A 71,686-nucleotide genomic window follows, 5' to 3' on the forward strand; every position below is an offset into this window, starting at 1 on the left:
CTGAAGGGGAGAGACCGGTCCCCAAGCTCGAAAATGCCCAGTAAGGGCTAGTTGCAAAAGTGAAAAGTTGAGGGGTTTAAATGCAAATATGGCATGTGAAGGGTTATTTGGGCTAGGGCATGAGTGAGAGCCATTTGTTCTCACTCTTACTCTCAAACCCTTCCCTCTCTCTCTCTAAAAACCTCTCCTCTCTCTCTCCCTCTCTCTCTAGGGCTTGGATTAAGAGGAGTTTTGGAGGAGAAAAGCTTGGGGAAGAAGCTCTCCAAGGTGAGAGGCAAGCTAGGCAAGGCTTTTGAAGGAAAGCTTGGGCTCCAAAGGTGAGTTCTTATGATCTTAAGTTAGGTTTTGAATTTTTGCTTCTAGTTGAAGCATTTAGAGATGTCTTTGGTGGTTTTCCTTCATGTTTTGTCAAGCTAGGGGGCTTGATTGGAGAAGATGACATCTTTGAGGGACCTTAAGTTGGGTTCAAATTTGGATTTGATCTCATTTTAATCTAATTGGTAGGTCTACGAACGCATCGGTGTGCTCGGTTCGGCGATACGACGAGCGTGCGTGAAGATATTAAGAAAACGAGCAGAAATAGTACAGATCGTCGTAGCTCGCGGCGAACAAGCCCAAAAATCGTGGAATCGGAACCGTGGCATCCTTGTGACACACAAAGGTGGGGGGTGCTATCCGGAGACACCGGATCTCTTTCTATGTCTATGTCCTTTCATTTGAGCATATTGATATTATAGCATTCTTGCATGTAGGGTAATGAACAGCATGTATTGGTTGTAACAATTATCTGCTCAAGATCATTGTAGTGATATAGAACCATGTGAAAAAGGAAAGTGAAAGACCCTATATGCATGTGAATGTAAGAAATGACCGTGACCATAGTAAACAAAGGCGACATGGACATTAGTGACTCGATTGACATCGATAAGAGAATAGTTAAACAAGGTTTAACCCAATTGACATATGTGTATTGTGGCATCAGGACCACCGTGGCATTGACAAGTGATAGCATGAGCATGAATAGGTATTAACCATTCATCGGCATTGAGACAGTGAGAATTGTGACAGGTTGGCCATACCTCCTCAAATTGAGGATGGGATCATACTCACAGGTATTGGTTCCGGCTTGTGTGAGGTCGCTCCTCCACAAGCGGTGTACTCCGGAGAAGAAAAGCACCACGGGTGGACGTGCCCGGCGAAGATCCTTCGGGTGGTTGTGCCTGTGCCTCCCCCGTTATATGGAAATGTGGACTGTGAGTTGGGGTAAACCAGGAGCACCCCAGGTTGATTGGATAAAGGCCAAAGGAAAGTGGAAAGAACATGCATGCATAATTATCATGTATTTGAATATGATTATCTATCTGTGACTTGTTTCTTGCAGGCATTGTATTAGAAGTGCATTAGTTGATTTGTTATTCTTCTTTATTGAAATACATATGCCTGAATTAGACCTAGTGGGTGAATCGGCGTGGTCTGCAGCCGAACCCACTGGGAACTTCTTCTAGTTCTCATTACCACTAACCTTGCAGATCCATACGCGAGCGGGGCGGCGGAGAATCGAGGCAAGGGAGTTGCGCCGTAGATAGCGGCCTCGGAGTTATATAGGCATACCCTACATACGGTGTATTCAACTTTTGTATGTTGAGATAGTAAGATGAAAATGATGTAAATTGCCTTTTGGTTAAAAGAAATCGTGATGTAAATGAATGTGAATGAATGTAATAGATTACTTGTGTTTGATTTAAATGAAATCAAATGACATGTGATGGATGTTTAGTTAGTTTCGATGCTTTCACTTGTTGTTGTGGTTGTTGTTTGCCCTCGTGCAAACCTTGTATATTCTGCAATTCTCTTTTGATTTGCTTGTAATATACTTGTTGTTGGAGCCTTGGGCGAACAGGGGAGGTACTGTCCGTTCGGCGTCTGTCATGTGCTTGAATCCGACCAAATTGGCGGAGCTCGGGGCGTGACACGAGCCGAGTGATATCCAACGATAGCATGAAGAGCCGATCGAAAGAGTCGAGTGCCATAAGAAAGAACGCTCCCTAACGAGATCAACCGAGGGCCAAGAGCCGAATAGATCCACTGAGTGTCGAGTTTCTGAACTCAACCGAGTTTTCGACTCAACTTAGTTGAGTCATGTTTTTCTATGAACTCTAACTTAGCCGCATCAACACCAAATCCAAAAATTTTACCAATTCTTTCTAACACAAATATATATAATTCTAATTCTAATACAAATATATATAATTCTAATTAAAAACTTTCAAATCATATCCCTAATTTTTAGAAATTTATTCATTATAGAAAAATCCTAGAAATCTAAAAAAAAAATCAGTGAAACAAAATTACCAAAAATAAAATTTCAAAAATTAATTAAAATAAAAAACTAATCCTAATTACTTTTTTCTAGCTGCATCATTCTCCCCGTGTTGGAAAGATCTGGCCTTCGAGATCTACTCGAACATCTTCGTGGCAAGGAACAAATTCGGGAAGTAATACGATCTGATGATGCAATCCAAGTCCTGCTATGAACTGATTTAATGAAACTATTGACCAACTCCTCTCACTTAAATTTTGAAATTTTTGGCACAAGGTCTCAGTGTAATTGAATGGAAAAAACTGCTTTTGTATCTTATTCTTCGTATGCTTTGAATTAATAATTTTTAATTTTCTCTTGCGGGTACGAATCTTCTTTAACTGTTTCAACAGTGTAGAAGTCAGACCTTTAAGTTTAAGGGCAACAAGTTTTGCATTCTTACCCTTGGGCATGGCATATCTTTGCGCTTGATCTTATCAATCGAGTTGATGAAATCCTTCGCTTGTAGACCTCTCAAGTATTCCGAAAGCTCCTGATACTTGAATTGACCCATCGATCTACACGACCAATACGGCTTGTATCATGCCCCCAGCACGGACACTTGTCTCCGGGAAGCAGGGCCATGGAAGGGGTTATCAAAGCCAAAAGATTCCGAATCAAGGTTGTCGTCTTCTTAGCCCTGAGTCCCGATCAACGCCAAACGAGTGGTCAAGGCCTTGATCTGCCTTCTCCATTCTTCGATCTTGATATCACGAAGATCTTGCTGACCTCGGGGTCCCACGCTTGCATGCTTGTTGTCATTCATGCTCCCAAGGATGCGCACACCAATGTTGCGACCTTGGATTGCAGCGTCCTGGTTCGCGTTCTGGTTCCTTCTCCGACCACCAGCCATGTCTCACGAAAGCACCGCTCCAAGGTTCAAGCTAGCTCTGATACCAACTGACGCAGGCCAAAATAGCTACGTTGAGAGGGAAGAAGACGGAAAGAGATGGTACATGAAAATCTAATTCTTCGATAAAGACGAAAGTCTTTAATTAATTCTAAGAACTCTTAATCATCTCATAATAATCTGATTACAACGACCACACGCCGCATTTATATAGAGGCGATATTCGAATCTTACTATAACAGAAATAATAAATTCTAGTATGCCTCTAAATCTAACAAGATTTGAAATAACTAAAAAACCAGACTAAACATAGAAAAATATAAAACTTTCCAAAAATAACCCGAAATGTCAAAATAGAATTGAAACAACCGAACGGACTTAGGCATAGCTGAACAACCCAGTGACTCCCGGCAGCCGTAGGAAGAGCCAAGGGGACGAGCCGAGTGGTAATCCTAATTAGTTTTTTCTTTTTGGCTGCGTTAAATAATTGTATTTGTAAATTTTATATGGATACGATGGAAAAAAAGATGCAGGAGAGTCCGCCGTATTAGACGAGAAAAGCATGCCATTCGGAGGAAGCAAAGGAGGGCTTGCTGACTCAGTTTCCTTCGCTGGATAATAGAGACGTATAAATAGATATAGATAGATAATTAAGATAAAAATTAGATAGTTGGGGACTTCTTCTTTTTTTTTTTTTTTTTTTTTTTTAAGCCAAGAACCAACTCTGGCGGGCTTCTTACCGCTAATTGTACCGGTGAGACCGTTACAGAAACAGATACAAGAAACGAGTGGGGGCGCTCGGGATAACACAATCCTGGGCCGTCTGCAAATCCACGCCTTCCACTCGCTCATCTCCCCCGCTCGCCACCGCTCTCATCTCCTCACTCTCCATGGCTGCTCTCGCCGCCACCGCCGTCGTCTTCTCTCCTCTCTCCCTCCGCTCCCCTCCCCGACTCCCGCTCCTCCTATCTCCCCTCTCTCGCGTCTCCGCTTCCGCTTCCTCTTCCTCTCCTCTCACCCGCCCCTCTCTCATCTCCCCCGTGTCCACGCGCTCATCTCTCCTGATCCGCTCTTCCCCTTGCTACATCGTCGCCGCGGCGGCGTCGGCCGGGGAGAAGACGCGGAAGAACGTCCTCATCATCAACACCGACAGCGGCGGCCACGCAGTCATCGGCTTCTACCTGGCGAAGCAGCTGCTCGCCGCGGGCCATGGGGTCACCGTGCTCACCGTCGGTGACGAGAGCTCCGATAAGATGAAGAAGCCCCCGTTCACTAGATTCTCTGTATTAAAGAAAACAATGTTTGATCTCTTTAAATTCCCCTCTATTCATTTTTAGCCAGGGTTTTGTGTAATGGTGCTGGCTGATTGGATTCTCCAGGAATTGCGGAGTGCCGGAGGGAAAACAGTTTGGGGGGATCCTGCGGATGTGGGGAAGATTGTGGGCGCGGAATCGTTTGATGTGGTGTTGGACAATAATGGCAAAGATTTGGATGCCGTGAAGTACGTAAGCCCATGGCCTTTCATCCTCTTATTAATAAAAAATTAGCTATCTAGAGCTGATGGTTTTGCTTCATACTTGATTTTGGCAACCCAAATGTTCTAATTAAGATGTGTCATACTTGATTTTGACTGTGTCTTTTCTCTCTTATTGGATTGCCTTAGGATTTCGTCGAGATCTTATGAGCTTGGGCATGTCACTGCTATCTTGTTCTTTATTGAGAACAGGAGGGATATATTTGTTTGTTTTGATGGCAGAGGTGCTTGTAGTGTTTCTATGATGTTTCTCTTTGTAACCTACTCTCTTCAATAAGTATGCATAAGGAATCACCCAATATTTTAATATCCAAAAAAAAAAAAAAAAAAAAAAAGTGTGCTTGCTACTAGGCATGATTTGACATTTGAGCCTTATTTGGGTTAAGTAATTTTTGTTTTCTACCAGAAGAAGCTGTTGACCATCCGTTGGATCGCACGTGAGTTGGATCCCAACACGTCTGGAGGATTGACTGAGCAATACATTTTTTCTATATTGAAAGAGAAATGCTATTTGTATACTGAAAAAAAAAAAAATACAAAGATCTTTTGAATTTTAGCTCTTTTATAAATCGGGCGCTTGAACTTTTAACCTTTATCAAATAATTTAATAATTTTTTTTAATTAAAGTTATTGATTATCGAATACATAATTATTTTTGTTGTATGTAATGTATCTAATTTTATAAAGCCTCAAAACATTGAAAAAAAATATTTGTTGTATTTGAACGTATAAAAAAATAATGAAAATTAAAGTTTGGTTCAACCATTTCTTCGATCATCTAACTTTTATTTTGAGAAAAAAATAGCACGTTACATGCTTCTTTCATATAAAACTTCAATCCCCTAACTTAATTATCAATACTAAAAGAGAAAAAATAATTTTTTTACATATATATTTTGAAGCCTTACAGAATTATATAAATGATATTCGATTAAGATTGTAGTGTAATTAGTAAGTTCACTTGAGGAGAGGAATCTATTGAAATATTTGATAAAGTTTAGCAAATGCAATCATTAAAATTAAAAGATCCGGTTCCTATTTGCAAAAGAGCGCAGTTTGAGGAGTCTCTTTACGTTACATTTTACTCCGTTGAAAAATAGATAAAAAATTTTACACCTCATCCATCTCAAGATTAATTTTATCATATTAGCAACATCATAACTCCAAAAGTGTTTTTCGAATTTTTAAATGAGTGGGGTATAAAATTTACACATATACGTTTAGTTTTATAGGCAGCAATTGTCACATTAAAATACTTACAATACGCTAAATATATAGTGTTAAAATAAAACTTTAATTTTTAGTCTCATAATTTTATTTATATTTTTAATTATTGTAAAAGTTTTAATTTGAAATTTTTTACTTAAACATTGTGATAGAGATAATTAAAGCTGAAGGGAAAAGTAGTTTAACATCCAATAGATTCTCAACGGATTAGAGGTATGTTTTTTTTTTCCTATTAGAGAGAGAGAGAGAGGGGGAGGGGGTAGTTTGCTACTTGCATAAAAAATATAAATTAATTAGACTTTAAATTTCAAATTTTGAATATCAACTATCAACTTTTTTTATTAGAGACAATCGGACATTAGTAGTATGTATTAGTGAATGCCGATGTTCAGCAGGTAGTTCTTCTTTGCTTTTTTGTTTTCTCAAAAATTACTTTCAAATTTTATTTCAATTAACAGAAATGGTACTCTCCATATGGCCTAACTCAAAATCGAGTATCAGGTGACTATCCCGATTCAAGAGTCAAGGTGAGGATAAATTTTATAATAAAACTGCAAATGTTTAAAGCGTAAAAAAAAAAAAAAATTTATTGGTTATACGAATGATGAACTATTTTGGTGCTTATGTATAATTTTAAAGCTCAAACAAAAAAGACAAATAGTCACATGCGCGGCTAACACCTGGTAAACCCGGGATGCGGATGTACAGAACAGCAACCCGACCCGAAACCGAATGTCGGATTTTGAGTTTTTATGTATAACGGATAAAACACCCGCACCCGTTAATTATGCGGATTATCCGATTTAGATCTTAGCCGTTATAAAATGACGCATAACCCTTGGGCACGGGAACTATGTACTGCATACATAGAAGGGTAGTTTTGTCACTTGATATGTGGGAGAGTTAAAGACGCAAAAATCCCGATCGAGGGATCGAGCCCTAACCCCGCAGCGTCCTCGCCTCACTTCATCTTGCTCCTCGCCCCTCCAAGAACTCCTCGCCGGCGACCTCCGCCGCTCCAAGAACTCGCCGGAGGCTACCGGAGCTGGAGGACGCCGCTGCCTCCCTACGCCGTGGGATTTGGATGCTCACAGGTCGGCGATTTCTGGTTTCCTTAACCCTAATCGGAGCTACACTGCGCTATTGGACCTCATTTACCCTGATCCTAGATCAAGAAGAGAAGAGAAAGGAAGGAGAAGAAGACGGAGAGGGAGAAGGTGAGACCCGTACCCTAAGCTTGCCCTATCTCTCGTACGCGAGAACGCACGAACGCGACGGGTGGAGGGATTCGCTGTTCCAAATCAACTAGTTTCTTAATCGTATGAATCGTCCTCATGAACTTTTACTTAACCATCTTCTTCCCGATCACTTTGTATATTTTCTATTTTGTGGGTGATTAGATGGTTGTATGATTTTGATTCATAATGTATTGCCCCATCCTTACACTACGAAGCAATGTGCAGTGTATCTGGAGTGGGAGTCATCCTTCGCGGCGTTTTCAAGAATCAGCTGTTACAACGGTTCATATGTTTCAGGTACATTTTGGTCATACTTTTTTTACTCGACGTTCTTCTTTTCTTCGTGCCATCTAGAAAAGTTGCACCCTTTCCTTCACGGAACGTTTGCAGGAATTTATTACGAACTATTGTTCTTTATTCACCACATATTTTATTTGTTTTAGATGAATTAAAGGGCACTTCTTTTTCCATCTATTGCATATCTCGTCTATTTAGATACTACCACTTTTCTTTCTTGTACCTTTATTTTTTAATGTTTCTAAATGTATGTTTCTCTCTGTTGTGTTAAGTGGTCATGCATACTTAAATTCTAGAGTTGTAATAACGTACAAGCTTCTTGGTTCAAATTCCTGCTTAAATTCTTGCTTCGTGCACACATCCAGTTCTTAAATTCTTTGTTTTGACTCCGCAAAACTATGCGATTGCCTAATTTTGCACCATGTAAAGGTCAACTCGGGGTGTTTATATGCACACTTGAATATAGTCATTGCATTCCATTTGCTGTGTATAAGTGCATTAGAATTAGGACAGAGTTTGAACATTTTATTGGATTATTCTAGTAATACCTCAGCATGGAGTTCGTAATAAGTAATTCTAGAGCTGTTTTTGTTAGGCTCATATGTAGGTCCCTACTTTAATAAAATCTATAGTATGCTCTGCATCAGTTTTTTTTGGGGGGGTAGTTTATCAGGATCTTTCATCATTATACATGCCAAATCTGAGAGTGGTAGAGGTGAGATAAGTGCGTTATTAGTTACGACAAAGTTAATCTGAGTGCCGAAGCATGGCTTATGCTACATTTTCCAAGATCATGCAAGACATGACCATTGAACTTGATTTTTATATTCCATAAAGGTTTACTAAAGTTATCATTTCAATTATCTTGGACCAGGTAGTTTATTAGAGGATCAAGTTGAATACGGCATAACTTTAAGAATGCTGCTTAAGGCTGAGAAAGCTTTTGTTCTGCATTTTTGTTTTTATTGAATATCCTTTAGTTTAAAAAGAAATCATATGTGACTACGACCAAATATTGTACTATGCTTTATTGGCCGGAAAATTGGCAGCCATGAGACAGCACATTAGAAAACTCAAGGCATCTATGGCCTGGGTTATGATTTTTGTGGTGGCAGGACGCTCCATGGGTGAAAGCTATTAGCCAGCGAGCTGATGACTGCAATGCAAAGCACATTGTAGCCGAAAAGCCCGACCAAATAGGTCCTTAGTATTGTTGAGAAAAGTAACTTGAGATAAAGATATCTATTGACAATATCAACTGGACAGTGTAATGTGCCAGTGAGAGACTGTTTATTCAAGTTTCAATATTTAAGAAAGGAGAGGATGATGATCGCATCCATACGTAACTTGTGAAGTGCGTGCTGACGGTAATATTAATTGGAGGACGTGTGCTTTTAAGGAATTAGGCTGTTTTTGCCGATCTACGTTATTTCTAATTTTCTGCTCCTCTGCTGAATTAAGGAAAAAATGCTTCAGGAATCTGTGAAATGATAAATGAGCTTAATGCTTACCCATGTCAAGCTTGAATTACTTGCTATTGAAGTGTATCATCAGATTTTCTCTAAAGCATTCTTCAAACTTGCTTTGTGTGCTGGATGACTCGTAAACTGCTTTTGCCCCAACTGTTTAAGAAACTTTGAGAATTTAAACTAGGTCAATAATAATGCTGGCGATATGCTATCCTTTTCCTCCTATTTCTATTTCTGAAGTTGAATTTTCTTGTAGAGATTAAAGAACTTGTTAATGTAATGTTTCTTTATGGTTTTGTCCAGAGCCTAAACATATGATCCTGCTCACCTGAGGTGATTATGCAGTTTATGGAAAACATCAAAGGTATCTTGTTTGCCTGTCATGTGCTATTTAATACTGGACAAATGGATATCTACTTATTTCTGAGCTAGTAAGCACTTTATTTTGTTCAGCACACTTGCTGCACTTCTACTGCTGCAAGTACATTGGATCATGACATAAGTGCCTGTAAAAAGGCACAGTTATGGCCTCGAAGGGTCCCAGGTTGAAGACAGATCAAGAGACACGGCCGAGACGTCAGAAGGTTTCTTCTCTCATTAGACTTATTCACATTCTATTATCTATAATTTCATGGTGGAGCATTTTTTGTAGAATTTCAATCTGTTGATTGTTTTTTCTGGGGATTTTCTCTCCTTAACTGGAATATGCATGACATTAAAAACCATGTTTACCTGTTCCATTGTGTTTGTGCTGAGCAGTTTCATTGTTCCATTTTGTCATTCTTATCCACTGACCGTTGGTTTTTTTTAAAAAATAACATTGTTACATGTACCTGGAATATATAACTCATTGTTCTATTATTCTTTAACTATTGGGAGTATATAACTCATTGTTCTTTCATTCTTTAAAATATTGAGAATGAGGACACGACGGACTCTTGATTTTATGTTTCGTAGACATTGATGCCGGTGAGAGTTACTATGGATGTTCCTGTATGTACTTGTGCACATTTAGCTGTAATCATGTATAAGTACATAGCTTAGCCTTTTAACTTGTAGACCTTTTCTATTATGACTCAGAGGTTGTTAATCATGTACTCTATTTAATTATTTAAGGATACGTATGGCAATGCTTTTGTGTGAAAATACCCTGTTTTGTGGGCGCATCTTGCAAGTTGTTAGTCTACACTATTAGTTGAAGCTTTTGTTGTCTTGGCAGTTTTCACACTAACACTTTCTTTTTTTAATTTATTTCAAAGGAGCCTCCCCGACCCAAGGCTCATTGGGATCATGTTCTGGAAGAGATGCTTTGGTTGTCAAAAGTAAGTTCCTGAAAACTCTGTTCATATTTGCTACCTGAAATTGCTTATCTGTTGATATAAATTAATTGTGAAGGTCTTATCATTGTTATTCTGCCATATTTATATTTCTGGCTTTTAGGACTTTGAGGCGGAGAGAAGATGGAAATTGGCTCAAGCCAAAAGGGTTGCTATACGAGCCAGTAAGAGTGTTTTGGATCAAGCTACCAGGGGAGAGAAAAAGCAAAAGGTTTGACTATCTTTAAACTTTCATCTTTTATTCATACTTAATCTGATCCTTTCCGTATTGAGTTCTAGGAAGAGGAGCAACGACTGAGAAAAGTTGCCTCAAATATTTCAAAGGACGTGAAAAAGTTCTGGATCAAAATAGAGAAGTTGGTTAGTTCATTTCTTTGTTCAACTTAAAAAATTAAGCTAATTATATCAGTCCTGATTGACGCCACGCTTTTTAAGTATAACCCTTCAAGTAATTCTTCAATGTAGGTTCTCTATAAGTACCAATTGGAGCTCGAGGAAAAGAAGAAAAAGGCTCTTGATAAACAACTTGATTTTCTTTTAGGCCAGACAGAAAGGTAACTTTCCTTTAATTTGGCTAATGTTAAAGCTGGTTCTTCTTATTCTGTCCTCATTCTTAAATTTGACTCTTTTTTTTGTTTTTTAAACCTGAACCACAGATTTGTCTAATAATTTCTTTTCTAATCCTGTGTTAGATATTCAACAATGTTGGCTGAAAATCTAGTTGATATGCCCTATTCTTCCAAACCGGGGATTGTAAATTCTATGGCAAATCAACCAATTGATTCAAATAAGAAGGGTGATAATCAGAGTCCTACAAGAAGTGCAGGCAATGATGGTAGTCTTTTGTGTTCATTTTCTAAGTCCGAGTTTCTTCATAATTTACTTGAAATTCTTTGTGGCTCTTATACAGTTGCTGAACTAAATAATATGGAGACTGATGATGATTATAAGACCCATTCAGAAGATGAGACGGTAAGCTATCTCATTAGATTTTCTCAGCTTTCCTTTTCTCAGATGGTAAAAGCATTATGTTAGCATCACTAAGAGAATATGGAGATCTATTATACACCATTACTTCTGCTCTTTCCTCTTTTTTAATGAATTGGTGTTAATACTCTTGCTGGACAAGTCTTATCCAGTTATTATTCCTCCTGATGTCGTTACTTTTACTAAATTACTCATGTTGCTTTTCCCAGTTTTGCGACAGTTCACTTCTTGTTTTCTGTTTAGTATTGGCGTATTGACTTTGTAATAGTACAATACAGTATGTTGGACTTTGGAATATTTGAAGAGTTATTAATAAGTCAGATTAAATGCTAAAATAATTGATAGCTATCTAAATGGCTGATGTGTTATCAAATTGTCAATTCATATTGAAAAAGGTTTGCTGTTCCTAAAAACTGAAAATGGAGGTAAATTTTGACTAGCTTTGGTAGTAGAATATAATGAAGCTGAAATATGTTTTGGTGCTATTGCAGGAAGATGATGAACGCACTATTGAGGAGGATGAGGCTCAAATTACAGATTCTGAAAGAAGAGAAGAACTTAAAGCTTTGCAGGCAGAAGCAGATCTTCCACTTGAGGAGCTTCTTAAGAGCTATAATGGAAAGACAGGTGAATCCCAAGGTCTTTCAGTGGACATTTTTGTTTTGTATCAAATTCATATGCACGTCATCATTCTTTCTGTTCCTTTTGGTTTCATTTTTTCCATATTGCTTGGGGACTGTTCCAGTTGAAACTTCTGGGTTTAGATGACTAAATTTCACTTGTTAACTTCTAGATTCTTGGTCTCACCCAACTAGATCCAAGCACTGCATTCTGCTTTATCAAGTCATATCTGGCCGAACTGATTTCTTGATTGGCCACTTTGAGTCCAATTGAACTAAAACTATGCTAGAAACATAGGTTTAAGAGTAAGAGGATTAGTAACGTTAATCTTCAGATTTTGGAAGTCCTAATTGTATAAGTACGCTCTCTATAAATATATGTGCCCACTATTCTCTAATCTAGTAACGGGTCTACATACTAGCCATATTTTATTTTATTTTATTTTTTGCGATTTGTGTTGATTGGTTAGCTTGTGTTATCTATGATACAAGGGTTGTCCATTGAGGGCAAATTGGTCGGGTTAATTGTTGGCTTAAATAACTTCCATATTACTTCCGTTAGCTGGATTGGGCTGTAGAAGGATGATTGGATCTAAGGAAAGTATAGTAAGTATAAAAAGAGAAAAATGAACATAAAAAAATTAAATGAGAGAAGGGCCTGGGCTGCCCTGATCAGTTAAGTCAGAATTTCTGATGGAAACCATTTTTAACCTCGCCTGACCTGACCAACAGCTGGTCAAATGATAATGACCAAGCTTATCCGACCTGCATATCCAACTTGGATCAAGCCTTTGAGATTGGATCTGACTGATTCAATGGGCTGTGTGGATGTTGCCAAACTGCCACCACCACCACTAATCCTATTATGCACCATTCGGTTCATTTAAAATTGCAATTTGGGCCTGCTTTTGTGATCTTGGTTTGATTGGGTCAAAATCAATGTGCCCATCTCATGATTTGTTATCTGCTTCACCTCACACTAAGTTGTGATCAATTTAAACATTCTCAGTTAGCAGGGAAGGCAGTCCAGAAGGTGGTAAAGAGTTGGCTAAGCCAATTTTAAAGGAGGATCAGATTAAGGGTGAGATATAGTAAGTTGAATGATCGCAGTTATTTTGATGCCATATCTTATTGCAGAAGTGATTAATTCTGATTCTTATAGTGGCTTTGCAGATTCTTCAAAACAAGCAAATGGTTATAGTCATGCTGTTGAGCATTTTATGAATGATAGTCATCTTGATGTGAATTCCTCTGATTTGGGGGTTGAGAATAGGCATTCGGCCTTTAATTCCACTCAGCTTAAATATGTAAGTATTCCATCGTATCCTTCTCAGGGGATGTGAATAGATGTTGACTGAATTTACTTTAATTATTGTGTCAGAGAGACAGTAATGGTAATATATCCTGCCATGATGACCAGATGACAGCTGTGAAATCAGAACTTACATCTCATTCCAATTCTCTCAATTGGTCTGATATGGAATGTTCTCCCCCTGGTTCTGCTGATGGATTAGTAAGAATCTTCCCCCAAACATGATACTTGCTAGCAGCTTACATTCATTTTTGCTCCTCCCTATGTATATCGCCTTGATGGACATATTGTTCTTTTTTCTGTTGGTTCTGCTTTCATACTATGTTCTTGCTCATATATTTAAATGAGTCCTGTCAGTTACTCAACGGTGTGCACATATGGTGATTTTATTTTTTCATTATCATCTAGATACTCCTTTTGAAACTTATGTCCTTTATTATATACATATTCATAATTGAGACAAAGGACATGGCGGCCATTTTATTTGGGTGAGAAGTTACTCAAGCTAATACTGAATGGAGAACGAGGAACTACTAAGCCAACAGAACTTAACTGCTATATAAGGCTTTATTGTTGTTTCTGCTCTATATTCGTATTTGTAGCAAAGAAGACAGACTCTTCAATGATTATGCTACTCAGTTCTCTGCATAGAATTTTCGTTGCATAAAAATATGAGTAATCTAGTTCTTCTATATTGGTTTCAGGATTATCATGATTAGCGGCAAATTTAAACATGTTATAGTACTTGAGCCGGTTCAACAACAGATGCCCCTTATCTTTACTGCTTTACTTGCTGCAGTATGAGACAATGAGTTAATTATAAGAACTATAATTTGCTTCCTTAGAACTTATTTGCTATTTCAATGCTTATTATGTTAGAAGAGCTATGATCTTATTCTACATTTCTGTTCTTAGTCACATGTTGACTTTTTCATTGCTTGATATGTCAGTCTTGCTGACTTGTCTACTTGTTGAGTCTTTCTTGTGTTGGCTAGTTTAGCAATGAAGTGTATCAAGTTTGGCGATGAAGTGTATCAAGTTTGGCCATGTCTTTAACTTTTTGTTATATTGAGTATAACTTCTTTTTTCATGGATATAAGTAATAATATCATATAATGTGTTCTTCGACAGTCCTTTCGAAAACGCTTGTGCTTGTTTTTCAGCTGTTGTGATGCTATTGTTTTGCATATGTAATCCTTCACTTTTGTTACGGAAGTTCCATTTGTAGTTCAACTTGTGTTGCACTGTAATGTAATTTTCCTGCTACTTTGATGATGTGCCAGTAAATGACCTACCTTCCATTTTTCAGGATGATAAAGATTTTATTGTTGGTGATGAAGAAGGAGAGGTATTGTTGATATATGAGCTTATTATAGTATTGAGCTTCATGCCACTTAAGTTGGGAATTGACTTTTGATTGTAAGCTAGAAACAATATCTTTCACTAAACAATCTCAACGTAAACTGAGTGCCTATTTGGCCCAGCTTTTGTTGCTTTGGCTTGCAGCAATTATCACCTCCAGCAGAGCATTTGGCAAACAGAATATTCTGGTTTCTGCTGCAGCGGCAATAAAAAATGAGATTCGGAGGCCCAAAAGCAGAAGTTCCAATTTGGTGCTTCTACTTTTGGTGTAGAGAGAATCTCTTGAATGAATCTTTATATAATTCTTCTTCTAAAGTAATACTTGAATAACATTTCATCCAACAGCACCGTGTCCTGGAGTTGGCCCAAACGGGCTCTTACTAAGTCTATCACTTTGTCAATTCACATTTGTATATGTAGATGATGAATAGGAAATTTTGGAAATACTTGACATGCCTAGGTATTAAGGTATAGTAAGTTCATGTCCAATAGTATTGACTTTAGAATTGGGTCGTAATATACATTTTCGAGTGGGAACAAATATTTGTAAGATAGAGGCAAACGATCACTTTAGAATAAGATTATAATCTATGCACTGAAAGGATTTATTCTGTTATGTAAGCCAAGCCAACAAAGGTTCTGTTGAGCATGATCTATGTGCTGAAATCATTCCAAGATATGAACATATATAGCTTTGAGATTCTATTTGCGTGCCTGAAAATAGCATAAATGAGCAAGAAATAACCAGTAAACAATGCTAAAGATGTTTCTGCTCTAAAATCCATATTGATCATGTGGGTTACACGACTAAAAAGGGGTATAGCTAGAAACTGTTAATTTGAGTTGCAAGCTGGTTAAGCTCTTAGTTCCAGCCATGTACATATTGATTGGACATGTTTGACTTCCGCCGCTCAGTTCTATTTACTTTGTTGTTACTTTTTCATGCCTTTGTTCTCTACCAAAGGACAGTTTATTATTCTTATATTTTATATTTGGTCTATATGATCTTCCATTGTTGTCTTAATTTGATGGTATCTAATAGGATGACGAGGCAACACTATCGGAAGCAGAAGAGTTGGCAAAAAAAGATAATGCTAATCCTGTGGATGAGGTATAGTTGCCAATATTTATGGATACTAATTCTTTTCAAGAGCCAATTTATGCCATCTTTGTTTTTACTGATTGGTACTTCAGATGATAGGGTGTTTGTTAACCTATATAAGAAATGAATATTCTCTACAATACGCATGTTTTTTTCCTTTGCAAGATGCAGACAAAATAAACAACCAATTGCCCCTAATTAACTATTCGTGCAGATATGCATCTTGTTCATTATGTGCACACGTGGCATTAGAGAGTGGTCTACTGTATGCAGACATATACATAACATAGTATGTTAAATTTGCTTTTGAGGACATTAGAGAGAGCTTGTGACATAATTTATATTGTAACTATTGTTCGTCAATATGGTGATCCAGGTTCATGTGGCAACATTTGCGCTTCTTTTAGTTTCATTCAGCTTATTATGGTTAAGACAGTCTTATCATATGTGCAGTCTTATAGATTGTCCTACATATTTTGATATTGATAAAAATCTGAAATTTCCTTTTATTTATTGGGTGTATGTATCTATATTATGACTTCTTGTGGTCTACTCTTTTTCTTTAACCGACAGATCATGTTGCTTCAAAAGGAGAGCGAAATGCCTATAGAAGAGCTCCTTGCGAGGTACAGCAAGGTATGAACCAACTTTTGCCTAAGTACATAGTTAACTGATTGCAGTGACATAATCAATAACATATGTATATATATATATATTTTTTCATATTTAGGATGGCTATTTGGATGATGGCATAACAGAATCTGAATGTGCTTCTGTAAGTTCTGATGAAGATCAGGAAATTCAACATGGGAATGCAAACCTTATGATGGACAGTAGTGCTTCTGAAAAGGACAACTCTACCTGGCCCAGTGAAGAACTACATGCTTTTAAAGAGGAAGAGGAAGTAGATCATGATAAGATAACGGAGGGAAGAGAGAGTGAAGATATAATCGCTGATGCTGCTGCGGCTGCCAGATCAGCACAACCAACTGGCAACACCTTCTCAACTACGAAAGTCCGCACAAAATTTCCCTTCCTTCTTAAACACCCTCTTCGTGAATACCAACATATTGGGCTGGATTGGCTGGTCACAATGTACGAGAAAAGGCTTAATGGGATTTTAGCTGATGAGATGGGGTTAGGAAAGACGATCATGACGATTGCTCTCCTTGCCCACCTCGCTTGTGAGAAAGGCATATGGGGGCCCCACCTCATAGTTGTCCCAACAAGTGTCATGCTTAACTGGGAAACTGAATTCCTTAAATGGTGCCCTGCTTTCAAAATTTTGACATACTTCGGGAGTGCAAAGGAACGGAAGCATAAACGCCAGGGTTGGTTAAAGCCCAACTCATTCCATGTGTGCATCACGACTTACAGGCTTGTTATACAGGATTCAAAAGTATTTAAGCGGAAAAAGTGGAAATATCTTATTCTAGATGAGGCTCATCTAATAAAGAATTGGAAATCGCAAAGGTGGCAGACTCTTTTGAACTTCAATTCAAAGCGTCGGATTCTGTTGACTGGAACACCGCTGCAGAATGATCTGATGGAACTTTGGTCTCTGATGCATTTCCTCATGCCTCATATATTCCAGTCCCATCAGGAATTCAAGGACTGGTTTAGTAAACCGATTTCAGGGATGGTGGAGGGCCAAGAGAAGGTGAACAAGGAAGTGGTTGATCGGTTGCATAATGTTCTTCGTCCTTTTATATTGCGGCGTTTGAAAAGGGACGTTGAAAAACAGCTTCCAAAGAAGCACGAGCATGTTATTTATTGCAGACTGTCTAGACGGCAGCGGAATCTGTACGAAGATTTTATTGCCAGCTCAGAAACACAAGCAACACTGGCCAGCACAAACTATTTTGGGATGATAAGCATTATCATGCAACTTCGCAAGGTATGTAACCATCCAGATCTATTTGAAGGCCGTCCAATTATAAGCTCATTTGACATGGCTGGTATAGATATGCAGTTGAGCTCCTCTGTTTGTACTATCCTTTCCACTGGCCTATTTTCCAAGGTTGATCTAAGAGTCTTGAATCTTGTGTTTACCCAACATGATTTCAACATGGCTTCATGGGAGGCTAATGAGGTTGCTGCAATTGCTGCTTCACCTAGTAGTGTTGCTACAGATGAAGACACATTCTATCCTGGTAACTATGATCAGAAGAGAAGATTTCATGGGACCAATATTTTTGAAGAGATTCAAAGAGCTCTTTGGGAGGAAAGAGTGAAAGAGTACAAAGAAAGGGCCGCTTCAATTGCATGGTGGAATAGGTTACGCTGCCAAAAGAAACCTATGTATGGAACCAATTTCAGAGAGCTTGTCACTGTACAGCATCCTGCATATGATATTCATGAGAAGAAAAACAAGCCTTCGTGCTATTTGGAATATCCATCGACACTGGCAGAGATAGTTCTGTCACCGGTAGAACGCTTCCAAAAGATGCTCGATCTTGTTGAATCTTTTATGTTCGCAATACCAGCTTCGCGGGCCCCTGTGCCCGTTTGCTGGTGCAGCAAAGGAAAGCCCGCAGTTTTCTTCGAACCATCATATAGAGAAAAATGTAATGAAGTGTTTTCCCCCCTTCTATCCCCCATCAGACCTGCCATAGTCCGCCGGCAAGTGTACTTCCCCGATCGTCGTCTGATACAGTTTGATTGCGGGAAGTTGCAGGAGCTTGCTATCTTACTAAGACGTTTGAAAACAGAAGGCCACAGGGCCTTGATATTTACTCAGATGACAAAAATGCTTGATGTTTTGGAGGCATTCATTAATTTATATGGTTATACTTATATGCGTTTAGATGGGTCCACTCAACCGGAAGAGAGGCAGACTCTAATGCAGCGTTTCAACACTAACCCAAAGATCTTTCTTTTTATCCTATCAACTCGTAGCGGCGGCGTGGGAATTAACCTGGTTGGGGCAGACACTGTTATTTTTTATGATAGTGACTGGAACCCTGCGATGGATCAACAAGCTCAAGATAGGTGCCACAGAATAGGTCAGACTCGAGAAGTGCACATCTATAGACTCATCAGTGAGAGTACTATTGAAGAAAATATTCTTAAGAAAGCAAATCAGAAACGCGCTCTTGATGATTTGGTCATACAAAGTGGCAGTTATAACACAGAGTTCTTCAAGAAACTTGATCCAATCGAACTCTTTTCTGGGAATGGATCACTTCGTTTGGAAAAGCTGCAATTGTCTAATGCTGATGTGGAAGCTGCTATAAAGCATGCAGAAGACGAGGTTGATTATATGGCTCTCAAAAAAGTAGAGCAGGAAGAGGCTGTGGACAACCAAGAGTTTACTGAGGAGGCCATTGGACGGTTAGATGATGATGAGCTTGTCAATGAGGATGATACGAAGCTTGATGATAAATTTAATGAGGAAAGGAAGGGGGATGTTTCTAAACCTGGATGTAATGTAAATGAAGAAAAAGCACTTGCTTTGGCTGAAGGAGATGAGGAAATCGACATGCTTGCCGATGTTAAGCAGATGGCTGCAGCAGCAGCTGCTGCTGGGCATGCTAGTTCATGTTTTGAGAACCAGCTTCGACCGATTGATAGATATGCCATGCGGTTTTTGGACCTTTGGGATCCGATTATTGATAAATCCGCCATGGAATATCAGGTGAATGTTGAAGAGGAGGAATGGGAGCTTGATCGTATTGAGAAATTTAAGGAGGATCTAGAAGCTGAGATTGATGAAGACCAGGAACCCTTAGTGTATGAGAGTAAGTATTCTTTTTCCTAGTATGAATTTTACCTTGAAATATTTTCTTTCTGATTTTTTTTGTCCGCAATTAGTGTGGTCATTTTCTCATCTTTCACTAATTGCTTAAACCATTCCTGCTTGTTAATGTCCATTTATCTCTTTATAGAGCGCTAAATTCGCACTTCAGTATAGCAATGTCAAAGAAAGATTTACATTGTCAGGCTGTACTTCTATTTTATCATAATGAAAGACTAAGAAATGTGATTTTTTTATTTAGGATGGGATTCTGATTTTGCAACTACAGCGTACCGCCAACATGTTGAAGCTTTAGCTCAGCGTCAGGTATGCACTTGCATTTCTCCTTTTTCCCTTCTTTCCTACTTGCAGTGGTCTGAAGTGGTGTTGCATTTGCAGTTGATGGAAGAACTAGAATATGAAGCTCAGGAAGCAAAAGCCGCAGAGGATGAAGGCGGTGATGATATGAGGTAAGGAAGTTTTGTAAAGTTTTGCTTCCAAATATTGGGTTCAAACCATTTATATACCATATCGAATATCTATGTTAGTTCCCTTCAACATAGTGAATCAGGTGAGAGAATTTATGTTCATCTCATGATCTTTCTATTGCAATTTCTTCTTTTGAATGCTGGTTTTGATTCTAAATTCACTAGTAAACTGCTGTTCCTAATTTTGTGGTTCTTTTTCTCCCCTCTAGAGTACATCCTTAAAATTATCTAACAAGTCTAATAGCTGTGACAGGGTTGGGACAACTGTGGAATGCAAACCCAAGTTAAAAAAGAAGCAGAAAAAGAAGAAATTCAAGTCTCTTAAGAAAGGATCTTTAGCATCTGATTCGAAAATTGTGCATCAAGAAGCGATATCAGATTCTGAGCTTGCTAATGATAAGGCTCTCTCACCAGAAGTTATTTATGCTGAATCACCTACTCCGTCTCCTAGAAAGAAGCGTAAGAAGCCTACATTTACATCTGATGAAGAGAACAACCCAAACAAAAGCTCAAAAAAACTCAAGAAAGTATCTAAGACCACTTCTGTAGCAGATTGTGGGTCGTCCGTTAAGCAACTGGTGGCAGCCAAGGAATCAAAGTTGGGAGATGGGGCTAATGATCTTGATCCGAAACCAGTTGCTAAAATCAAGACGGGGGGCAGAATATCCATTACATATTTACCTGTAAAACGAATTATGGTGGTCAAGCCAGAAAAGTTAAGGAAGAAGGGGAATACTTGGTTCAAAGATAGCTCTCCAGATTCTTGGTCAACACAGGAGGATGCCATACTGTGTGCAGTTGTGCACGAGTATGGTACACATTGGAGCCTTGTGAGTGACATACTTTATGGCGTGCCAGGTGGTGGGTCCTACAGAGGTCGATTTCGTCATCCTGTCCATTGCTGTGAGAGATTTCGAGAGCTGTTCTTTAAGCATGTCATCTCATCAGTGGACAGCACGGAAAAGGTTTCTGCATCTGGAAAGGCTCTATTAAAAGTAACCGAGGTAATTAGCATTCTATGTTCTATACTGTTGAATAACAATAATTATAGGAATGGTTTGCTATGATATCTGTTAACTGTAATTTATAGTAAAATAGCCTTTCTATACACGATAGTGAAATCCTATTACATTGCTGAAGTTTTCTTTATTTAACCATTTACACTGCCTTTAGTTCTCAGTTTTTAAGGCTTGAATTGCATTTATGATGCAAATTATTACGTTAGAATCTTGACTTTCTTTTTTGTGTATTAGTTTTTTGTTTCATGGCTAGCCCATATCTTTCATAAATTTGCCTCGCCAAGATGTTGATCTCAATATCTGGAGGGTTGCCATTTGATTTGCAGTTTGTTGAAGTATATTTCTGTGGAAGTGTTGCATGGTACTCGCGCTGATAAAATGATCATAATTTCTGGTAGTGATTTGAGCACAAGTAGAACCAGTTTATTAATGGGCAATAATTACTCTCTGTATACCATGAAATTGTATGAGTGCAAATTAAATTGCTAAAAGCATTATGAAACACCCTGCTCTTGTTATTCACTTATTGACTTGGTTACTTGTGCAACCCTTTTTGTACAAAACATTTCAGGCGTTATAGATTACGATGTTAGAGAAAATATAGTGAGTTAACTAATTAGTTTGGCAGGATCAAGTACGGATTTTGCTGAATGTGACTAGTGAGCTGCCCGACAATGAATTGCTTCTCCAGAAACATTTCTTCGCCATACTTTCTTCTGTATGGAGAGCAAAGTGGCCCCTCGAACTTCACCAGTCCATACCGTGCTTGCGAAGTGATTTATATTCTTGTAGGCTTCTCTCGGACCCTAATAAGTCCACAAGACTTACAGAAAACGTGACACCAATGAATACTAGACCAAATAGTAGACTAGTAATGATGGCCCTTTCTGATGTTAGTATGCAACGTCAGGAGGAACCTGTAGTTCTTTCAAGCAAGCTGGAGGCTCACATCAACCAGCTGGAATTAACTCTGGAGTTCCCTATGGAAAATTCTGATAATGACTTTGCCTTCCCACCATCTGTCAGCATTTCAGTTAGCGGGCAAGAACAACTTCAACAGGCTGAAGAACCTGTTGGACAATGTTTGTTAGCAGCATCTTCATGTAGAATTGCTGAGAATAGATTCAGGTATGCTTTCATATATAAGTTCCGCTATTGCTTCCTTTGTCTTTGTTTTTGGTTCATTGTGTTTGTATATCATGCTTTTATATTATATGAGAGATGGGGTAAAACTATATCATCCATATATTCTTGACGCTTGAACAAGTGCATCTTTATTGGTCCTTTGTTCATTGTCGTGGAAAATGTGGGAGAATCGGGATTAGAAGTCAACCTAGCGTTGTTCAACCTTTTTATTTTCCACTTTGGGGTTGCTGATGACGCTCTGATTTTCTATCTCATTTGGATGTTAATTTGCCTTTGTGTGATGTTCCCTAATCAGGGTCACTCAGTTTACCTTACGTGGGCCTGAACCCCAATGAAATGGTCTCAACACATTTTTTAGCTAATCTACCTCATCGTACTTTATGATCTCTGTTCCATCATCTTTGCAGAATGGCATCAGAAGCTTGCTTTGAAGGTGAGGGATCTCTTTGGGCGTTATCATCAGCTTTCCCCACTTGTGACGTATCTAGATATAGAGCTGGCTCAAAGTCCCTCTCTTTGGGCAAGCACAAGTTGGCATTTGATTCCTCTAGACCTCCAAAATCCAAAGTACAAAAGACCATTGAATCACATGAAGAAGGTTTGTTTTCAGTCAGCAAATGCCTCCTTCCTTCACCCCAACAAATTTCCACCAGTACGACAGGGTACTGCATAAACGATGAACCTCTGTTACCTTCAATGAACTCACTTCTTGAAGAGATGGGAAGTTTAGATTTAGTTCAGCACGAGTATGATCCTAGTTTCCTTGCTGGCCTCGAGGAGCTGGAATTAGTTTCAGAGTTCACAGACATAGGATGAGATTTCTTGAATTTGGTTTTTCCAGGTGATAAAGCCACCAGTATAGAGAGGAAAAATCCGCGTTTTGCTTTCATGCCGAGCGGCAAAGGATGGAGCTGTTTATTGGCCGTGTGCGTGTTTGTGCACTTTGGTCACGCTAAGTAGTGACGGGCATATCAAGCGGATGAAACAGGAGGGGTGGTTATGTGATTAGGCCGGAGAAGGGCGGGGTAGGCTTAGGTATGGCTGGGAGAATTGGGTGTTTACAGATTCATGTATAGTGGTGGTAGATTAGTTTCTGATGGATGTAATATAACTTCCCTCCGTGTACTCAGGGAAAACGTTGTAATTCTAACCACAGGAAAATCCTTGTTTTTTCCCGGGATTTTTGTCGGGGGTGATTGCCGACGGAAAAGATAAGGTAAGAGTTTTTTAAATTATTGATAAGAAAAATTTCCTTCACTTTTTTGACTGATGGGAATGATGGGAGGGTATTTTTGAACTCAGCCATGCTGAGGAATAGTCAACAGCTGAGTATGCTCAAAATATACGCTATGGCAACTTTTGCATGTCTCAGTTATTTCTATCGCAATTGTATGCTCAACAGCAGTAAATTATATATGGATCTAGATCCCGTGTCATTGCTGCTGAAAATATGCATTCTTTCTGTTCAGTATTTTGTTTTTATTTCTTTTTTTTGTTGTTGATTACGGTGTGTTTACTGGTGCTTTTTATGGTTGAAAAGGAGAAACTTTATTCAATTAGCAATCTTTGGCTGAACAAAAGGGATATATACAGATGTGTATTGGTGCTTGATGCGCCAAAGGCATCGCAAGTTGACAGATACTGCTGTCGGCTGTTATACAGAAAGTAAATTATTTTGAGATTTTTTTTTTTTTTTTTTTTGAGAAAAAGGTAGCACGCTACCTGCTTCATTTATTTTGAGAAATTTTATTGTGCGCCTTTTTAATGCTTATCTAGTTTCATGAATAGCCGTCAATCACATCTTACCTAGTTAATATGTATTTTGTTGAGTTGTATGACCAGTTCAGTTTATTGAAAGCGGCAATTTTAGTTTCCTTTCTGTGCCTGAGTGGGCGATGGGAGCTGTTGGGGCTGAGCTGTCCACACTGCATCATCCCTTCCCTTGTTCAAGGTGCATGCTGCATGATCCTCGCTTTTTCATTTTTGCTCTATCTCGTTACAGTTTAATTGTATTTTCCTCATATCATGCAGCTGCAAACTGTGGAAACAGCTCAAAAATTCAAGGTGTGAATTTATTTATTAATTTAGTTTTGTTTAGCAATACTTTCGTAATGGCGTGGCGTGACTCCCTGTGTTTTAATCTTGTTGTTTAGTAATATACTTTCGTTGGGACAAAGATAGGCTCCATGTAAGACGGAAAACCAAATTCAGCCTTGACATAAAACATATTACAAAGCGAGCAGAGCTCCTCGCTTGTCTCTGGTAAGGAAAAGGAAAGAACATCCATCCATCTATATGCTCCTAAATGCAAGAGGGGGAGGGGAGGTAGGGGAGGCAAAAATCTCTCTTCCTGCTTTCTACTGACTTGTGTTTTTTTCTTTTTTGGTGGTTTTTTTGGTATCTTTCTGTCAATTTCCTTTATGACTGTTGGTGATCTTGCTCCTAGAGAAAAGGTTAGTCTCGAATGGTATGTTAAATACTGACTCGAGGATGGGGGCTTTGTTGTTTCTAAAGGTACTGAGCCTGAATTCTCTCTCTGTTCTCCTCCCACCACACCTTGGCATGCATCTCTCCGAACCTCTCCCGGCTGCAGACATGCAAAGTACGACCAACCAATTTACTACACTGGGTTAACGGAGGCTGTCAAACATTGGCTGCGTGAGAATGAGAAATTTACCTGAATCGGACCCGACGGAGCTCCCGAGTGCCGTCGGCCAACTCCCTGATGGTGATGTACACGCCGGGCTCATCTTGCTCGACCCACTCTGTCGCCTCCAGCTCGCTCGCGTTGCTGATGGAGATCGAGGCTTCGTCTCTAGACGACGTGGTGGTTCTCGAAGCATCCACCGACGACGTCTCGACCTTCACACCTGAAGTGCCTGCGGCGGAGGCGCCTCCTCCAATACCGATGCCAGCATGGAGGGTGTTGAGGAAAGGAGGGAAGATGTGATCAGAAGGATCCGGCACTGTCGACGGATAGTAGTACGCTGCTTTGCCGTAAGCAGTTGGCGGCTGCGGCTGCGGCTGCGGCTGCGGATGTCTGTGTGCGCTCCGAGAGACCATCCGCTCTTTGCCCGCAGAAGGCAGAGGATGAGGAGGCGTCGGCATCCCGGGGCTGCCTCTGGTAGAGCCCACCCGAGAGTAGAACGATTCCCTCTGCCAAAACGAAGAAGAAAGAAAGACGCCTCTCTTGAGTGCATCAGACAAGCAGTTTGCGTTTCTAATGAATAAGCCGGCGCTTTAATCAGACTAAAGTGCCGTTGCTGCTACTATTACTATATAATAATGGTATAGGGCTACTAAGAGGGACTCACAAGACCGAGATGCAAAGGGAATCATCGACTCACTGGGCTCGGATTTAATTTGGATGGAGCAACCACTGTCCCTCAGAATACCCCCCCACTCTTTTTTCAGAGTCCCAGTAGGCCAGTACCAGCAGGGGTTATATAATTCCTTTTGCATCACTATTAGCTAAAATCTAGCCGAAGGGGGTCCAACCAGTCAATCAATAGTGCGGGGCCGTGGATGGTGAGAGGCGAGCTAGCTGGGCCTTGTGTAGTGGGCGGGCCCAGAGATATCAGGAGTGGCATTATTATTATTATTATTATTATATATAGTAATAAAACGAATACGATACGATGGAATTAAAGCTACACAGCGTAAAGCTCCAAAATATATAGTGAATGAACGGGAACGAACGTACGTCGCCGTCGTCGGAGCGGGGCGGAGTTGGGAGAGCCTGGCGGCTGAACCTCTGGACGTTGTAGAGCTCCATGATGCGGTCGTAGTTCTCCCCCCACCACCTCTGCGCCTGCCACTTGTTGAACATCTCCCGGCTATATATTCGTTTTTTTTTTTTTTTCGGTTCCCCAAAAAAATAACAATAACATTAATTAGTACGTGAGTAATTATTAATTATTATTACTAAATAATTATACAACATATGACATCCCCCATCAGATTACCAGTGACAGTAGTATCAACTACAGAGGATATATATAGAATAAGAAGAAAAATGCAAGTAAGCAAAAGGAGAATAACCTGAATCGGATACGCTTGAGGTCGTTGCCGGCACCGGCGGGGAGGGAGACGAAGGTGATCTGGACGCCGGGCTCTACCTGGGCGGTCCACTCCTTCGGCAATCCGTCATCCTCCATCACCACCACCTCCGCCGCGGCCGCAGCCGAGCCCCACTGCGTCCTATACCTCGAATCCTCCCATCGGCCGCCGCCGCTTCCGCCGACGTTTGTGAAGTCCCACGCCGGCGTCGAGCTAGAGCTATACGCGTACCCACCCCCTCCCCCTCCCCCTCCCCCTCCTCCGGCGTCGGAGAAGGCTCCCTCGTCCTCGTCGGTGCCCGGGTAGGAGCCGCTGCGGTGGATGCGGCGCTGGTTGTGGAAGCTCTTGGAGCGGAACGACGAGCTCCCGGCCGTGCCGCCTTTGCATTGGCGGTGCGATCCGGAGAACTTCAATACCATATCCTTCAGCTGTTATCAGTTCCCAATCCAATGCATGCATGATCAGAAGCACGTCACGTAATTTGGGTTTTATTATTTTTTACTTAGACTTTGACTTTGAATTAAGAATTAACGATGACGACACTATATATATATATATATATATATATATATATATATATATATATATATATATAGGCCTTGCTTAAGGGCTTAATTATATAATAGATGAGCTTAAGCCAGTACGCTATATGAGCGTAACAAGTAATGATGATTCAATCTCAGTTTAGGGTCGACACAACTAGGCTAGCTAGCAGCAAATTATTATTATAAACGTTTTTGGTGGGACAACTACGGCTTGACCTACCCTCAATGTCTCCCCCATTTAAGCAATTTAAGCAATAAAGGTGGTGACTGATGCCCACGGAACAATGTGAATGCAAAACAATGCGACTGTTCTCCGTATGGATTACAAATTATACGCTCGCATCAATTGCTCTGATTAGGGGAGAAAAGAAACCCCGCCCAGCCCCATTCAATTTGGTTAAAAGTCATCTAGTAGAAAACCACGCCACAGATGGACAAAATGCCAAGCATTGCAAAAGGCATAATGCTTCGCAACCGACGCGCGTGCTGGAATCAGTAAAACAGCAAGGATGCGTCAATCTCAAGTCACCATATCTATTCATAAAAATTTAATTATTAAATTTTATATATATATATATATATATATATATATATATTATATTTGGGCTTGGATTTCTAGCCCATGACAGGTCTATTTGTGTATACTCTTATAGGGCATAGCAGCATAGTAGTTGCATAGGAAGGACCACTTGTGTCTTAAATGAATGGACCGGGCCACTTTATTCTTTTCGTGGGGATGGGTGGATGTGTCCTTTGCAACATCCAACGGATCTCTTTCCACCCACATCTACTAATCCTCCACCCTACTCACACTCTCTCTCTTTTTCAAAAAGCCCCTCTTCAATAGAGAGAGAGAGAGAGAGAGAGCAAATCACGATAAGCTGCTTCTTTAGGACGAGAGAATAAATTAAATTAAAAAAAAGGTCAAAAGTAAAAATAGAGTACTACTCCAGTCCCCCCTTCATACTCCATCATCCATAGTCCATCCCCACTCTTTTTGGGGCGAACATCCAAAAGCCTCTGTCTCTCTCTCTCTCTCTGTCTCTCTCGTTTCTAGAGATCCGCCCCTCTCCGAACCTCACCGCGAGGTGGAATATGAATGACAGAAAGGGACCTTCCTTGCGTCCTCTCCCCCCCCTTGACCGACCTTTTTCCCATATCCCCATTCCACCTTTTTTTTAATATATTTTTAGTTATTTCATATTTAATGTTCTCGTTTATTATTATTAGCCTGCATCCTGTTTGCTTCAAAAATGCCTAATAAAGAAAAGGACATATCGATGTTAATGCGCGCGCTCGCTCTCTCTCTCTCTCTCTATATATATATATATATACATATAACATCACCTAATTTAAATGCCACATAGTAAAGTGTGTCATGCGCTACTAAAATGTGTGTGTGTGTGTAGCAGGCCCTGTACACGGAGTGTGTGTATATATATATATATATATATATATATATATATATATATATATGTCAAAAGCAGGCCCTGCACACAGAGTAGTGGGCTAGCCTGGCGGGGGAGGGGGACAGGTCGCAAAACAGGCTACGTTTGGGGCATTGGGCAAGTAAAACTGGCGAGGTGGGGTCAGATCAGGTCTTGGTCAGGTCAGGTTAGGTTCTTCTTGGTTTTGATCAGCTCGGTCGTTTTCAATCCCTCCGGGTAACGCACTGCACGATTCGACCCCCATCACCACTTGTGGGCCCCCACATGTCAGCCTTAAACCCCCCGATTATGAATATCTCCGCTTATATAGAAACAAGAATATAATTACCTATAACAAAATGCTATCTATCCGTACCTCCGTATTATATAAAGTGTATTAATTCAACCACTCCTGCATTCAAAAATTGACAAATCTTTAAAATTTCAGTAATTAAAAAAAATGACAAGACAAATAGGTTAATGTGGTTATGTATGTAAAATTTATATTCTAGTACAGAATATATAGATAGCATTAATTTTATATATATATATATATATATATATATATATATAATAGAAATATAGAGTATTAATTAATTAATTACTCATGCAAGACTATTTAGTGAGCGAGTTAGTAGTGAGTTAAAGAGTGTAGGAATATATATATAAATATAAAATAATAATAATAAAAACATGCCTGGGTGGTGAGGGATTTGACGGCATCTTTGGTACTGGGCGTCGCCGCAGCACGCGCGCTGTCCTCTCCGCCTTCTTTCGTGCACGCGATGCAGGCCAACATCTTATCCTACAATTGATCAATTCCTGATCCCTACTCCCGATCCCTGATCTCTCTCTCTCTCTCTTCTTTTCCGATCCTGCCCCTGCAACAATTAAAAAAAAGAAAAAAAAAAAGAGACCACATTTACATCTTTACCCTCTCCTCCAAAGGATCGCAAAAACCATTCGATAGGGCATTTAGGTCATCTGACCGAAAACAAAGTTTCTTTCAATCCCGTCCCAAAATTCCCGGACACTGGGGGAGGGGTGGGGGGGAATCGAATTAAGCGGAGGAGACGAGGGGGAACGGGAAACGGGAAACGGGAAACGGGAAACGGAGAGGAGACAGAGGAGGACGCCAGGAAATAGACAAATCTCCCGCTTCCGAATTTCGACGCTGCTCACCACCTCGCAGAGGAACAGCATAAGACACACTGTACGCGCACGGGCCCATCTCCAGTGAGGAAACAGCCACCGTTAATTCGATGGGACCCATCGCGATGGACGGTAGCGGATAATGCTATAGCGTACTACAACGTCTATAGATAACAAAATGAAATATATTTCGAGGGAGCATCCCCTTAAATAAATATAGTACTTACTACTGCAAAATAGAATAAGATGAGATATAATAGATTGATCCGAGTAAAATATTGGGTACGCGATAGAGAAGGTTCTGTTGGGAGACCTCCCATGTATGAGATTTACGCCCCCCACACTCTCTCTCTCTCTCTCTCTCTCTCTCTCTCCTCGGAAACAGTTGCGGCGCGATCTCCGAGGATGGAGAGAGAGGGGGGTATGGAGTGGGGGAATGGGGCCCAGTGCTTCCCGACCTATGGTAATGGAATCTCTATCGCGCGGATCGGCTAAACAGGTAGGTCTCTCTTTTTCCATTATCTCTTTCTCTCTCTTTCCTTCTCTGTCCCCTGCTCCCCTAATGAGCTATTACTATTACTACCGCTTGCATGCTAGAGCTGCGCCAGAGGAGAACAGCAGCAGCAGCAGCAGCGGCAGCAGAGATATATATGCATGGGTAACGCATCACAGAGGCGCTGCTGCAGTGTCGCAGCAGCACGGAGAGTTTCATTTCACAACCGACAAATTAATTAACTCCTATATAATCTCTATTAAATTAAATCTAGTAGGAGTAAATTTTGATCAGTGGATAAAAAACGAGCACTCACCGCGGCTCCACGCCGACACGAGATTTGGCTTTCCCACGCTCAACTATTCCTCCATTTGGATATCGAAATTCTTGCACAAAGTACCTGAAAATTGTCCGAATCAATGAAAAGAGACCACATGAACAGGAGACGAGAAATGTCGAAATCTCCAAAAACACACCCAACGAAGCAGAGGAGAAAAAGGAAGCAAAATATCCGAATCGGTGAAATAAAGCGACGATATACTCAGATCTGATCAAAATGCGATCGAATTCGAAATGCGACCTAACTTACCTCTTTGATCTTCGCTTCCTCTCTCCAAGAACTCACCAGAATGGGATGGACGGGGACGGAACCCTAACCTCGCTTATAAATAATAACCCTCTCCCCCCCCCGCTCTCTCTCTCTCTCTCTCTCTCTCTCTAACTTGTAACTCCAACTAAAATGGGGGGATAGAAAGAGGGGAGGAGGTGGACACGCGGCGAGAATTGGGGAAGGGGAAATCCGAGGGGATCTGTGGAATGCGGCTCTTCAAGTCGGCGGATTGGATCCAAATCGCGACGAGAATTCGGCGCGGGTTCGAACGTGGCCCCAAAACGGAAACTCTGCTCTCCCCGTCTTCGGTTTTCACGTTACAGCCCAAATTAGCAGCACAAGCTATACTTAAAGGCGCCCCTCTCCGTCCTCACCGCCTACTTATAGCCTCCTTAACGGCCGTTTTCTTTTCCGTCGCATTCCTGAACCAGTTGAAGTGCTTTTTCGCTTAGCCACCGTCCGCCACATAATCCGTAGACCCCTCCTCTGCGATCCGATCAATGCCTCGCGTGGTCTGCGGATGATTTGATCGACTCGGTGCAGGGAGTGATTTGGAGTCGATCTGAGTCGTTCGTTCTCTGAGCGAAGCGCAGAGATGAGCGGTCAAATCTTGCGATGGGTCCCATCGGACGGACACTAGCGTTCGATTGTGTGGGCCCCAATGATGGGCGTACGGAGACGACGGGGCGCAGGGGCACTATTGATTTCTACGTCTCGATCGCATGGAGCGGAGGATGCGCGCAAGTGCCGAGTTCCGTTATTCGATCCCGACCGTCCGATTAGTCGAGCGAACCTCACGGGGTTGGAAACCGATCGCGAGGTATCCTGCGAAATTGGACGGCTAGGATGTCTAGGCGTACGGAGGGTAATAAATTGCTTAAGGAAATGCAACACGAGATTTGACGTGCTTCTTCTTTGTTGACGCGAGTTGTCATATCCTCCCTTCAGAGTTTGACGGTGCAGATCAACAGTTAACCCCCATTTGAATGGGATCTTTTATTCATACGAGAGTGCATTGTTTGTTTTTTTTTTTTTATTTTTTTTTATACTTTTTTTTTACCCTCTTAGCCCTCAAACCATCGTAAGAGATGTTTACTGGATTGATTTGAAAGTTCAATTGAGTTTGATTTATACTAAAAAATTCAGCACTATAACCATAGACTCTAGTAGACTCAAATACCTGCGCTAAACCTAGATAAGAACCGGGATCCAAAGAGAAAAGTTGTGAGTTGTGACGAACCTATTAAATCCAAAAATTTAAATTGATAATTTTGAAAAAAATTGTGTATATAATTAATAATATAAAATTTTCTAGAGGGCTCGGGCGCAAACTAAAAACTTCAGCTGATAGGTGTTTTCTATATATATATATATATTTTTGAGAATTAGATAGCGAACTATCTGCTTCATTTATTAGAAAAATAAATTAGATTTATATAATGGAAGCAGCCAAGGCTTCCAAAGGATGGAACAAGATGGATGAGACAAAACAAAAGACGAATAAGACAAAAAACAAAGTTTAGAAAAAAGCGAAGTACGGGAGAAGGAAGAGCTACTACTACTACTACATGTACTATAACCACCACTATAGCAACTGCTACTATTACTACTACTACTACTACTACTACTACGTTTTCCAATCGGCCATCAGCAGATTGACACGGTCTAAAGCTCGGGAAGGATTAGTTTACTTAGCACGGAAGAGGATGTTGTTTCTCTCGGTTCAAACAACCCACCAGACGGTCGAAAGTAGAGACAAAACTTGTACTCTCTTCTGTGTGTCAGCAAGGATGCAAACTTTTGTCCAGAGGTTTCTAACATCCGTCGAGGGTTTGATGCGAGATTATTTGGTTGGAGACTAATTAAAGAGTGTCGGTCACACAATAATGCCATGCGTGCTGATCAACATTTCATTTGATATTTTATAGAGGACTAAGATTCTTAACAAAACTAACATTCTTAACGAAAATATTTTTAGATGTTAATAACTTGATTAACCAACAAAGAAATCTTCTTGATGTTGAGTTTTTTTTTCTTTTTTTAGCACGTGACTCCTACAATTCCGCCCTATTTTAGTGGAGGGAGACAAGGGAAAATAACTTAGCATACCATATTAATTTCAAGTGTCCGATATGCAAGTACAACCATAGCTCCAACAAAGTGTTCCTTTAATTCAAATCGCCAATAAATGAATACCTGATCTGTCTTGACCACTTGATTATGTTGATCGTTCGTAGTCTCTTGGGAAGCTATCTTAAAGAGACCTATTGGTTGGAGAGGGCAAAAGCCAAAAGGTAAGCTAAAGAAGAAAAGTGGGTCCTGATAATCTAGCATGAAGTTCAGAAACTTTCATAATTGTTAAGTCCATGTGTTCTAAAGGAGTAATGCTATAATAGATTACAATTTTTACACCATTTTATTTTGCTTATATATATAGGGGGGTAAAGTAGTTTAATTGGTTAGCAATTATAATTCACGAAAATAAAAATTTAATTTATGAATAAAATAATAGTTATAGTAGCAAAAAAGAACTAATACGAAAGTGCCGTGTTGAAATACGCAAACAGCTAAAATTTGTTTGTTGTGCAAAATACTTTTTCATTTTGAAATCAAAATGAAGAAGTAGAAAAAGATAAAATGCTATCACTATTTTACTTCGTAAAGATCCAAAAAAAAAACACAAAAAATAAAACAACTTAAAAACACAAACGAAAAAGATGGCTCCGTCTTGCTGCATATTTTGGTTCCATCAATTGGAAAAGAGTAATGCTATGCTATGGTACATTTATATGCATGTCAAATAATTAGCTGATCCAATTTAGAAGCTCTCTGTGGATTTTTAAAGGAATGGCCCAAACAGTTTTAATATATATGTCAAAGATTTTGAGCATATAATACGAATGCGTGTCATCTCAGACTGTCAATGAGTAACACGCTTAATTATTTTCATAGTTGTACTTTATCTGATTAATATCCGTCAACTTAAGAGACCGTATCATTTTTAGTCAATTATGTGCAGGTTTGAATGTTGTGTCACATTTACTATTTTTTAGGGCGCGTCGGGTTCGCATTACAAAAGATTTCTAGGAATAAAAAGATGTCTAAAAATTTTATTCTTATTCATCTTATTACTAAGAATATGATATTTATGTGATCGGTTCGTACGGTCATATTATTTAAGATTATAAAAAATATACAATTTATTTATTTATTTTTTTAATTATTTTTAGATAATGCTATAAAAAATTTCAATATATTTTTTTTAAAAAGGGATAGAGAGCATAGGTTAGAGAGAGAGAGCATAATTAAAAAAATAGAAAGAGAAATAAAGTCGAAATTAGAGGGAGTGAGAGAGTTGAGATTTTAGAAAAAGAGGGAGAGAGAAAGCTTAGTTTAGAGAGAGAAAAATAGTTGAATTTTAGAGAAAAAATGATAAGTTTAGAGAAAGATATGAGATTAGAGTGTAAAGAAAAATAATACCAATTAGTCGGCGGGTAGAGAAAAAGAAAGAAATTAGACATATTATAATTACCCCAATCTATTAATATAAGGATACCTACTATTCCTTAAGGGAATGAGATTAATACTTTGGGATGAATCTCATGCCCAAATAAATTCAATATTATCAACTAGATTACTTAATATGCTTAGTGAAACACTGTCATTATTTTTTATTTTTATTGAATTATTAGAAATCTTAAAAAGATGGTGCGAACCAAAGACACCTTAAGGTAATCCCTTTCCATCTCTTAATTTCATTCGGTTCCTCCGCACACTATATATAATTAGGCTGTTCCATAAGCTGTAGGTAGGATCTTCGTACCTTTGTCTTGCTTGCCGTCTCTCCATTCTTGTTCTAAAGTAAGGCGATGCCACGGGAAAGAATTCGAACCGTACTATGAAAGGAAACAACGACAATAAAGAACGAGAATTGTTGTAAGATCCTCAAAAATAGTGCCGTATTTGGGGTGGAGGAATTTTGCAAAATTTTACGATCCCAAAGAGAGCATGAGATGCATTTCAAGCCAAAGCCAATTTCCATAGTATAAAAATCTCTACCATAACCCGATTAATACCGTACACTCCGCAGGCTTCTTCTTTTTTTTGTTTGAGTTGGGTTTCCCTGTTAACGGCCGTAACGGGTTTTGGGGAATTGTTGCCTAGACCTAGACCATCATGGACCAGTTTTCTAAATCTGATTTCCCAAGACTTCGAAACTCTAAGCCATTAGATGCAATTAACCGTGTTTGTCTTTGCCTGGCCCAATATATTACAGCAAAAGACAATTACTATCCATACGCTTACATATTGTCACAAATCTCGCGTTCTAGTATTTATGTGATCTATATTTACCTGTCTTTTTAAATATATATTTTTTTAACATAAACTTAAAAAGATTTTCTCAACTCTTAAATTTAAGGATGTAAGATATACATCGCTTGTGAAAAATATGCATGTAGTCTTTCGCATACAAAAATATTTATTTATTTACATGAATAATTAATTATACCTACGCACCATTTAAGTATTTATTTATATTCTTTCAATACCAATTGGATTTATCTCAAAATATTAAGTAGCTTTCAACACCAAACAAATGCTTATGAGTCAGTAGTTGTAGTTGAACTGTGGCCATGTCTTTTCTTCTTTTTTTTTTTGAGAGAGAAAGATAGTATGCTTTAAAAAATAAATTTAATTAGAAATATGAATCAATTAGAATTCGAACTTGAAACTTCAGGCGCCAACAACGAAATCCTTCACAACTTGGGACCTCACATGGCCATGTCTCTTCTTGGCTGAGATAGGGGACCGGTTCCAGGCAATTTGTTTCCCGAAAGGACGAGCGTGGCTACCGGAGGTAGCTGGTGGTGGCGGCGGCGCTGCTTAAATATTTGGGAATGACGGAGACTTAACGGCGAGAGTAGTGCTTTGAACGGCGCGACAAATCGAGGTTTTCGAAGAAAGCGAAGGCAAAGGCGGATTACTGAAGAAAGTAAAGGTTGCGATCCATCCAGCAGCTTTGCCACGTGGCCGAATCAGACGGGTCGGCCTTTTCTTTATTTTTTTAATTAAAGGGCTCTGTCTCATCCTGGGGGCCCACTTGTCGGTGTCACAACCGTGATAAATAAGCTTACTCTGAGTAGGATTTTGGGCCTAAAAAAAAATAAAAAGTTTGCCCCTCCACCCCTGGAAATGTTCTTCGTGCCCAAGAAAGGGATAGTTCGATGCCCCATAAATTCACCCTTTTCTCCCTTTTAACCAGTTACTTGTGAGTGACTATTTAGCTTTTCCTTCACAAACTGCTTATCTAATCTCTGAAATACTAGTAAGACTTTTATATTTGAAAGTTTATTTTTTGGCATAGTAAGCACAGTAGGAGGTTAAAAATAAACATTCGAGCTCCGAAAAATAGAAAGAAAATTCTAATTTGATGCATGCTTTCTTTCTTCTTATATAAAAGTAAACTAAACTGATGAAGATATTTTACTAGAAACAAAAATGTTTTTGAGTTCTTAAATAATTCTACCCGAAAAGATACTTCTATGTTATAATTATTCAAATGAAAATCATGTAATTACTGTTTTCATCTCCTGTTAGAAAAGAAAAATGAGAAATTTTCAGTCCAACAATACTAAGCTATCGAAATGGAATAACTGCCTCTGGACTAACAGCATTTTTCTTTTTATTTTAAAATATTATGCCATTTAGTCAAACAAAAACTTGCTTTAAAAAAAATTACATCTGGACTTAAATAGTCCTTTTGCTCAATTCAAACTGGTTTTGAAGATTAGAACAAGTGAATTACACCGATGAATTAGAAAGAAACAAAAGCAATTTTATGATATACATTTATATAATAAATTGTTTAGCTTAATAGGGACAGTGTACGTACATTTATTCTAAATAATAGAGCACATAATCCTGAAAATTAGTAAGCTGGTCCAGTGCACCAATCTGCGGCGGATCACCAAAATGGTTTAGATTGAAAAATCCATCTCCATCATCTTCATTAATCATATAACCATCGCGGCCTATGATGGCGTAATCTTTCACTCCTAGCTCGCTGCTGCTGCCGCCGCCGCCGCCGCCGCCGCCAACGTTCTGGTTGTCACATGTCCGCGGCATGAAGTCAAAGAGCGTTTCGAAATCGAACTCGAACTTGGGCAACTCAGATGACAGGTTTGCCGGCTCGAAATCATTGGTTGTGAGCCATTCCGCGATATTGCCCCTCAGCTGGGCAGCTGCAAAGCCCTGGCTCGAATCGCGGTGCATATGGCTAAGCCCAAGGTTGTGATTCAACTTGAGGTTTAGGTCGTCGATTGTTAGTGACCTTTTGCTCAAGTGAGTATTCCAATGGTTCTTTATTTCATTGTCTGTTCGGCCCGGTAATCTCCCGGCGATTAGCGACCACCTAGATCACATAGCAGAGAGCTCATTATTGCTTAAGATTTACACGTAACTAAACACAAAGGTAAGTAATAATAAAGAAAATTATAACAGGATAAAAGAGCAACATAAGGAATTGAGCATTGTGTATGGGCTGTTGGTTTGGGCCGGTACGCAGTTATTTTTTGGGCCGGACAAGGCAAGTGTGGGCCCCCACAAACCAATAATGGCCCAAATACAAATAAGGAAACAATCAAGTACACTAGCCCGAGCACAACTTGTGCAGCAAGCCAACGGGACTTGCCAATGAGGCTTCATTGGGGAGTTCTCTCCTGACATTTTTCCTTTATGAAGATAAAACTTCAGTGAGGCACCTCCTTAGGGGGGTCTAATCAACTGTCAGTTAGTTTTCTCTCAATCTTAAAATATGTTGGGTGTTTTTTAATACTAAAATGTATTGTTATAAATTTTTTTTAAAAAAAAATTATAATATTTGAATAGAGACAAAACTAACACGTAGTCTCGAACCGATGACTTCTCAATGAGGCTTCATTGGGCTCGGCTTCTCACTAAGTTTTTTTTCGCAAGTGGGATATCTTAAACTGACCTGCGCCAATATAAAGTCTTAAGAAATTATTTTCTATACTTGATCCACGAAATTGAATATGGACAATCAGGCTATCCAATCTTCATCCAATTTCTTCTAAAACCAACTCTACCCCGAGTGAATGTCTATCGAAAATTCGAAAATAGTGATGATTTTAGAAAACCAAAAAAAAAAAAAAAGTCATGGAGGATAGATTATTAAGTGGTCCATGGCTGATGCTGCGGATCAGGTCCAGGCAATTTATCCCTACGGGGTCGGAATTGACGGCATGGATTAATCCTAAAATAGACCGGGCAAAACCGAGAATCTTTTAGCTGTTTGATAGAAGAGTAAAAAGACAATGGCATGTTCACGGGTATGCATGGATGCATGTCAGGCCAGATCTGAGCAATGACATTTCTTATTCTTATTCTTATTCTTATTATTTTTCAAATCGTAAGACACCTACCCACCCTAACCCCCCCGCCCCCANTTTATTCTGAAAAAATTGACTTAGGCTGCATATATTATTGCATTGTATAGGTCTAATCCAAGGATTAAAGTGCCCATTGGTCGTGCCAGCAAGATATCGGCATTTTTCTCAATAAAGTTCAAAAAAGTTGATAAAATTACATAACAAATAATTGACATATTTTATTGCTAAAGAAAATAAATATTTCATGCCATTACGTGTCGGCACATATATTTTTTTATGACCAATGCAAATCGGCACGGCCTCATGCCATGGCACCTAAATCCTCGGTATAATCATACCAACTGCTACAATGCTTTTGAGTAAATAAGAGACTTATTTAACAAGATGTCTAGGCTCTCGAACAAATCCTAAGGCTCCGTTTGGTTTGTAGGATAAGTGGGGAAAACGAAAGTTATCCCCGCTATTCCGCCAAACGAGATAATTTTTTAGCGGTATAATTTATTCCGGTCAAACCTTGCTATTCCCGGTTATTCCGGAATAGCTTGAGATTTGCTATTCCACCATTTTGGTGGAATAGTGCTATTCCAATGCTTAATTTCAAACTTAATTAAAATTATAAATTGAATTAAAACTAAATTATATAAATATAATATGTTATATATTCTAATACATTATTTTTATTATAAAATTATTAAATGTACTATATTAATACATATTATTTATATTTAAATATTGTAATAAATTTTGTAATAAATTATATTTAAATATTATAATAAATTATTTTTATTAAATTTAAGTTTAATTATTTATAAATTTATTAAAAAATTTATTTTTATCAAATTTATAAATCTAGATAAATTATTTTTATTAATTGTTCCCACCCCTATTTTTATTTTAACAATTTAAAATTTAAAATTTAAATTTAAATTTTTAAAATTTATAATTTGTAATCTCAAATTAAAGTTTATAATTTTAAATTCCAAATTTTAACTTTTAAATTTAAATTTTAATATTTTAAAAATTTGAAATTTAAAATTTGATATTTTATATTTCTCAAATTTAAATTTGATCTTAAATTTAAAGTTTGAAATTCAAATTTTAAAATTTTGAATTGAAAATTTGAGATTTTGAATTTAAAATTTTAATTTCAAATTTTAAAATTTAAAAGTTAAAATTTTAATTTTCAAATTATAAATTTAGAATTTAAAAATTCAAATTCAAATATAATAAGTGGGTAATATCATTATTTTTTATTTATAACTACCCACTTTAATTTTTATTCCATCTTACCTAACCAAACGTAATTTTTTTTTTTTCTCAGGAATAACCTAATTTTCATCCAAACACAAAATTAATCTAATCCTCGCTTATACCTCAATTTATACCTATCCGTGGAATAGCCACTTTTTGCTTATCCCCCGAACCTAACGATACCTAAAGGTTTACCATATAGCTGTTACTGTAAGTGGTCTGATTGGAGAAACAAACAAATGATCAAATACCTCGAATTACCAGATAGCTGTTACCGTAAGTGGTCTGATTGGAGAAACAAAAGAATGATCAAATACCTCGAAAGAATTTGGGATGTAAGGATTTGCTGGAGAATTTTGTCTGCTAGGAGCAAGAAGGTTTTAATTTATACTAAAATTAGTCTCGAAAAGTCAGTTTTGTTAGACAATCAGGACATCACTTGTTACATGTATGGTGAAAGACTGGCTTTCTCATACAGACTTTGATGCTGTTTGCCCCTAAAAACTAATCTACTTAGAACAGTATTTTAATTGTGTTATATTCGACAGTGTTCTGGGATAGATAAAGGATCCTCATGACATCAAACATCACCAGATAGAACCAATTAATCAAATCTTGTTCCTATTGTTCTCTTCTTTTTCTCTTGGTCCATTACATTTCTTCAATTTCAGTGTGAAGAGTTCATCTTGGTAACTACTTATTACTACAGATCATGGTTCTGAAAAGTAATACACATGACAGGAGAAGTTTTGGACTTTTAAGCATATAACTTCCAACAAATATTCAATACTTAGCATTTGCAATATATGTATAGGTGTGAGCCAAGTAATTCATTATGTAAATTCAAGTTTGCTTTAATTTTGTCTTTAAGCATCAGTATTTAAACAGATACCGTTAAGTCAAAAGGTTTATGCTCTGCTTGCTATCAGCATTAGAACTACTGTTCTAATATCAATTATGAAATGCAGGCCAGTGGCAGATTGGGCAAAATCTGCCAATGTCAGTCAATTTCTGTTCATTAGCAGTGCGGGAATTTACAAGACCAGTGATGAGGTTCCTCATGTTGAAGGGGTATGTGATATAATTTGTTTTTTTTTGTCTTTTTTTATTCCTTCCTTTTTTTCCCCTGTGTTTGCCTTAGTGTTTTTATGATGGAGCTCCCAGTCCCTCCTTTCTTTCAGCAAAAGATTCAATGAAAATTATGCCTACACTATACACACGGTGAATATGTTCCAAACCTAAAGTCTCTAGTAAATTATTAAAATATGCAATTAGGCAATCACATACTTTTCGTATCAAAATTAGGTAAACTGGGTAAGTTTGTCTACAAATGAACATGTTAAATAATATGAAACAACCGTTATTCTCTAAAAGCTTAAGCTGGTAAAGAATGGTATTTAAATATTTCTAAATTTAACATGGTGCGATGAAGGTTAGGAGAAGATAAAACTAGGGATTGTTGGCTTCTCAAGCCCTAATCCCGTTTTCATTAATATATACACACACACACACACACAATGGCCCAAAAAAAGCAACAAAATAAAATAGAGTCCCAACTCAACACTCACCCTCAAGATGGAGCATAGATATTTCTCATGCCCATCTTGTAGACAAAATTTTAAACATAACACTATTGAGCCCTTTTGTGAGAATATCTGCCACTTAATCTTTAGACTTGACAAATGGCATGCAAATAATTCCCTTATCTAGCTTTTCCTTAATAAAGTTTCTATCAACCTCAATATGCTTTGTTCGATCATTTCATACAAGATTGTGACCGATGTTAATTTCAGCTTTATTATCACAATATAGCATCAATGGTCCTTTTCCTTCTATTCCAATTTCGCGCATAAACATTTTGAGCCATAAAAGCTCACATACTCCATGAGACATAGCTGTATATTTTGCTTCAACACTTGATCTAGCAACAACTGTTTGCTTCTTGCTATGCCAAATGACCAAATTTCCGCCTACAAAGGTGCAGTATCCTGAAGTCGACCGTTTATCGTCTAGGGACCTTGCCCAATCAGCATCTATGAATGGCCATTTCTAGAGAACAACAACCCTCGACCCGGGGAAGATTTGAAATACCTCAATATACAATAAGCAGCCTGCAAATGTGGTGATCTAGGATCATTCATATATTGACTTAAGACACCGGGATCTAGGATCATTCATATATTGACCTAGAACACTGAGCATATGCAATATCAGGTCAAGTGTGGGAAAGATAGATCAATTTTCCGATAAGCCTTCGATACTTTTCTTTGTTGATAACTTCTCTGATCAAATTTCCTAAACAGTGGTTAGTCTCTGTTGGTGAGTCTCTGGTTTGCACTCTAACATTCTAGTCTCTTGAAGTAAATCTAACATATTTCCTTTGAGATATGAAGATGCCTTTGTCGGACCTCGCCACTTCAATTCCCAAAAAATACCTGAGTTTGCCAAGATCTTTTATTTCATATTCGCTAGCAAGGTACTTCTTCAAATTTTCCACTTTAAGAGGATCATGTCCTGTTACAATAATATCATCAACATGGACAATCAAAATAGTACTTTTGTCACCCTTATATTTAATAAACATTGTATGATCGACATTACTTTGCTTATATCCAAATAGTAACATAGCTTTACTAAATCTATCAAACCATGCCTTCGGTGACTGTTTCAGGCTGTATAGTGATTTCTTTAGTCTACACATTTTTCCTTCAATTTCTTGAGATGAAAAACCAGGAGGAATATCCATATATACTTCTTCCTTCAAATCTCCATGTAAGAATGCATTTTTGACATCAATATGTTGTAGGTCCTATCCAAAATTAGCAGCACAAGATAAAAGAATTCGAATGGAGTTCAATTTCACCACTGGTGCAAAAGTTTCTTGATAATTAATTCCATACATTTGAGTAAAAACTATTGCAACTAATTTTTCCTTATGCCTTTCAATAGTTCCATCGATCTTATATTTTACGCTAAGTACCTATTTGCAATCGACAGGTCTCTTCCCAGCAGGGTGTAATCAATTCCCAAGTATTATTTTTTTGGTTAAAGTCTTCATTTCCTCAATCATGGCCTTCTTCCACTTTGGATCTATTAAAACTTCTTTCCAATTTTGAGGGATAGGCACAGAGGATGAAGATGATAGAAAAGTTTTATAGGAATGTGACAGAGAATTGTAAGAAACAAAATTAGAAATAGAATATCTACTAGTAGTGGTCCTAAACACACTTCCTCAAAGCAATAGGAATATCAAGATCATCGACAACAGATTCATTATTAGAATTAGAATGATGGAGAAGGTGACTCACCATGAGTAGGAATATCAAGATCATCGACAACAAATTCATTATTAGAATTAGAATGATGTGGAGAAGGTGACTGACCATGAATTGAGGAAGACTGTGAAACTAAAATTGGATTCGATGTTGGCTCTTGATCGGGTGATAGATGTAGAATGGCCTTATCTCTTCCTCCTTTTCGAGCATAGACCTGCCAACCCTTCTCTTTATCTTTTTCTTTTCTCTGACTTGCATCTGCTTTCTTCTCTTTCTCACTGACTTCTTTCTCCCCCTATGTGTCACACCCTGGGGTCCTTTTGCCATTTCTTTTTAAGGAAAACCAGTGGAAAACGTATAATTGTTTTTTTAACCCCAAAGACGTGCAACAGACCCGCCACAAATACACAAAATTCTCTGTTCAAATGGACAGCGTCTTCCCTGTATTTGCACGACGTAGCACATAGTAGAAATGACAACCAAGGCATACCACTCACGCTAACAACATTCACGATTCATAGAGATTATCATTTCTCAAGTTTCGCATTCATTCCTATTAGTTAGAAGTGCCTCCCACCCGAAGGATTTACCTTGAAACTCTAGTTTTTCGAAAATCCATGAAAAATCCAAAAACCACTTTGAAAACCATTTCTCGCATGGGAACCTTTGTTTTAAAGTAAACAAGCTACCATGAGGGGTAGAAATCCATTATTTGCGAAAACGACGAATATTCCAAAAACCATGAGCAACCAAAACTCATAAATACGTCATCCAAGAATCTGCGAATAAAACCATCAACTGAACCACATAAGAACAACTACTAATAGGTATAGGGGGTAAGCTACACTATCTTATGTACACAATAAGCACCAAATCAGAACTGAAATCGTAAGGTCGGGATCTCTATCTCACGCTATCTTGTATCGTCCTAACGCTCCGTCTTGATCCTCATTACCTATGTCACCTGAAAAATAGTGCGGGATGAGAACATGTAAACAAGTCTTCCCCTCCTAGTGGGTATCGCAAGCCGACGAAGCTGAGCTGTACACACCGACAAATGGAAAGGATAAACGAGGATAAGGATAAGTAAATTAGGTACAGCGACAATGAAATAACAGCTATCCATAACCACCAAGGATACTACTACTGCAAGATAAGGTAGTAAGGTAAAGAACAATAATAGTCAACAGACATACATGTATAGTAGCAGTAATAATTATAATGAAACAACTGTAAATGATAATATGAGTAATCGCTATCATGATACGAAACAACAAGACAACTATGCATCAACCGGAATAGATATCTCAAATATACCCAATCACCTGCCATATTGGTCTAAAGACCTCAGGCTATGCCACTCCTACTCTATTAGGGATGTGACCCGAGCAAAGGACCGCTGAGGTCTCCCTAACATATAACCTAACAAAGGACCGGTGAGCTCATGGGTCGGATGTACGACCACTTTTTTGGAGAAGAACATTCTCTTGCGATTGATCAAACTGCTGGTGTACGTGAAATGTACATGAGTTATGGCGATCAATGCAATATGCTCAATGGCCAACAACGACAACAAGTCGATAGAATAATCCACAACCATATCCGACCAAGTCCGGTCTAATACTCCCAAAGGAGTGTCTCCATGTCATTGACCTATCAGGTCTATATAACCGTGTCACCAAGTACGAAATGTCATCAATGACGAAATCATGCAATGATAATCAATCACTGGGGTTTCTACCACTAGATCAATCATGATACTACAAAACGAAACAACCGTAGAGTTGACCAATGAGCATCAAGTAGTGTGCAAAATACTGAGCATGAAATCATGATGAGCTATGCAATCAAAAAGAGGAAAAGGTAAGAAGTTACCGCGCATGAGCCGCTGAATCAACTTCGGATCGAAGTACCCACCTGTGTCAACAGTCGCACCTAGCTCCCGAGGTGAGTAGAATCGTCGACCGGACCTACGATAGATCCACCGAGTTAGGGTCCAATCCTATAGACTCACAACACATCGCTCACAAACTCCAAGTCACTCGTGGAATTGATTTCCCAAAACCGATCCCCAAACTCGCCGAGAATCCCAAAAACGCACCGATATGCCCCCGGGATCCACGAAACATCCCTAAATGCACCAACTCACACCGGGAGTCACCTGCTGTCCCAAAACACACCTATTTGGGTGTCCGAACAGCAAACACAAGCCTCTAGGTCGACTTGATCATCATCGATCAACCAATTACCACCGGACTTCCAGAAGTGTCCACTTTTGGCACCGGAAGCCTCCGTTGCTCTCCGGTCACCTCCGAACACACAAGGGGCCCACGGCAGCCAACCAACAAGGCTATGTGATGATTTTTGGGGCAATCATGCAGTTGGAAACCCATTGCGACGCGAAACCGCGTTCCACTGGCGATTTTGCCGAGAACGCTCTGAAACCCTCCTTTTCATTTTCACGAGGGCTTCGAAACTTGGACGACTGGTCCAGAGGGTCACACACAGTGACCACGTTCTGCCCACGGCAGCCCACACAACTATATTTGCAAATAAACCCCTAAACATTCCAATATTCACAAAATATGTGTAATCGAGGTGTTTAGGGTCGTTACCTACAACCATCTGCCTCCAGGACGATGCAAGAGCATCATCGGATAGGTCTCGACGTTGCGGACACCATGCTCGCTGTCCGGAGCACGAACAACGGTCAAGGAGGGCGCCGGAGTGACATCAAATGTTGTGAAGTAGGTGCACCGGGAGCGACGATGGCATTGCAGCAAAACAGAGCCTCTCCGACAGGATCCGAGTTGAGCATAGCAATCAACAAGGGTCAGGGATTGCTGTGCTCTCTTTTCGGAGGTTTGGGGAGGCTTTGGGTGGTCGAAAAAAGCACAAAAGGCCAAAAATGCCCTAGCTTTCAAGGTGGAAGGAAAAGTCGATACAGTCTCAGATGGTGAAACAGATGCATTTGAACCAACATCCGGAGAAAGGCGTGTGAAGGAAAAACCAGAGATGACATCAAGAGAGGAAGGACTTTCGCCCAATAAGGGAGGATTAGAAAGAAAATGTTGAAACATTTGAAAATTTGAGGTAGTGGGGGAAGATGAGGAAGAAAATTTGGACAGACAAGAGTAAGGAAAAACAATTTCAACAAAAGTAACATGGCGAGAAATAAAAACTTTACCAGTGCTCGGATAGAGGCAGCGAAAGCCCTTATGTTTGTCAGAAAGACCCAAGAAAATACAAGGAAGTGATCGGGGAGAGAGCTTGTGATCTGCAATGTCCTGAACATCGGGATAACACAAACATCCAAAGACTCTGATAAGTTGCAAGTCAGGAGAAGCACAACCATGGAGAATGTCATATGGTGACCGCCCATTTAAAACAGTAAGAGACGGAAGTCGATTTACAAGAAAAACAGCAGTTTGAATGGCCTCAGCCCAAAAACGAGGAGGCAAGCCAGCTTGGAATAGTAGACTTCTAACAATGTTAGATAAATGCCTATGTTTTCTCTCAGCAAGGCCATTTTGTTGAGGAGTGTAAGGACAAGAAAATCGGTGAATAATTCCATTTTGTGAGCAAAAACTAGAAAACTTGTCATTTACAAATTCCGTACCATTGTCAGATTGAAAAATTTTTATTGAGCTATGAAATATATTTTCAACCATCTTCTTGAACTCGAAAAATTTGTCAAAAACTTCATGTTTAAATTTTAAAAGATAAAGCCAGGAAAATCTAGAATAATCGTCGATAAAAATAACATAATATTTGTATCCAGAAACCGAGGGCACAGGTGATTGCCAAACATCAGAATGAACAATATGAAAAGGAAAAGCAGATTGAGATTCTGAATCATGAAATGAGAGTTTAACATGTTTTCCCATATTACAAGCATTGCAGACAGATAATTTCAGTGCAGAATCAGAAACAATTTTATTATTTTTAATAAATGTAGAAAGAACAGGAAGACTAGGATGACCTAACCGTCTATGCCAGACATCTCCACTAAATCTAGATGCAATAAGAGCTAGTTGTTGCTTATTCCCTACACTTGCAAGTCTAGAAGAAATTGGATAAAGTGATGTTCCCGAGCTAGGACATCGAAGAAGCTCCTTCCCTGTTTCCTTGTCCTTCACAGAGAAACCAGTAGAGTCAAATTCAAAAAGAGAATTATTATCTTGACAGAATTTACGCACTGAAAGTAAATTTCTCTTAATAGTAGGAACAACAAGAACATTTTTTAGAGCAAAAGAGTTAGAAGATGTATTCAATTGAGTTTCACCTGTCTGAGTAATATCAAGTAAATTTCCATTACCAACAAGAATTTTTTCATGCCCACTATAAGGTTTAGAAGATGAGAGAATACCAGAGTTTGCGGTTATATGATTTGATGCTCCGGTATCCGGATACCAGACTTCCTCACCGGGTTCGTGAAGGTTCATAGCAGCAAAGGTCTGAGGAACTTCATCAGCAGCGAAAGAATGATTGAAGCGTTGTCTGCACTGAAGAGCAGAATGATTGAACTTTCCACATATCTGACATTGTATGCCGGACTTCGGAATATATGGTTGTTGATTTGGAGTGTAAGATTGTTGAGGATAATTAGGTTGAGACTGTGGGTAGATTTCAGGAGATCCACGACCAGAATAGTGTCTACCACGTTGTCCTCGGCCTCCACGATATCTACCTCCACGGCCTCCACGATTACCACGTCCACGATTGGCATAAAGAGCTTCACTGTCAATAGTGGGAATAGCAGAGGACGTAGTCACACTAGTGCGACGCTGAACTTCTGTTTCTTCTTGCATCAAGAGTGGACGAAGTTGTTCAAAAGTTGGCTTATTTCTGTGTGTGTTTAGAGCACTAACAAAACCTCGATATTCCTCAGGTAGCCCTAGAAGAACAGTCATGACCAAATTATGGTCTGACTCGATTTCACCAATCGCCTGAAGAGCATTACCAATCGTCTTGATCTTTTGCATGTAATCACTCATGCTCATTGAGCCTTTCTTGATGCTCCGCAATTCAGATTTTAGAGAAAAAGCCGTGGAAGCAGTCTTATCAAGAAAATATGCCTCAATAATTCTCCAAGCATCATATGCAGTTTTAGGTGAGCTAGAAACAACCATATGTAATATGCTAAGAGATAAAGTGGCATTAATCCATGAAAGTATAGTAGTATCGTTCTTTTTCCAACTCACATATTCAGGATTTATAACCTCCTTCTTATCAGCAGTATCGATAGTCTGAGAAGGCACAACACTAGTTCCGTCCACATGTTTTGTAACATCAAAACTTTCTAGAACATTAAGAAAGACTTGTTTCCACACAAGATATGTAGAATCGGTGAGTTCTAGTGGTATGAGAGTTTTGATATTAACAATTGGCAAATTTGAGGTAGAAGAAGACATGTTTACTACCTTAAGATAAGGATCCACTACTAGATAAGAAAGAAAGATAAATCGGAATGTAGCGGATGTGAATAAAAAAAGAACCTAAATTCTACCAACATGAGAGGAACCACTTATCACCAAATAAGATCGACCGCACCAAGGAAAGAACCGAGCGATACGAGCAACCAACAGTAGGACTGTCACGCCCCGGGACCGGCGGAGGCCCTCCCGGTAGCGTACCCAGACCCGCCATATGTCTACACATATAAGGCGTCTACAATAAGAAGCGAAAGTAAAGCAAGAGGTAGAATAAATAGAAAGATGTAAAATAACTAGCAACTAATGATATCAGAGCGAGTAAAGTTCTATCATCTACACCAAAGTAAAGAAGTAAGGCTAGACAATAAAAGAAACCATAAGTAGTACACTATCAGTCTCAAAAGTGCAAAAATGGTGGTCTCTAGTACACTGGTGAAACCCTCAACCTCTCGCAAAAATTAAAGAAAATACGTCGAGAGGTAGACCACCTAAGCTCGTCTCTCTCTGAAGGGTTAACTCGAAGCGACGTCCTTCCCACGGTCCCTAGCCTCTCCCGGCGTGGAAGGCTCTGAAAGAAAACAGAAAACAGGGGGCGTGAAAACTATAATTTATAGTTCCCAGTGGGCAATTACTGACCTCAGCTCAGTGCACCACTAGGCCCCAAAAGGAACGGGTAAGTACTATAAGCAATAATGAGAATGATAATAAAAGAAACGGTTTGCATTTAAGAAAGCAAAGTAAAATGCTAAACTACTATGTTGCACATAAGCAAGATGTCAAATGGTTGTACATCTACTACATTCAAATGAAGTATGTCCAAGCATGAATACTATATCCCAACATAGCGAACAAGTAGGTAACATGATCTACTATGACAATGTACGAAGGATATGCTCTATCATGGTAATGAGTATACTATGATGCAATAAATAGGACTATCAAGTATAATACCTATCTCAATACTATGCTATAAGTACGTCATAGTAATCCAACTACTAATCCTATCTAGTAGTGATTATTCATTCTCAACCCTGTGTCGATTTCCATTTCCAATTTGAGGACTTACCAAAGGTAGTCCAGCTTGTGCCGCCTAAGTGCCTGTGGTAGCCCAACATCCCTACTCTTGGAATGTGTTTGTCCCACTCGACCCCGTAGGCTTCTCAATACCGCACGAGCGAACATAAGTCGCATAGGCTAACTCCGGAGTGCCGGCTTGTAGGGAGCGACCCTCACAAGTATGTGCGAATGAGCACAAATGGCAAGCAAGCATAGTCCAAGTCTTAAGTACCCAATCCTCATGTCTCTAACATGGTATAGTCACTAGCATTCCGAAGATCTAGTTTAAGTCACAACATGAAGTTTCAATACTACTAGTCTTGTGCCCCTTTATGACACATAGACATTTTAATGAACAAGTATATCCAACTCTCTCAATGGCACTATCCACTAGGTTCACACATGACCCGAGCTCGATGCCCCTTCATGACATTAGCCCAATTATTCACAAATAGCACAAGTCCCCGAGCCTCTTTATGGCCTACTAAGAACCCTCAAGTTCAATATAGGAATAACTTTAACTGCATGCAAAAGATGCTCATTTTCACAATGGGATTTATAATTCCAAGTCTCAATAGGATGCCAAACATATGCGAGTACCACATGTTAGTTCTCTACTACATGGAGGTCTGAACTTTCATTACACATAACATAGACATATTAAGCATCCTAAAATTCACAATAAATATATCTAACATGATTATGCATACTTTTCCAATTAATGATACTTAATTCATCACAAATGAGAATTTCTCATTGTGTGGCTAGGTCAAACCCATCGAACCGTCGCGTGCTCCCTCGATTCGCCGAACGAAGTTGTCCACGAGTCTCAAAATACCCTAAAAGTATCGAGCGAAGAGATACACGAGCAGTACGATCAACTATAAGATCAAACTTTAACAAACTTAGCAAAAGGGCTAAAACTCACCTAATGTGTAGGAAATCTCTCTCAAGCTCCAAAAGAGAGCTAAATCCCTTCCAATCCAAGCCCAAGGAAGGTTCTAATCCAATCAATCTAGCCTCAAAAGCCCTAAATCAAAAAGCCCCAAAAATCAACCATAATACCCATTCTAGGGTTCCAAATGGTAAAACCCACCAAATCAAGCATCAAAGGGTAGAATCCAAGTACTAACCTCCCAAGATGCCTCGAAGCAAGCTCCAAATCTTCTAGGGTTGAAGATTGGTCCTCCACCAAGCTCTACAAGCAAGCTCTAAGCCTTGCAAGGGTGGAAATGAGAGAAAGGGGTTGAGCTCCAAGCTCCCTCAAGCAAGCTCCTCTTCTTCTTCTCCTCCTTCTTCTCCTTCTTCTCTCTCTAGAAGGTGTAGGGAGGGGGGTGAGAATGAGAAAATGGGAGAGGGAAGAGGAGGAAATGGCTAATAAGCCCATCTAGTGTAACAAAATCCGGAGAGGCCCCTCAAAAATTCAAATTTACATCAGCCCGAACTGGGCAGTTTTCGCCCAGAGGGACCGGTCTCTCCCCAGCAGGGACCGGTCTCTCGCTGCGAACCCGAAAAACCATCGTTCGGGAATCGGTCTCTCCCTGCGCGGGACCGGTCTCTCACTGCGAAGGGGCGCTCGGGGACCGGTCTCGCCCGCCAGGGACCGGTTGCCCCGAGGCTGTCGCAACACTGCTCACTGGGGGACCGGTCTCTCCTTTCAGGGACCGGTCCCCGAGAGTAAAAACTCTCAGGACTGTCCAGAATTCCAGTTTTCGAACTTTTTAGGTCGAAAAACATTCTACAACCCTCCACCAAGTGTGGAAAAGCTCGAAATACATCCAAACACTCGAACCTCGTAATTTGCAAAGGTCCAGTGTGTTACAAGGACAGTCCGAGCGGCACTAGAGGAGCAAAGAGGAATCACAGAAAGGCTGAAATACTGTAGCAGAGGCACTGTAGCAGAGGCACTGTAGCACCAGTACTGTAGGGCTGGTATTGTAGCGTTGGCATTGTAGCAATGATACTGTAGCAGTACTGTAGTGATAGTACTGTAGCAGTACTGGGAAAATAGAAAACCAAAAGAAAAGACACCTATAGAAAAAGGTGAGATTTATGGTGGATGATGGCTATGCATTGATATCCCCACATTAGGGTTCCCGCTCTGATACCATGAAAGAAGGGCTAAAGTGCATACCCTCTTGAGTTGTATTAATGAATATATATAGTACAAGAGATTGTCTTACTATAGTAACAATAACTACTATAGTAAGAGTATAACTAGGATTACATACTATATAATCCTACTCTATAGAAGGCAATGATACTACTCTATATAAGGCAATAATACACAATATCCTAATATATCGTAACATCCTAATATAGATAAAATATATCGTAACATGTAGGGAGCACCCTGGCTCCGGCCGGCCGCCGACGGCTCGGTGGCGTGCGCGTTGGCTGGGGTCGGGTACGGAGGGGTAGGGGAGCCTCGTGCTCTCCTCGGCTGGTGGCGGGAAGCGGCGGCGGCGCCTCATAATGGTAAGGCCCGCACGGCTAGGGCTCGGGCTCGGGCTCGGGTTTGGGTGGCTCGGCACGGCAGCGGCCGGAGAAGCCACCGGGTGGCGATGGTGAGTCACCTGAGGCCAGAGGGAGGCAGTGGCGAAGGCCCAAGATGGCGGCAGCGGCAGCAGCGCGGCGGAGGTGTGGATCACCTCTATCCAAGATGTACTCGAGAGGAGCTCCTACGGGTGCGGCTGCGTTCGACGGAGCACGAGATTGCCGGAGAGGCCGCCGGTGTCCGAGCAATATGAGGAGAGGTTCAAGGGTGATGCAGGCCTCTCCTAGGGCTCGGTCCACAGAGAGAGAGAAGGAGAGAGAGTGAGAGAATATATAGAAGATTGAGAGAGAGGGGGAGAGATGGTGCGGCGGCTGGGGGAGGGTCGCCGGTGGCCGAGCTGCGAGCGGCGCACCCAAGGAGAAAGGTGGAGGCGGCTGTGGGAGGGAGAGAGGGTAAGGAGTTGGGGTTTCGGGAGAGAAAGGAGAGAACCTAGGGTTTTCTCTTTGAACACCCAAAAAAATTGCAGAAAATGCCACTACAACCCAAAATTTTTACCCCAGTCCCTCACAACACGCGTAAATTGCACAGAGGCACAATCACGTATGAAATTGCGCGATTTGGCACATAAAATGTTGACAGTTTTTCTCCGGAATTCGAATTTCCCCAATTTCGACCTCTCCTCGATTATCATGCGATTACAGACGATCAGCCCGTCAGATTTACGAACGGATTGCGCCGGCGCGTTCAACACTGCCGAACCCTTGAATCCACGATTTTGTTTTGCCTGAATTGGTCTCTTATTCACAAAAATATCTGTCCTCTCTCATTCCCACATATATAGTTGAATTCAGATTCAAAATTTAAAGTTGAATTTTCCTCAAATTTAAAATTCCAGATACTGCACTCTGCTCTATTATTTTGTTCCTTTTCCTCATTAATAATTTTCTCTCCTTCTACTTTCTTTTCATCTACTATACTTGATGTCCATGGCAATTGTATCTGAGCATTGATATTCATCTCTTCAACAACATGTACATTCTGCCCCTAAAGAGATGACTCTCTGGGAAGTATGCTTCATTCTCCCTAAAAGTAACATTTATAATTGTATGGACCTTCCTTGTAGGCGGATGATAGCACTTGTATCCTTTTTTTGATGCAGAATATCCAATAAAAATACACTTTAAGGCTCGGGGATCAAGTTTATCAATTGTCCTCTACTGGTGATGCACAAAACAAGTGCAACCAAAGACCTTCAGTGGAACAGTATACTCGGAACTTCCTATCAACTGCTCTAGTGTAGTTTTAAAGCCTAATATTTGCAGTGGCATTCTATTTATAAGGTATGCTGCAGAAAGGACTACTTCTCCCCAATAGACCTTTGGTACATTCATAGCAAGCAAAAGAAATCTTGCTACTTCGAGGCGATGTCTATTTTTTCGCTCAGCAACCCCATTCTGTGCTAGTGTGTTCACACAACTTATTTGGTGCATTATGCCATGGTTAATTAAATACTTTTGGAAGTTACTTTCAGTGTACTCTGTACCATTATTTGGTCTTTACATTCTAATATTTGCATCAAATATATTGGCAATCATTTGATGAAACATATGGAAGCAAGAAAACACTTCTTTTTTGCTATGTATTAGGTAAACCCAAGTAACGCGACTATAACAGTCAATAAACGTGACATACCATTTGTATCCTGAAAGAGAAGAAATTCTACTAGGACCCCAAACATCGGAATGAATAATATGAAATGGAGAAGTACTCGTATTATGAATGCTAATAGGAATAAGCACACGTGTATGTTTTGCAAGTTCACAAGCATCACATTTAAGCTTTCCAGAATCACATTTCTCAAATAATTTTAGAGACAATTTATCCATAACACTAAATTATAGGTGTCCTAATCTCAAATGCCATAAATAAATCTCCCCGTAAGCAGAGCTATCCGTTTGAAGTGCCATATGCTGTCTAGTCCCTATCTCTCCCTCCAGAAGATAAAGGCCATCATACATCTTACCACGACCAATTGTTTTCCCTGTCTCCAATTCCTCAAAAATACAGTGAGATGGAAAGAAAATTACTTTACAATTAAGGTCTCTTGTGATAGCACTAATGGACAAAAGATTATTTGGAAAACTTAGGACATGCAAAACAGATGACAAAGTGAGATCAGAAGTACAAATTATAGAACCTTGGAGGCGGATGACATGTCAAACTTTCGTTTAATGATTCAGAATCTCAATCCGCTTTTCCCTTTCATATTGTTCATTCGGATGTATGGCAATCACCTATTCCCTCACTCTCTGGCTACAAGTATTATGTTATTTTTATTGATGATTACTCTCGATTCTCTTGGCTTTATCTTTTAAAATATAAACACGAAGTTTTTGACAAATTTTTGGAGTTTAAAAGAATGGTCGAAAACATATTCCATAGCTCGATAAAAATTTTCCAGTCTGACAATGGCACTGAATTTGTAAATGAGAAGTTTTCTACTCTTTGTTCACAAAATTGCATTGTTCACAGATTTTATTGTCCTTATACTTCTCAACAAAATGGTCTTGCTGAGAGGAAGCATAGGCATTTATCTAACGTTGTTAGAAGCCTACTTTTTCAAGCTTGTTTACCTCCTCGGTTCTGGGCTGAGGCCATTCAAACTGTCGTTTTTCTTGTGAATAGAATTCCATCTCTCACTGTTTTAAAAGGACGATCGCCATATGACATTCTGCACGGTTGTGCTTCTCCTGACTTGCAACTTGTTAGAGTTTTTGGATATTTATGTTATCCCGATGTACAGGACATTGCAGCTCACAAGCTCGCTCCCCGGTCATTTCCTTGTGTCTTTTTGGGTCTTTCTGACAAACATAAAGGATTTCGCTGTCTATATCCAAGCATCGGTAAAGTTTTTATTCCTCGCCATGTTACGTTTGTTGAACATGTTTTTCCTTACTCTTGTCTATCTAAATTTTCTTCTTCCTCATCCTCATTTTCCAACTTGCAAATGTTTCAAAATTTTCTCTCTAATCCGCCTTTACTGGGTGAAAGTCCTGCCACTCTTGATGCAATTTCTGGCTTCTACTTCACATGTCGTCCTCCTGATATTGGTTCACACACATCGGTTTCACCGTCTGAGGACTTATCAATATTTCCTTCTAGCTTGCATTTTGATGCTCCATAGGTTCGTCCTGAGAATGTTGCCACTATTGTCGGTCCATTTGAGCTCCGGGTCTATACCAGACGACACGCCAGCCGTCCTGCTGCTCCTTCTCCATCCGCTACTGATGTGCCACCTACCTCCTTTGATAATCCACCTCCTAAGCCTGCTACTGTCTCCTTTCCTTTATCTTCTGTGGCTCCGCTGCCTGCTAGTACCCATTCTATGCTCACTCGCTCTATGACTAAGGATTCCACAGGGTCTATACTTCCTTACTTGCTTCTGCTCATTCTACTCTTCCTACTGAGCCTACTTCTTTTCATGAGCTCTTCAGGATGCAGGTTAGCGTGCTGCCATGGCTGAGGAATTTGATGCCTTACTGACTAATGCTACTTGGGATCTCGTTCCTCCTCCTTCTTCCGTTAATCTCATTGGATGTAAATGGGTATACAAGGTAAAGCAGAAGGTGGATGGTTCTCTTGAGCGTCTCAAGGCTCGATTTGTTGCTTAGGGTTACAAACAACAACGAGGTGTTGATTTCGATGAGACTTTTTCTCCCGTTGTCAAGGCGACCACTATTCGTACTGTTCTTTCCGTGGCTTTATCCTCTGGTTGGTCTCTTTGACAACTTGACGTGAAGAATGCGTTTCTTCATGGAATTCTCTCTGAAGAGGTTTATATGGCACAACCACCGGGTTTTGTGGACCCCTCTCTTCCTCATCACGTTTGTCGTCTCCGCAAGGCAATCTATGGTCTTAAGCAGGCCCTTCGGGCTTGGTTTCAGCGGTTCACTTCATTTCTTTCTGAACTTGGTTTTGTCGGTAGTACCACGGATCCCTCGATGTTTGTTTCTCATTCCTCTTCTGGCACTCTCGTTCTTCTTTTATACGTTGATGATATTATTATCACTGGCAACTCCTCCTCTCTTTTGGAGGCTCTCATTGTCACCCTACAACGTGAATTTGCTATGAAGGATTTCGGGCCGCTCCATTATTTCTTGGGCATTGAGGTTACTCCGTCTTCTTCTGGTCTTCATCTGACTCAGCACAAATATGCGCATCAACTACTTCAACGCCATGGCTTTCTTGATTGTAAGCCTGTCTCTTGTCCTCTTTCTTTGGCCTCTCGCCTCTCGTCTCATGAGGGACGTCTTCTTGACGATCCTTATGTCTATCGTCAGCTTGTTGGTGCTCTCCAGTATCTCACCTTCACGAGACCAGATATTTCGTATGCTGTCAACTCTGTTGCTCAGTATTTGCAGACGCCTCGTGAACCACATATGCAAGCCGTCAAGCGTATTCTACGTTATATTCGAGGGACCCTATCTTATAGTCTTCCACTCTCTCGCTGTGTCAATCCTTCTCTTGTGGCGTTTGCCGATGCTGATTGGATTGGTTGTCCCAATGCACGTCGCTCTACTTCTGGCTATTGCGTCTTTCTCGGGTCCAATCTTATCTCCTGGTTTGCTAAGAAACAGCCCACCATTTCTCGCTCCAGTTCTGAAGCGGAGTATCGCGCTGTGGCATATACGCTTGCTGAGACAGTTTGGATTCGCCGTTTACTCCGTGACCTTGGTGTTTTCTTATGGCACTCCATCAGCATATATGGCATTGGGTGGGAAAGTGTTTGTGAATAGGAATATAGTGATATAGGATCCTAGTAATAATAAGTGGGCTTAAGCATTTTGGTTCAGTGGTTTCGGCCTAATGAGTTGTTATTTTTAGTGGTTCGGGCCTAATGAGTTGTTATTTTTAGTGGTTCGGGTCGTTATAAAAACTCTATCACATAGAATTCGTCTTGGGGAAAAATAAAAGAAAGAAAGAAGGAAAGAAAGAAAGAAAAGTCTATCACATAGCATTTGTGTTGCATAAAATATAAAAGGAACTATAAACTAGGCTTTAATGTATGAAATTACAGGTACTTAACAAAGCAACTTACTCTTCCTGTAGACTCTCGTCGATAGGTCTCCTCTTTGATTGCATCAAGAAAATTTTTCATCTCTTCAGTACTTTGTTGACCTTCTCAATATCATCTCATTGAGAAATACATAGATAATTTGATTTGTAGATGGATGGTAGCCTTCTATCTTGTAAATTTCAGAAACACGCACCAGCTAAATGTCTACTATGATTTAGGTGGATTCAGTTGGTGACATGGAAGCAAACCTTTTATTATGAAAAATGTACATAGTCCTTTGTTATTTCTGTAACACTGATCATGTTACCCAAAAGATCGATCTGGTAGAAAATAGACTAGTTAACTCTCCCACTCGCTTGTATGGCAGATATGAAAGCATTTGGATTTGTTAGGTGGGATAGAAAATATAATACGGGAATTTAACCCGTTATTAGCTAAAGGTGGGGATCGAATGCGTGACCTCACACGAACAAAGGGATTTAAAAATTAGCTTTGATACCATGGAAAAATGGAATATGGAGGAGAAAAGAAATGTTCTCTCCAATTTGATTATTCACGAAAGGAGAGTACAAACAATTACATGGTAAGACCTGGTCTTGTAATCAGGTTAAAATGATCTATGACTATACAAGTCTCCTGCCCTGTAATGGTAAAGATATGAAAGGAAACATCGATTTATGATAGTAGTTAACGGCTCCCAATTTTGATGCTTCATTCCTGTATTATTAGTGCTTCTTTATCTAAGTGGGGAAGTACCTTGTGACTTAGAAATGAATAAACTACCATGCAGGACCCTGTTAAAAGTGATGCTGGTCATGTGTTAGTGGAGAAATACATCGCAGGTCTATCTTTTGATAGCTGGGCAGTATTCCGTCCGCAGTATATGATTGGATCAGAAAACAACAAAGATTGTGAAGAATGGTTTTTTGATCGTAAGAACTCTAGCATTGCTCATGTTATATCCCGCTTATAAATATTTGCCTCTTGCTTATTTCTGTTTTATAAATATTTGCTTATATTTATTTAACTCAACGATGAACAACGAAAATGCCCAGTAAAAACGTCTTTTTGTCAACATGGATAAGAGTACATGCTTAAATAAGTGAGAACATGCAAAACCAAAGTATTAGCAACAATCATCTAGGTCACATGGCCCGAGAAGAATGGCAATCAGACTAATATAAAGCATGGTCTAGCGTTGTAGATCAAAATCAGAAATTCGGATTCATCATTGCATCATAATCAGAATATTGTGTCAGTAAAATTTAATTGGTAATAATGAAATTGCCGCGAGTGCATTGCATATCAACAACTATACCGTAATTACAAGCATGCTATTTTAGCAAGTTTTGAGAATTAAGCAAATACATATTTTTAATTAATGGATTGCTCTTATTCCAACAACTTGCTGTGTCGGATTAAGATAACAAGAAGCTCAATTTGAAGTGTAAAGATTTATTATGATGAGGCATTTTTTTTTATTTTTAAGTTCTAACTTTGCTAACTACTTGTTCGTCGCACATAACAGGAATTGTTCGCAAAAGGCCCATTCCGATCCCTGGATCAGGAATGCAACTGACCAACATTTCACATGTGAGGGATTTATCCAGCATGTTGACTCTTGCGGTCGAGGAACCTGTTTCTTCAAATGGCAAAATATTCAACTGCGTGAGTGATCGTGCCGTGACTTTTGATGGATTGGCGAAGCTCTGTGCTCAAGCTGCAGGCTGCGAACTCAAGATTGTTCACTATGATCCAAAGGCTGTTGGGATCGACGCGAAAAAGGCATTCCCTTTTCGCAATATGGTAATGTTTCCTACATCATTTTGTTGCATTATAATCCCAAGCCTGCTTTATGCCCTGGCCCCAACCTCCTCTAGAGAAATCAAAATCCACAATTTTGATTGTTCAATGAGTTGTTTTGAATCACAATTGCATACTTTCTTTTTTCTTTTTTCCTTTTTTTTTTTGATTAAATGGGGATATACCCTATTTGAGAAAAGAATACAACGGCACCAGGCTATCCGGTCCGCAAATCGAACGCAACCCATCAAAACAGTTGCATACTTTCAAAAGAATGGATTGATTGTCCAAAACTATGCATCGTCCTCCTATAATGGAGGGGACGGCTTGATTCTAAAAGCTACAAAGCGAGCATAGAATACCCGTTTTGAAAATCCAGCAAAATGGAAATTTTATTTTTTCTTTCTTTTTTCTTTTCTTGTTCCAAAAAAAGTTAAATTCTATGGCAATATTTGTTGGCTTAAATGGGCCAGCATCCTGTCCTGTGGCGGGAGGCCANCATGTTGGGCCGAGTCATGTTCGAAGTGGCGTGAGACTGGTTGGGCCGAGTCACAATCGAGACCCGTGGGCGTTGTATCTGTACGCTTTAAGTGAATTGGTTGCGTATTTCTAATAGCTCGAACTTTGGGATTAATGGTTAGTGCCAACGATCCAACAAGTGGTATCAGAGCCAGAGGCCATGGGTTCAATTCCCACATGCTGCAAATGTGTGCAGGTGCTGGAGGGGGCATTGTTGGCTTAAATGAGCCAGCATCATGCCCTGTGGCAGGAGATCATGTTGGGCTAAGTCATGTTCGAAGTGGCGTGAGGCTGGTTGGGCCAAGTCACAATCGAGACCAATGGGCGCTGTATCTGTATGCTTTAAGTAAATTGGTTGCGTATTTCTAATAACTCGAACTTTTGGGATTAATGGTTAGTGCCAACGATCTGACAATATTAATCTAAATTTTCATGTAAAATGATGTGTTGCAGCACTTCTATGCGGAACCAAGAGCAGCAAAAGAGATATTGGGATGGACTAGTACAACCAACCTTCCTGAAGACTTGAAGGAGCGATTTGCCGACTATGTCAGCATTGGCAGAGACAAGAAAGAGATGCAATTTCAGGCAGATGATTTGATACTAGAGTCACTTAAAGTTACAGTCAGTGTACAATAACCTCTCTGGACTCGAATGCTCCTGCAGAGTGTGGATGGTGGCTCTTGCTGTCTTTTGTATCACTTTTTTCTGTCAACGCGACCCATTTCTCGCATAATTATATGTATCAGTAGTAACATGTTCATCCTGCTATAAAGCTAAAGAAAATGAATGGTGGAACCTCACACTTGTAGGACATTTTGATATTGGTTCTCGTATTTATTTCATTTAACTTACTACAATTGGTTATGGCGGAGATTCTTATTTCATCGCTGATTTCCATTATAGATGAAATGGCTCTGGTCATTACTGAACATGTGATATTGTAAATTTTATTATTAGTTAATGATAAATTGTTACGAGAACAGAGTTGTTGCATTTAACAGAACTACTCAAATCTAAAAAAACACAAGAGTTGAATGGGTGTCAATCAAGAAAAACCAGTTTAAGAATTGCCTATGGGACTGTTTGGTTGCATGTAATTGAAACTGTAATATAATTAGAACTGCATGAGATGGATCAACTAAAGTAGTTAGAGGTACTTCTAAATTAGTTGCAATTCCAACTTTAGCGGTTGGAAGGAGCAATTTTAAACAAAAGGTAAGCTTACTTACCTAGAAAATTTTAGACAAATTTTTTTTTTTTTTCTATATAGAGGGTAATCTCACTACCCTATATCAAATAAATAAATAAAAAAATTACAAATGCACTTCTTAACTGGATATAATCAAAAAATTTATTTATATACTGTGCTTTCTACCATATTCAATCAAAGAACATGCATCTCCAACTATATTGTATTTATAATTGTATCTAATCAAACGCCCCTGAATGAAAGAGATCTTGGTACATTTAATTATGACGACTTGAATAGATTTTGCTTCTCCCTAATAAAATTATAGAGGAAACTTTACGCCAAACTTTCCTAAACTATAGCACTACCAAAGTTAGCCACCAAACATCAAAAAATTGGAAAAACATTGCACTTTCTTTAAGGGGCTGTTTGGTTGGATGTAGTTGCAGAAACAGTGTAGTTGGAAATACATGCAGTTGCAAATGCTGCAGTTGTAACTACACCTAGTCTGTTTGGTTTTAGGCAGTTGCAATTGCTGCAGTTACTTTTCTTCTGTTTGGTAATATGAAGCTGATAGTTATATTTGTGAATTTTGTCACCTTTTCAGATAGAGTGGTGAGATTATCTTCACTAAACATAAAATAATTGTATAAGTTTATTAATCATTTAAATTTACTATTTATAAATAAATAAGTAGATATATATAATATTCTTCAACTTATTAATCGACACATTTAAAATTTTTAATTTATTTAATTTTAATATGTAAATCAAACTTTAAAATTTAAACGATTCTCTCATTTTTTTTTATCAAATTTAATAATTATAATTAATTAAAACTTATTAAATTAACATACACGATCACATTCTATAAAAATTTTTTAAAAAAAACTATATTTATATTTTAAATAAAATAAATTTAAAAAATTTAATTTTTTGCACAAAGCTTGTATTGTCTAAAAAATTTTATTAGTATGAGTTTATTTACAAGTATTTTTATTTACCTATATACATATATTATTTATTTATTTAGCTATTTATTTATTTATTTATTATTGTTAATTTGTGGGTAATCCTATCCCTCACCAACTGCTGCAGTTGGAACTACGGCCAATTTGGATGTAGTTCCAACTGCAGCATTTGGATGTAGTTCCAACTGCAGCATTTGCACCTTCTTGTATAGTTGGAACTGCAGCAGTTGAACTCAACTACACTAAACCAAACAAAGGAATTAAGGCTGCACGCATTTGCAACTGCACTGCAGTTGCAAATGCGTGCAACCAAACAGCCCCTAAGTTTAATCAATCTCTTAAATCGTGACTGAAAAATTTTGTTGATTTTTTCTACTAATTGCCAATTATATAAATATCAAATTCCTCTAATACCACTCTTAAGTCCTGCCATTCGGAAAAGATGGGATAAGCACAAAAGTTTAAGGCCGTGTTTGGTTCGCTTCTTTTTCACCCTGCAACCGGAATCGGAATGGATGAATCCTTTTGTCCGTGTTTGGTATGCGGGATTTACATTCCGATTTTGATTCCGATTCCGATTCCGATTTTCTGGTGAATGGGAATCCCTCAATTATCCTTTTTTTCAATCCGGCCTACGAGGCCGGATTGGAAATTGAATCTAGGCGGAATGAATTTGTTCGGATTAAATTTAACTTTTTAAAACTTATTTTTTCATTAAAATATAAGTTTCAGTTTAAAAATTATATTTTTAAATTTTAATTTTAATTTGAGCTTAAATTAAAAATTAAAATTCAATCAAACATTCAAATCTAATTTATAAACTTGAATTTAAATTTAAATTTAATTTAAAATCTAAAATTTTATTCAAATTTTATTTAAAATTTAAATAAAATTTCTGGATTCAAATTGAAATTGAAAATATAATTTTAAGTTTGAATTTTCAATAAATTAAAATTTAGTTTTATATTTTGAATTATCCATTCAATTTCAAATTTTAGTTTTTTTTAAAAAATATATTTAAATTTTGACATCATTTTAAAATTTTGACGTAAATTTTTAATATTTAATTTTTAGTTCGAATTTAAACTAATATATTATAAGGATAAAATTGATATATTAATTTGATTACATTTCTGATATCTATCTGAACCAAACACCAACAATAAGAATGGTTCCGATTCTGATTCAGGTGGCGAACCAAACATAATGAGGTAATGAATCATTCCGATTCCGTTTCCAGCTTATTCTCATTCCGATTCTGATATCGATTCCGACTTCGGACCAAACACACCCTAAGGGTCATTTGGCTGCCATTAGCCATAAGTGATTATAAAATTTAGCATAAAATGGGGTTGGCTGGTTTTTTTTTTTTGGCTTTTCATGATAGAATTTTATAGGTTTGTAAAATAAGAATAAAATTAAATACATACCAATATCCAGGATCATAAACAAAACTAAAGTAACTCACAAAGCACCATAGAGAAGAAATTCTTGATTATTCTGCCGATGCGAAAAGTCTGGTACTGACACGAACGTCACTAACCGAATTCGGGTAACTTGGTTTCTCCTCCTATCTCAGGCACTCTCCCGTATGGTGTGGAACCGATGATAATTCGTCACCAGAATGCGTATGAGAAAGTGGCGGGACCAATTCCCCCTTTATATAGAGCCTAGATCAACTTTCCATCAAAATGTGATTAGGATTCTATTTAATTTAAATAGATAGGAAAGGGATAAGGTATGCCATATCAAGTAGTTCTATATCTATTAGGATTGACCTTTATCTATTACCGTTTGGGATGTCTCGCATTGGTACTACAATGAAGCCTCAATTGTCCTATAACACTTTCAACAACGTACATCGATGGAAAACTACAATCTCCACTATGCACCATTCTGGGTTCAGTTCCGCAACCTCCCATCGAACCTTTTGTCCCTGGCCATCGCCTCGAAATTGGCTACTGAGTTGGGAGAGGTCATTCTGACTAGCATTTTTCATGCGCTTTGTTCATCATACCTTCGTGCTAGAGTGCTTTTGGACTTATCCCTCCTATAGAAACGTATAATAATTCTCTTTGGAGGTTGGGAGGTCCTGAACATTCACTTAGCTTACAAACGTCTATCAAGATTCAGCACCTTTCACGGTCTCATAGAACACAACATTGATTACTCAAGCATAAAATCTCATTGTTGAATTGCATTCTCGCAACCATTTCCCTAGATAATAGAGCACAACTTGAAGACCTTCTAAAACTGAAGTTTTTTAGATCCCTATCTGCATCAGCCTTGTACTTAGGTTCGACGGTGCTTCAAAACCCCTGTTGATGGTTGGAGCTTCAAGACCCCCATCGTTCGTTGGAGAACCAAGCGAAGAGCAAATCAGTCATTCCTAGGATTCACAACCACCCTGCAACTTTTGTGGATGAAGTTTCAAAAGGTTTGCATGAGAAATTTTCGAATCATCCTCTACACATGAAGATTCATCGACTGTTAATCCTAACTGTCCACATAAGTCTAATGCAATGGATAGTCTTTTCGAAAATCCTCATTACGAGGAGGCGTGTATGGAAATACACACTCATTTGATAGTCAATAATCAGGCCAAAGATGCGGAACCACCTAACTTGAACACAACTCATGGAAAATGGGTTCGAGTCCTTGCGAGACGGTTCGGTGCAAGGCTCTAGCAGGAACAGAGGGTCTCCCCTGACCTGACCACCTAGGGCAGTCCTCTCGACTTGAACTCGAATTCGAGCGCGATAGTTCCCTGAAAGCCCAACACCCCATATATGCAGCTGACCCATAATATAGAGGAGAGCTTGCCTCTGTTCTTCCATATCTCAATCATCATGGCTGACTTAGACAAGAATATTTGATCTCACTTCTACATTGGAAGCACCCATCCGAGTATTCTTCACACTCCTCGAGTTACCCGGAGTTCCACTCAATTCAAAAAGAAGGTTGTGAAATCAAATATCACAATATAGTTGCTATATCAGGCTTTAAGTGAACAACTCATGAACCCTTAACTCCTACAATTGACGGTGCACTGATTCACACTACTACTCAACAAATGAGAACCATAGCTTCAAACTGCCATGGGTTGGGAGGACCTACAATAGTTCAATATCTAGCCTTCTTGGTGGCGGACACTTCACCAGAATTCGTAGTCTTATCTGAAACTAAGTGCAACCTAGAGCGCTATAACTCATTACTCTCGCTCTCTAGAATCCGTCACCATTTCATGGTCCCGCACAAGGGCATTCTAACGGCCTTGCTCTCGTGTGGTTAGATGACATCAAAGATACTTTTTTTTTGCATCTTCGTACTTCTTCATTGTGGCAATTATCTATTTCTCTTGTACGAGCCCATGGCTTTTCGCTGACATATATATTCACCTAAATTTCATCAATAACAGCTACATTTGGACCACGTTATTGGAGCTAATTAATCGAACAACCCTCCCGACCCTGGTTATAGGTGACTTCAACACAATGATTGACCCTATGGAGAAACTAAGAGGGATAAATCACCCATCCTTTACCTCTAATCCACTAAGGAGCTTCCAATATGAAGGTTGCTTCATCGACATTCCTTCTAATGGGCCGAGTATACTTGGTTTAGCAATTGGTTTGGATGCTCCTCTATATTCAAAAGACTTGATTGAGCTCTTACTGATTCTTAGTGGCTGCTGAAGTTTCCTTCGCCAAACTGTTTCACCTCCCTCAAGTTTCCAGCGATCACTATCGTCTCTTTCTCGCTCTCAACCCCGGTACCTAGCACCGCTGACGCCCCTTTAGAATTGAAAGTTGGTGGTTCACTTTAGATGGGTTTAAAGGAAAAGTGCGTGAAGTATGAAACACCAACGCTATTAAACTTTTTTGAGGCATCTTCATCAGATGGTTTTTTTCCTTGGGAATTGGGCGCCAAGACATAGGTTAAACATTTGACATAGGGTGGTGGAGACTCTAAAGTAGTTAAAAAAACTACATCAACTACTTGTCAACCATTTGAAAGGAACAAAGGAGTCTTCCTTGGTGGTACAATATAAAGACGTCCTTTACAAGCAGGAACTATTTTGGGCTTAGAGGACAAAAGAAAGTTGGGTTCTCAATGGAGACAGGAAAACCATGTTCTTTCATACTAATTTCTATACCACTACCCCCTTACCCACTAGCAAAAAGTAGCTGGGATTCTATTGAACGGCTGATAAACAAAACTTCACCAGAGGAGGCGTTATCACTCTACTAACCCCTCCCTCCCCCCCTTCCATCACCGAACTCTGTGTGCTCTTTTCAGCATGAAGCTAGATTAGTCTCCGGGCCAAGATGGCTTCTCTACTTGCTTTTATCAGTCGAAGTAGTTCTGTTAAAAACAGATATGTTTCATTTTGTGTAGAATTTTTTCGCAACACAAGCGGCGTCGCATTTTATAAACCATACCAACATTGCGCTTATCCCAAAATAAGAGTGAACCATTAATATCAACGATTTTCGACATATCAGCTTGTCTAATATAACTTACAAATGTTTGACCAAAATCTTAGTAAATAGACTGAAGCCATTGCTCGTCCTTAATTGTTGAAGGACAATCTACTTTCATATCTAGGCGAAATTTTTTTGACAATTATCTGATTATTTAGGAGGTAGGTTTTGCACTCTTTCAAGATTGAGAAGACAACCGGGTGCCTTTGTGGCTAAGATAGATCTAGCTAAGACATATAATCGACTCAATTAATATTTTATACAAAATGCTTCAAAGTCTTCTACCATGATTTTGATTTCTATATCAAGATTCTAGACGCAATTCTTACTTGTGGTTCGTCCGCATTCACGATCTGCATGCATAAGAGCAGGACATTTCTAGTCTATTATCTTATCCCTGGTGATGAAGCCGTCACATAAAATTAGGATTAGGGTTAGACCGGGACTCCTGTATGTCATATACATATATACATAACTTAATATAAGGATGTTTAATTACGTCCGTCCATCAAGAACGTGTCCAGATACATCCTAACCGTTCGATCTACCATATTTTTATAGATCGACTTGAATAGATTGATTGTATCTCTATAAATCGCATTAAATAAATCACTTGAGCCACATCCAATATTAATTCTCCCATTTGACCTAGTGATATATTCATTACCATATAGGTGATACAAAATTTTATTAGGTATCAAATAAATTATACATTCAAAATCTCCTACTCGAGTAAGAAATCACAATACTTTGATCATAGCTGCTATGCCCTAACAGATGAATACTCCCTTCCATGCGTCAAAAGTATGAATTCCTTAATCAAATAACTTTATAAGTTACAACCGTATGAACTTATTATAAATTCAACTCAAAGTCTCACCTTAGTTCACAATAATGTTTTAATATGCAAAAGATAATTTTATGTGCAGTGCAAAAAAAAATCAGAATGTGTTCCTATTCAAATAAGAATAGTCATTAAAGTTTTTATATAAGAAGAAAACCCTCAAACTGTAAATGGATTCAAGATACCCATACGATCAATATGATTCTTAAACTTGTTTATCGGTAATGCTTTAGTCATAGGATTGGCAATCATCATCTTAGTCCGAATGTGTTGGATATCCATCTTCCTTGTGTTATATTCTTTCGCAATAAGATTTTTTGCATCGATATGTTTGCTGTGTTCTATAATTCGACTATTTCTAGCATGTAGTTATAAGTGTATGACTTAGCATGTAGAGTATCTATTCTCTTTTTATGCTATGCCATTTTAATAGCACTTTTTATTAACAAGTAGGATGCTATAATATGAGCTTATTGGACATAGTAGTGACATTAAATATGGAAGAAAACTATAGTGACAAACATAGCTAAGCATCGGCAAAACTTTGAGGATTTGTTGTAGAGAATATGTAAACACGTTAATGAACTCAAAGATTAACCCTCATATCAATTGGAACCTAGGGTGTACACTAAAAGAAAAGGCATTGGCATCACTTGTAAATGTCATGACCCTACAAGCCACAACCTTTCAGAAGAGTTAATACAGAAGTAACACGATTAGCCCCAGCTCTATCACGCCCCGGGACCGAGCGGAAGTCCACCCGGTGCGTGTCCAGATCCGCCATATGCCTACAACATATAAGGCGTTTACAACAAAGCGATAAATAAAATAAAAATAAACAAGTATCTAGAGATATCAGAGCATGATTACAACAAAATTTTAAAGACAAGTAGAAATAAAAAGAACCAAACAACTAACATAAACCAAAGAGAAGATACATCATAAGATCCCAAATACAAGTACTAGATATACAAAAATGGTGGTATCTACACAAAGGGTACCAAGAAATCTCACTCTCTCCAACTAAAACAAAAGGAGAGATGAACCACCTAATAGCAAGCTCCTCGCTAACTAGCTAGAGGCGACACCCTTGCCGCGGTCCCTAGCCTCTCCCGGAGTGGAAGGCTCTATAACAAAAACAACAAAACAGGGGGAGTATGAGAACTATTAATCAATAGTTTTCAGTAGGTAAGCCGCCGACATCAGCGAAATACACCACTAGATTATGGAGGCATAAGTAGTGAAATTTAACTTTTAACGAAAATAAACAACATGTATAATGAGCATGTAATAAATTTTACTAAACTACTATGCCTCTACTTAGCATAAATTTCACATGTATAAGAGCTATTCTAACATGAATGAACATGTATATAAATAGCATAATGTCTACAAGTACAACTAGTAGGATGTCTACATTTACATTTTAGTTCAACATTGTTCCAATCATATAGGACCTACACAAGGTAGTCCGGTTTGCGTCGTGCCTAATGGCCCCGTGGTAGTCAACATTTCCACTCTAGGAATGAGCCTCCCCCCCGGCATCCCATTTCTGCGCCCAATCCCGCACGTGCGAGCTTATGTCGCGTTGGCTATCTCCGGAGTGCCGATTTGTGGGGAGCGACCCTCACATGCATGTGCGAATGAGCACAATGGCAAGCAAGCGTAGTCATTCATCTCAAGTTCAATATCATCATATCTAAAACATGGTATAAAGGCTAATGTCCCAATGGCCTATCACTATGTCATCAAGTAAGAGTTTCACCAATTACTAAGTTGAATGTCACTTTATGACATTAATGTCCACTATGTCAAACTTGAGTTTTATGTCCAAGAGCATGTTATTATTGTCATTTTCACTATATGAAACATGATTCCAAACCACATAAAAGAATGCTATTCACTTGCATGATTACTATGTACTTATCTCTCTACTACATAGAGGTAAAATTTCATGATATATAACATATGCATTTTAAGCATTCTAAAATTCACATATACTCTATCTAGCATGAATATGCATGATTTTTTATTTTACAATAAAGAATATAACATAAGGGGAGTTCATCCATTTCGGTGAGGTCAAACCTACCAAGAACTCCTTGGATCCCCTTCGTTTGCGCGAACGAAGATGTCCACAAGTCTCCTAGCTCCCTAACAAAGATTCTAAGAGGGTTAGGGGCAATGAACGAACACCCCACAAGCTAAACATTAACCAACCCAACATGAGGTCAAAACTCACCTTGTATGGTGTAGAACCCCTCCAAACTCCCAATGAAGGCTAGAATACTTCTAATCCAACCTAAAAGGAAGTTTTACACCCATCAATTTAACCCCAAAAGCTACAAATCAAAAACCCCCAAATAAAATTCTAGATTTCTCATTCTAGGTTTTCATCTCAAAAAATCTATCAAAACATGATCCAAATGAGAGATTAAGGTTACTAACCTGTCTTGAAGTCCCAAACCTAGCTAGGAAGGTGCTAGGGTTGAAGTTCTATCCTCAAACAAGCTCCGATCCTTGCTCCAAAGCTTGTCCAATAATGGTGGAAAAGTCACCAAGATGCAAAAAGGAGCAAAAGGGAGAGATCAATCCCAAAATCCCAAGCAAAAAGAGCGGGAAAAGCCATGAAAAAATGGTGAGGAACCTACCTCTCCTCCTACTCTGGTTGCAGCACAAAAGACCCCAGCCAAAGGGTGTGGGGTATTTAAAATGTTGCAACAATCACAAAGAGAATTCTCAAAAACATGTAGTCTGCGGACTGCACTGTGTACCAGTACGCGGGTTGGAGTACTGGTACTAGGCAGCAGCACGCGCAAACCTGAGCCTTGGGTAAGCAAGCAAACACATAGAGTACCGGTACCAGGTCCAGTACCGGTACTCGGGCAATGCAGTACCGGTACTCTGCCCTACAGAGTCCAACCCGAGAGCAACCCAAAAACTACAATTTAGAGGTTTTGGTGCTAAGTTTTCATCCTCACTCCTCGGGATGTGAGTCATATGTTGGAACACAGTCAACGACCCTCCGGAAAACCCGAAAAAGCTCAGAATACCACTCAAATACTCGAACCTTGCAATTTGCTAAAGTTCAGTGTGTTACAAGCTCCTTCTGCCCTAACTTGAGATAGCCTTAGCTTGAGATAGTATGATCATCCTTAGCCCCAAGTGCTTACCGGTTAGAGACGATACGATCCTCTACAATTCTTGATAAGGTGTTTAATAATATAAAAAAAACTAAACTAATACGATCCTCTACAATTCACCAATTTCTGAAAAAAGAAGGGGAATAAGCCATAATGGAAAATGGATAGAAAATAAGAACGAAAAGCAGCAAGTTTTTAAAATTTATATATTAACCATTTTCTCAAAAAAGAAGGAAAAGAAAAAGAAGATGTAAATACAACAAATTTTTAAAATCCAAAATACGTACAACATATAAAAAATAGAATTGAAAATATGCCGTCAAGTAATGAGAGTAATATTTTGAGTCGTGCTACCCATACACCCCATTTAGAGTTGTAGATCCTACAACTCCTTGATCCAACGGCTGATATAAACTTGGTTTAAAAAAAAAAAAAACCAGTGTTAACCTCACTCCCACATTTTATCCCCTCACGTTTTCCCTCTTTTGCCCTAAATTTTGGCGCCAGCGTGCTAAAGAGAGAGAGAGGCGTGCGCGGTAGCGTGAGAGAGAGAGGCGAGCGAGCGAGGCAGCGAGCTAAAGAGAGAGAGGTGAGCGAGCGAGCGACCGAGAGAGAGAGGAGAGCTCGAGCGTGAGCAGGGCGCGAGAGAGAGCGAGGGCATGGCGCGAGAGGGAGCGAGAGGAGTTGTGCTCTGCTAGAAACAGGGAGAACGAGAGGAAGAGAAAGAAGCGCGAAGGTGGATTCTGCGATCAAATTGGACGCGGCAAGTACGGAGGCGACAATCGAGCATGCGGAAAAATTGAANATAGAAATTTTAAAAAAATGCCCTGTTTGAGTTGAATCATCTGTTTCGGTTGTGGCCGAATTAGCTCCGAAATCGTTCCCAATTTCGGACGCTCACGACTGAAGGAATGCGTCACAGGTACTGGGATGGACAGGGGAGCAGTTGAGAGGCGACCTCCTACCAATGGAGAAAGGCGAGGTCGAGAGACACCTTCGAGACGGCTTCGGACACAAGATGTGTGGAACGAGCGCTGCCGAACTTCTGCCCGATGGAGTGGAGTGCCCTGCGAGCGAGAGCGAGAGAAAGAGAAAGGGGAGAGCGCGAGATAACGAGAGGCGAGGGAGCGAGAGAAAGCGAGGAAGCGAGAGAGAGTGAGAAACAGAGATAGCGAGAGGAGCTGTGCGGGAGAGAGAAGTGTAGTAGGGTTTAATTTAAGTTAGCTTTAGCAAGAAGTAAAAAAGGTGTGAGGTTAGAAGCTACTGTGCTAGTGGGTTAATATCAGCCATTGGATCTGATAGTTGTAGGATATACACCTTCCTATAGGAGTACAGGTAGACTTTTCCTAATATTTTTAGGGTTAATTGCATACAGCTCCCTTTAAATATATCGAATAGTAGATATATCCCTATAAAATTCAAGTTTTTATATTTATTCTCGTAAAAATCCTAACATTTTCAAATATATCGCTGTTGTTGGATCCATTAGAAAAATATAGTTAACCATATGTAACATACTTAACCCTAATTAACGAATGAGATAAATTTATCTTTTCACTCATCTTATATTATTTGTGATGGCAGAAAAGATGAAAATAACAGTTGGAGATTTTTAAGAGGACTTCTCTGTATAACTTTAACAGTTGGGACTTTTGAAAAGACATATTTGTGATGGCAAAAATATCATCTACTTATTTTCTATTAAAAATAAACAGTGATTTAATGGCAACAAACTAAAAAGGTAAGTATGAATATTATTAGACTTTTGTAGTAATAAGTATAAAAAATTAAACTTTGTAGGGATATATTTACTATTGAATATGTTCATAGGGAGCTATATAAAATTAACCCTATGTTTTAAGAAATGAGGAAAAGAAAGAGGTAATAAAACTATATATTCATCACAATCATCAACTAGATGTTCATCCACTTTTTCAGAAAAAGGTGGGCCAAAGGCCTAATAGCAGGTGAGTAGAAAAGAAGGATGAAAAATAGCAAATTTCTACAATTCAGAATAATAACATAGCATACAATATATACAACATATAAAATATAAAACTAAAAGTATATGAAGGGTAACATGATTACTAAAATAGTCATTACTTAGCACATGGGAATATTGACAATAATAAAAACATAATTTCTTAAAATAATACCACCGAAAAGGGAAGGAAACATCCAACTTTATAGAATTGCGAAAAAAGTAGATACGCAGCAGGAGGAAGAATATATGTGTCAATCAAACAGTGAAAGTAAATGATCATACTGTGCATGTACATTATTTTTAAAAAAAAGAAAAAACAAAGAGAAACATATATTTTGGTTACGCAATAGATATGGTGAGAAATATAAATACTTATA

The 71,686-nt window shown here is 39.1% G+C and overlaps 4 protein-coding genes across 13 annotated transcripts; 2 read left to right on the forward strand and 2 right to left on the reverse strand.

The window, feature by feature from the left end:
* Positions 3,966-59,674, forward strand: LOC109719355 (chloroplast stem-loop binding protein of 41 kDa a, chloroplastic). The gene is made up of 6 exons (XM_020245977.1): positions 3,966-4,492; positions 4,589-4,710; positions 39,998-40,100; positions 57,160-57,301; positions 57,898-58,175; positions 59,145-59,674. Exons 1-6 carry the CDS (start codon positions 4,100-4,102, stop codon positions 59,328-59,330), a joined length of 1,224 nt encoding a protein of 407 aa, XP_020101566.1. The 5' UTR covers positions 3,966-4,099; the 3' UTR covers positions 59,331-59,674.
* LOC109719353 (protein PHOTOPERIOD-INDEPENDENT EARLY FLOWERING 1-like) lies at positions 6,889-23,353 on the forward strand. 9 transcript variants are annotated; one of them, XM_020245972.1, is made up of 24 exons: positions 6,889-7,289; positions 7,434-7,505; positions 9,278-9,338; positions 9,428-9,558; positions 10,234-10,296; positions 10,415-10,522; positions 10,591-10,671; positions 10,777-10,865; positions 11,004-11,146; positions 11,222-11,283; positions 11,790-11,925; positions 12,928-13,009; positions 13,081-13,225; positions 13,300-13,431; positions 14,540-14,578; positions 15,635-15,703; positions 16,268-16,330; positions 16,425-19,434; positions 19,693-19,757; positions 19,830-19,900; positions 20,163-20,396; positions 20,448-20,922; positions 21,566-22,065; positions 22,491-23,353. In XM_020245972.1, exons 4-24 carry the CDS (start codon positions 9,499-9,501, stop codon positions 22,897-22,899), a joined length of 6,036 nt encoding a protein of 2,011 aa, XP_020101561.1. In that variant the 5' UTR covers positions 6,889-7,289; positions 7,434-7,505; positions 9,278-9,338; positions 9,428-9,498; the 3' UTR covers positions 22,900-23,353. The 9 variants fall into 9 exon arrangements, with proteins under 9 accessions (XP_020101561.1, XP_020101555.1, XP_020101556.1 ...); XM_020245966.1 differs by having other exon boundaries at positions 6,889-7,064; positions 7,140-7,289; positions 20,163-20,922; XM_020245967.1 differs by having other exon boundaries at positions 20,172-20,922.
* Positions 24,273-31,147, reverse strand: LOC109719354 (protein Brevis radix-like 1). 2 transcript variants are annotated; one of them, XM_020245975.1, is made up of 7 exons: positions 30,349-31,147; positions 30,076-30,159; positions 28,812-28,995; positions 26,125-26,570; positions 25,787-25,919; positions 24,761-25,239; positions 24,273-24,670 (listed from the first exon to the last, which is right to left on the reverse strand). In XM_020245975.1, exons 3-7 carry the CDS (start codon positions 28,911-28,913, stop codon positions 24,592-24,594), a joined length of 1,239 nt encoding a protein of 412 aa, XP_020101564.1. In that variant the 5' UTR covers positions 28,914-28,995; positions 30,076-30,159; positions 30,349-31,147; the 3' UTR covers positions 24,273-24,591. The 2 variants fall into 2 exon arrangements, with proteins under 2 accessions (XP_020101564.1, XP_020101565.1); XM_020245976.1 differs by lacking the exon at positions 28,812-28,995.
* Positions 46,295-47,756, reverse strand: LOC109719356. Its single transcript, XM_020245978.1, has 2 exons — positions 46,674-47,756; positions 46,295-46,437 (listed from the first exon to the last, which is right to left on the reverse strand). The coding sequence occupies exons 1-2, from the start codon at positions 47,716-47,718 to the stop codon at positions 46,400-46,402; spliced, it is 1,083 nt and encodes a 360-aa protein (XP_020101567.1). The 5' UTR covers positions 47,719-47,756; the 3' UTR covers positions 46,295-46,399.

Source organism: Ananas comosus, linkage group 13, assembly GCF_001540865.1.
Source record: "Ananas comosus cultivar F153 linkage group 13, ASM154086v1, whole genome shotgun sequence".
NCBI lineage: Eukaryota > Viridiplantae > Streptophyta > Magnoliopsida > Poales > Bromeliaceae > Ananas > Ananas comosus.

Coding starts and splice junctions, on each gene's coding strand:
- LOC109719354 (XM_020245975.1), bottom strand. CDS start 28,913: ATGTTGGCCTGCATCGCGTGCACGAAAGAAGGCGGAGAGGACAGCGCG. Junction 26,571..28,811: donor TCAAATCCCTCACCACCCAG/GCATGTTTTTAT, acceptor AACTGATAACAG/CTGAAGGATATGGTATTGAA. Junction 24,671..24,760: donor CTCCGTCGGGTCCGATTCAG/GTAAATTTCTCA, acceptor GCATGTCTGCAG/CCGGGAGAGGTTCGGAGAGA.
- LOC109719356 (XM_020245978.1), bottom strand. CDS start 47,718: ATGTCTTCTTCTACCTCAAATTTGCCAATTGTTAATATCAAAACTCTC. Junction 46,438..46,673: donor TCATATAACCGCAAACTCTG/GTATTCTCTCAT, acceptor TTCTCTGTGAAG/GACAAGGAAACAGGGAAGGA.
- LOC109719353 (XM_020245965.1), top strand. CDS start 9,499: ATGGCCTCGAAGGGTCCCAGGTTGAAGACAGATCAAGAGACACGGCCG. Junction 10,297..10,414: donor AGATGCTTTGGTTGTCAAAA/GTAAGTTCCTGA, acceptor TCTGGCTTTTAG/GACTTTGAGGCGGAGAGAAG. Junction 20,923..21,565: donor CTCTATTAAAAGTAACCGAG/GTAATTAGCATT, acceptor TTAGTTTGGCAG/GATCAAGTACGGATTTTGCT.
- LOC109719355 (XM_020245977.1), top strand. CDS start 4,100: ATGGCTGCTCTCGCCGCCACCGCCGTCGTCTTCTCTCCTCTCTCCCTC. Junction 4,493..4,588: donor CCCCGTTCACTAGATTCTCT/GTATTAAAGAAA, acceptor TGGATTCTCCAG/GAATTGCGGAGTGCCGGAGG. Junction 4,711..39,997: donor AAAGATTTGGATGCCGTGAA/GTACGTAAGCCC, acceptor TATGAAATGCAG/GCCAGTGGCAGATTGGGCAA.